At 47.2% G+C, this 71,909-nt stretch overlaps 1 protein-coding gene and 1 long non-coding RNA gene across 8 annotated transcripts; one reads left to right on the top strand and one right to left on the bottom strand.

Annotated features, from left to right (window-relative positions):
- Positions 1-23,277: 23,277 nt before the first annotated feature.
- KHSRP (KH-type splicing regulatory protein) lies at positions 23,278-45,693 on the bottom strand. Of its 7 annotated transcripts, none has more exons than XM_069230439.1 (21): positions 45,341-45,692; positions 43,633-43,732; positions 42,548-42,586; positions 41,732-41,771; positions 41,530-41,579; positions 40,844-40,915; positions 40,113-40,170; positions 37,695-37,869; positions 37,504-37,602; positions 37,115-37,222; positions 35,429-35,531; positions 35,146-35,246; positions 34,902-35,043; positions 34,636-34,796; positions 30,906-31,024; positions 30,196-30,246; positions 26,329-26,417; positions 25,918-26,118; positions 24,532-24,615; positions 24,243-24,433; positions 23,278-23,829 (listed from the first exon to the last, which is right to left on the bottom strand). In XM_069230439.1, the coding sequence occupies exons 1-21, from the start codon at positions 45,488-45,490 to the stop codon at positions 23,821-23,823; spliced, it is 2,142 nt and encodes a 713-aa protein (XP_069086540.1). In that variant the 5' UTR covers positions 45,491-45,692; the 3' UTR covers positions 23,278-23,820. The 7 variants fall into 7 exon arrangements, with proteins under 7 accessions (XP_069086540.1, XP_069086539.1, XP_069086538.1 ...); XM_069230438.1 differs by having other exon boundaries at positions 40,113-40,177; positions 40,845-40,915; XM_069230437.1 differs by having other exon boundaries at positions 23,278-24,433; positions 45,341-45,693.
- A 70-nt stretch (positions 45,694-45,763) lies between these two features.
- Positions 45,764-53,473, top strand: LOC138292076 (uncharacterized). The gene is made up of 2 exons (XR_011202579.1): positions 45,764-45,874; positions 53,031-53,473. It is a non-coding gene; the product is annotated as an uncharacterized lncRNA (long non-coding RNA).
- The last annotated feature ends 18,436 nt before the right edge of the window (positions 53,474-71,909 follow it).

Here is a 71,909-nt window from a genome sequence, read left to right as displayed (position 1 = left end):
GATTAGCTTTGTTCTGTCAATGTAATACATTAGTGCTCTTTTGATGTCTAATGTATGTAGTGCCCTTTCAGCCACAGAATTTGGTTGTGGGAAGAACACTGGCAATTCTACTGTTTGATTTAAATGGAATGGTGAGATTACTTTTGGCAGAAATTTTGGATTTGTTCTTAGAACTATTTTATTGTTGTGTATTTGAATAAATGGTTCTTGTATGGTAAATGCCTGTATTTCACTTACTCTTCTGAGGGATGTGATTGCAATGAGAAATGCGACCTTCCAGGTTAGATATTGCATTTCACAGGAATGCATGGGTTCGAAAGGGGGACCCATGAGTCTTGTTAAGACGATGTTAAGATTCCATGAAGGAACTGGTGGTGTTCTTGGTGGTATAATTCTTTTTAGCCCTTCCATGAATGCTTTAATAACTGGTATTCTAAATAGAGAGGATGAATGAGTAGTTTGTAGGTAAGCAGATATAGCTGCGAGGTGTATTTTTATAGATGAAAAAGCGAGATTTGCTTTTTGCAAATGTAGTAAGTATCCTACTATGTCTTTAGTAGAGGCATGTACTGGTTGTATTTGATTGGCATGGCAGTAGTAAACAAATCTTTTCCACTTAGATGCATAGCAGTGTCTAGTGGAAGGTTTTCTAGCTTGTTTTATGACCTCCATGCATTCTTGTGTGAGGTCCAAGTGTCCGAATTCTAGGATTTCAGGAGCCAAATTGCCAGATTCAATGATGCTGGGTTTGGATGTCTGATCTGTTGTTTGTGTTGTGTTAACAGATCTGGCCTGTTGGGTAGTTTGACATGCGGTACTAGTGAAAGGTCTAGTAGAGTTGTATACCAAGGTTGTCTTGCCCATGTGGGTGCTATCAGTATGAGTTTGAGTTGGTTTTGACTTAACTTGTTTACTAGATATGGAAGGAGAGGGAGAGGGGGAAAAGTGTACGCAAATATCCCTGACCAATTCATCCATAGAGCATTGCCTTGTGATTCGCGGTGTGGGTACCTGGATGCGAAGTTTTGGCATTTTGAGTTTTCTCTTGTTGCGAACAAATCTATCTGGGGTGTTCCCCAAATTTGAAAGTACTTGTTCAGAACTTGGGGGTGAATTTCCCATTCGTGGACTTGTTGGTGGTCTCGCGAAAGGTTGTCTGCTAGTTGGTTTTGTATTCCTGGAATAAATTGTGCTATTAGGCGAATGTTGTTGTGAATCGCCCACTGCCAAATTTTTTGTGTTAGGAGGCACAATTGTGTTGAGTGTGTTCCTCCTTGTTTGTTTAGATAATACATTGTTGTCATGTTGTCTGTTTTGACAAGAATGTATTTGTGTGTTATTATGGGTTGGAAGGCTTTTAACGCTAGAAATACTGCCAACAGTTCTAGGTAATTGATATGAAATTTTGTTTCGTGTATATCCCATTGTCCTTGAATGCTGTGGTGATTGAGGTGTGCTCCCCACCCTGTCATGGAAGCATCTGTTGTTATAACGTATTGAGGCACTGGGTCCTGAAATGTCCGCCCTTTGTTTACATTTTTGCTGTTCCACCATAGAAGCGAGAGGTATGTTTGGCGGTCTACCAACACCAGATTTTGAAGTTGACCCTGTGCCTGTGACCATTGTGATGCTAGACACTGTTGTAAGGGTCGCATGTGTAGTCTTGCGTTTGGGACAATGGCTATGCATGATGACATCATGCCTAGAAGTTTTAGCGCAAATTTTGCTTGTATCTTTTGGTTTGGAAACATAGCACTTATTAGCTTGTGGAATGCCTGCACTCTTTGTGGACTTGGAGTGGCAATTCCTTTTGATGTGTTGATGGTTGCTCCTAGATATTGTTGTGTTTGACACGGTTCTAGGTGTGATTTTGTGTAATTGATGGAAAACCCCAGTTTGTGAAGGGTTTGTATGACAAAGGTGGTGTCGTTTGCGCATTTTTTTTACTGTGTTGGTTTTGATTAGCCAGTCGTCTAGGTAAGGGAACACATGTATCTGTTGTCTCCTGATGTGTGCTGCTACTACAGCTAGACATTTTGTGAACACTCTTGGTGCAGTTGTTATTCCGAATGGCAACACCTTGAATTGGTAATGTATTCCTTTGAATACAAACCGTAGGTACTTTCTGTGAGAAGGGTGTATTGGTATATGAAAGTACGCATCCTTTAGGTCTAATGTGGTCATGTAATCTTGCTGTTTGAGCAGTGGAATGATGTCTTGTAGTGTGACCATGTGAAAATGGTCCGATATGATGTAGGTATTTAGTGTCCTGAGATCTAATATTGGTCTCAATGTTTCGTCTCTTTTTGGAATTAGAAAGTACAGGGAGTAAACTCCTGTGTTTTTTTGTTGTACTGGTACTAATTCTATTGCATCCTTTTGCAGTAGTGCTTGAACTTCTAGTCCTAAAAGTTCTAAATGATGTTGTGACATTTTGCGTGTTTTGGGGGGGGATGTTCGGTGGGAAGTTGTGGAATTCTATGCAATAGCCATGTTGGATTATTGCTAATACCCAATTGTCTGTTGTAATCTGTTGCCAAGATTGGTAGAATTGGCTTAGTCTTCCCCCCACTGGTGTTGAGTGAAGGGGTTGCGTGACTTGAAAGTCACTGTTTAGGTGGAGGTGTTTTTGGAGTCTGGAATCTTCCCCTACTCCTTGGGAATTGACCCCCCCCGATATCCCCTGAAACCTCCCCTTTGGAAGGAACCCTGATATGGTGTGGTTCTTGATTGTTGGCTGGTGGTGTATGTGGGTTGGCCACGAAACCCCCCTCTAAATGGAGTTTTTCTGAAAGAGCCTCTGCTCTGCGGGGAGTAGAGTGCGCCCATGGCTTTGGCCGTGTGTGTCCTTTTTAAGTTTTTCAATGGCTGTATCCACTTCCGAGCCAAACAGTTGTTTCTCGTTGAAGGGCATATTAAGGACAGCCTGCTGGATTTCAGGTTTGAAGCCTGAAGTGCGTAGCCAAGCGTGTCTCCTTATGGTGACAGCAGTGTTGACTGTTCTTGCTGCAGTATCGGCTGCGTCTAGTGAAGAGCGGATTTGATTGTTTGAGATCGTTTGTCCCTCTTCCACTATTTGCTGCGCCCTTTTTTGGTATTCCTGGGGAAGATGGTCTACGAGAAGTTGCATCTCGTCCCAGTGTGCGCGGTCATATCTGGCCAGCAGCGCTTGTGAATTTGCGATGCGCCACTGGTTGGCTGCCTGTGACGCCACTTTTCCCTGCCGCGTCAAATTTTCGGCTTTCTTTGTCCGGAGGTGGGGCGTCGCCAGATGTATGTGAATTTGCTCTTTTGCGAGCTGCCCCTACTACCACAGAGTCGGGTGGTAACTGCGAAGTAATAAACACTGGGTCTGTGGGTGGTGGTTTGTATTTCTTATCCACCCTTGGGGTGATGGCTCTTGATTTTACGGGCTCCTCAAAAATTTGTTTTGCGTGCCGTAACATCCCTGGTAGCATTGGGAGACATTGATATTGGCTATGTGTAGCCGAGAGGGTGTTAAACAAGAAATCATCCTCTATAGGATCGGAATGCAGTTGGACATTGTGGAAGTCTGCAGCCCTAGCCACCAGTTGCGAGTATGAGGTACTGTCCTCTGGCGGTGACAGCTTTGTGGGGTATGACTCGGGATCATTGTCCGGCACTGGGGTGTCATACAGGTCCCAAGCGTCTTGATCCTGATCGTCATGACTTATGGTAGTTTGCGCTGGTGAGTGCATTTGTGGCGGTGTTTGTGCCGGCGATGCCTGTGGAGGAGAGGGCGGAGGCGTGACTTTTTTAACCACTTTGGCTTGTGGTTGTGTGTCATCCTTTGGAAGTCCGATCCTTCTTTTCCTCATGATTGGGGGAAGGGTTGATATCTTCCCTGTATCTTGCTGGATGCACAGTCTCTTTTGTGTGTAGTCCGATTCTACACTTTGGAGCTCTTGTCCAAATTTGTGCATTTGGCCACTTAGTCCTTGTTCCTCTGAGTAGGATGAAGGTGTGGTATTTTTCGGCGCCGAGAGAGAATCTTTTTTCGGTACCGACAGAATTTTTGTTCCTTTCGGCATGGATTCTCGGTGCCGATGTTTTTCGGTGCCGGTATCTTGTTTTTGTCTCTCGGAGCCGCTTTCTCGGCTCCGAGGTTGCTCCATGGCGGTCCCTCGACCGGAGTCGGGTGTCTTCGCTATGGGCGTGCCCTTTTTCGGCCCCTTCGACGGGTCGCCTGATTTATGGGTCGAGCCATGGCCTGTTGGCAGTGGCGTCCCCTGGGCTTTCGGTTTGTCGATGGATTTACTTTTCGACGTCTTACTCACAGTTTGTTGCTGTTGTTCGACGTCGGAGTCTCCGGATTCTGATTCCGGAACCGAGAATGTTTCCTCTTCGTCGTCGAAACGTTGTTTTGTCGACGTGGACGCCATTTGGTGACGCCTGGCTCTTCGGTCCCGGAGTGTTTTTCTGGACCGGAAGGCTCGACAGGCTTCACAGGTATCCTCCTTGTGCTCGGGGGACAAGCACAAGTTACAGACCAGGTGCTGATCTGTATAAGGATACTTACTGTGACATTTTGGGCAGAAACGAAACGGGGTCCGTTCCATCGGCTTCGATGTCGCACGCGGTCGGGCCGACCAGGCCCCGATGGGGGATCGAAACTGCCCCAAAGTCTTCCGATGATCGGTGTCGATGTACCTAACTATCCCGATACCGAACGGAACAATACCGACGCTTTCTTCCGAGATTCTGACTAACTTTCCGAACCGAAACACGGAGCGAAAAGGAATACGTCCGAACCCGACAGCGGAAAAAAACAATCTAAGATGGAGTCGACGCCCATGCGCAATGGAGCCAAAGAGGGAGGAGTCCTTCGGTCCTGTGACCAAAAAGACTTCTTCGAAGAAAAACAACTTGTAATACTCCGAGCCCAACACCAGGCAGCGGACTGTGCCAAACATGTGTATCTGCAGCGACATATGCCATCGAACTCTAATTTTCTAGGGTTCAGGGTAGCCCTTAAATACTAAATTTAAGGGCGTGTTTAGGTCTGGGGGGTTAGTAGCCAATGGCTACTAGCCCTGAGGGTGGGTACACCCTCTTTGTGCCTCCTCCCAAGGGGAGGGGGTCACAATCCTAACCCTATTGGGGGAATCCTCCATCTGAAAGATGGAGGATTTCTAAAAGTTAGAGTCACCTCAGCTCAGGACACCTTAGGGGCTGTCCTGACTGGCCAGTGACTCCTCCTTGTTGCTTTCTTTGTTCCCTCCAGCCTTGCCGCCAAAAGTGGGGGCCGTGGCCGGAGGGGGCGGGCAACTCCACTAAGCTGGAGTGCCCTGCTGGGCTGTGACAAAGGGGTGAGCCTTTGAGGCTCACCGCCAGGTGTTACAGCTCCTGCCTGGGGGAGGTGTTAGCGTCTCCACCCAGTGCAGGCTTTGTTACTGGCCTCAGAGTGACAAAGGCACTCTCCCCATGGGGCCAGCAACATGTCTCTAGTGTGGCAGGCTGCTGGAACTAGTCAGCCTACACAGACAGTCGGTTAAGTTTCAGGGGGCACCTCTAAGGTGCCCTCTGGGGTGTATTTTGCAATAAAATGTACACTGGCATCAGTGTGCATTTATTGTGCTGAGAAGTTTGATACCAAACTTCCCAGTTTTCAGTGTAGCCATTATGGTGCTGTGGAGTTCGTGTTTGACAAACTCCCAGACCATATACTCTTATGGCTACCCTGCACTTACAATGTCTAAGGTTTTGTTTAGACACTGTAGGGGTACCATGCTCATGCACTGGTACCCTCACCTATGGTATAGTGCACCCTGCCTTAGGGCTGTAAGGCCTGCTAGAGGGGTGACTGACCTATACTTGCATAGGCAGTGAGAGGCTGGCATGGCACCCTGAGGGGAGTGCCATGTCGACTTACTCGTTTTGTTCTCACTAGCACACACAAGCTGGCAAGCAGTGTGTCTGTGCTGAGTGAGAGGTCTCCAGGGTGGCATAAGACATGCTGCAGCCCTTAGAGACCTTCCTTGGCATCAGGGCCCTTGGTACTAGAAGTACCAGTTACAAGGGACTTATCTGGATGCCAGGGTCTGCCAATTGTGGATACAAAAGTACAGGTTAGGGAAAGAACACTGGTGCTGGGGCCTGGTTAGCAGGCCTCAGCACACTTTCAATTGTAAACATAGCATCAGCAAAGGCAAAAAGTCAGGGGGCAACCATGCCAAGGAGGCATTTCCTTACAGCTGCCCACTGTCTTTGGTGGACCCTTTGTACCTAACAGGCCCTCTCCAAAACAGTGAACCACTTGTAGGTGTCACCCCCCACTGTGTAAGGGTGGGAAGGGCACCTTGTTCAAGTTCCTAGATAGAGTCAAACGTCCTCCATGACCTTAGGTTCCTTGAAACAAACTGCTTCCACCATGGGGTGCTAACCCCATACCATGCTGCTAGCTCTCTCCACTTCCAAGGACTCCCTATCTAGGGCTGGCTGTTGCAGCCCCAGCCTGGCCTCCTCCTGTCTCAGTTGCCTGCGCTCCCTATCTAGTGAGTCCTCACCTGAAGTTGAGCAGTGTGACACCTCCTACTGAGGAGACATGAGTGGGCAGAGGAGGATCTGTCCCTATTCTTTGTCACCCTCTCAACCAACCCTCTAGGCCAAGAGACCCCAAACCTGGTGCCACCAGGAGGTTGGTGGTCCCTCTGCAGTACAGAGATTTTTTGTTAACCCTAGCACGACATTCACCACCTGGCAGATCACCTAGGGAAAAGCAAAACTTGAGACAAACTTGTCCCTCACTTTTTTACTGGCCCCGTAAGTCAGATGACACAAAGGAGTTTTGTTGCTCTCCTGTCACGCCAGTGGCAAGACAGGACGCACCCCAAGGGCCCTCTTAATTCCACTTTCAGTGGTTGGGGTACCCTTTGAAAGGGTTGGGTGGATATTGTTGCCCCCCCTAGACCCACCCTCAGCCTCCGGAAACAGATTCATCTCCAGTATTGAATCTTTCATAGATTCACATGCTTGAATCATTCCCAGTCGTCGAGTTGGGAGTCCCTGGTACCATAAGTAAGGTACAATAGGCTTAAAAGGAATTCAGTTAATTTTACAGCCTATCCATCTTCTTTGTTAAGAAGATAACCAAAGTTATGCATTGACCAATCAGGCGACAGCTCCCTCTAGAACCCTCATCACAGCGGCTCCAGTTCCTCAGATTTTCTACTGCATGTCAGATAATAGGAGTCTCCTTGAGCTCTGCTCGGTTTTTCTCTTCAGAATATATCTTCTACTGGATTCTTTTCAGGTTAGCTTTAAAATGTATCCTTATTACAATTTGGAACACTCTGACCATGTCAGGATCTCCAAAAAAAAGGCCTTTTTAAGGCATGTAACACCTGTGGAAAAGAGAATTTATTCAGAAGACCCTCACAGAGCAGAGTGTGTATTTGTCTATATCCAAATCAGAGTTGTGGACTGCAAAATCTGTAGAACTTTCTCACAAAAAACAAGGAGAAGGAAGGCTCATCTTGTGGCTACAAAAATGTAAATCTAAAGATACATTCTCGAAGAGTGATGACTTCAAAAACTGAAAAATCCCACAAGAGAGGAAGCTCGTTGGAAGTGGAGCCTTCAAAGCCCAACAGAAAAGCACTTTAAAAAAAAACTAATGTAAAGAGATGGTGCCACATAAGAAATCCTCCTCAAAAGTTTTGAGCCTTCAACAGCGGCTACTAGAGAAAGTTCTGTCAAGAAAATTTCAAAATTGCTTCTTTCTATGTCAAAAATCTCACCGTCGATGACATCTACCACCATTATTACTCCAACTTTCACAACTGCAGAGTCGCCTATGAGAATGTCCTTGTTTCCATTATCGTCAACGACCATTGCCTTCTGCAGGATCACAACGAAGCTTTTGTCGTCTAAGAAAACTAAGGCGGTAGCGTTGACTACTTCACCAACAAAACCTATAGACAAAGGGATATCCTTACTGTTGATGTTTCCACCATCGAGGACAGTTCTTCGTCAACGTCCTGGTCGAAGACATCGACACTTACCTACACCATCTTCAAAACCCTTGATACCCGACACTAGCCGGTCTCCTACAGACCAGCTACTGCTTCCTGAGCACACCTCACCGAGTAAAGTCACACCATTTTCACCACATCACCTCAGACGAATCGGAGGAGGAAGGACTTTTTGGAGTAGCACATAGCCCGTCCGAGCTGCACGTTAAGTGCCAGGATGACGAACAAGATGACCAATACTACCACTCCAACATTTACAGATCAGAAAATGTAGAGCACAGCTATTAGCCCAGGCCATTACAATGTTCAGGATCAGACAATCCAAATGCCGCAAGATTTGATTTTTAACTTGCAAGCAATGCTGCAGGTCTTCTACAGACGCTTTCCCGAACCTGCACAATCGGCACCTCCATCACAGCCCCAAACACAGGCATGGTCACCTCATCAAATGCCACCTACTCTTTTCTACTTAGTTATCCTTTTCAGGGGTTCCGCTATCCGCATTACCATTAGCGGGTCCACCATCAGATGACCCACGTACATCTCAAGATGGGCAGGGGGGAGGAGAATTAAAAGATCAGGCCTCCACATCTTCAGAGTGGGACAATTCTGTCATACAACCACACCACAACCGCCTAAGGTGGACTCTCCACCAGAGGACTTTAGTGGTTTTCATAGTATAATGGGCATGCAGCAAAGAGGTTTCAATTACCTTTTAGCACAGACTGTTTCCTATATGATTTTAAGGAACCCAGCGAGAAATCGGTGAAAGTAATACCCATAATAGATTTCATCTGGCAAGAGGGTTTTCGTACTATGAAGAATCCAGCTACCAAGTCAAAAGTACCAGAGACAACACCCATCACAACACCTCCTGATAGAGATGGATGTCGTCTTGATTCTATTGGTAAAAGATTCAAGTATGGCAGGGGTCGTGCAGCAGGTTCTTTCGCAATTCTGGCAAGGTTCGACAGACAAATGTGGTTGGATGAGTCACAATTTATAGATCTTCCAGACAATTCGATAGACTAAGCAAAAAAGATTCTCCTAGAAGGTCAAAAACAATAGACTGAGCAACTGACATCTCTGCAACTAGTTTGACAACTAGCAGGGGGAGCTGTACTTAGAAGACAGGCCTGGTTAAAGGCCACGTCCTTTAGGCCTGAGGGGTAGAGTAAAATTCTGAACATGCCTTATGATGGCAAATTATTTGGGAAGCATATAGATGACACCTTACAGGCCATCAAGACTGATGCCGACACAGCCAGATCTTTGGGTATGTTACAAACGAAAACCACCTTTCCAAGGAGCCAGGGGTACCTACTCCTTTTGGGAGGATTTCAGTTTTATAGGCAACAATATCAACGCTACCAAAGACAGTTCTGTGCCCAATACTCTCAACAGTATAGACAACCACCTGCTGCATCCTACAAGCAACCAGCTAGGTGGAAACACCCCAGAGGTCGAGACTCTTCCTGGAAGCAGTGACCTAACACCAGCGCAGGCTACCCCACAGACCAAATTACCACATACATTAGGAAGTCGAATCTCCCACTACAACAGACAGATGGGTCCTAGATGTCATATCTCAAGGGCACACCCTCGAATTAAGCCGCCAAATCGCCTGCCCAAGGGCCCCCCCCCCCCACGTCTAAAACTACTAAACCAAATCCCCCTCATGTTAACAAAAGGAGCAACAGAGAGTCCCGTATACTCAGAAGGGACTGGGGTTTTACTCCAGTTTCTTTTTAATAAAGAAGAAATCGAGAGACTGCTGTCAGATATTGGACCTGCGCAAACCAAACAAATATCTGAAAAACAATCTTTTTGGATGCTTACAAGACATTTTGCACCTGCTGAACCATGCAGACTATATGACATGAACCTCAAAGATGCATAGCCAGCGTTTACTTTCAATTCAAAGTGCTCCCCTTTGGTTTATAGTCACCCCCTTGCATATTTACAAAGATGCTAGCCTCAGTGGTGACATCTCAGGGTAAATAAAATAAAAATAAAAGTTCAAGTATTCCCATGCTTGGACGACTGGCTGATCAAAGCACCATCACCACAGTCAAATACAGAGCATACGAACATATGCCTCAAATTGTTCAACAAGTTGGGTCTCACTACAAACCTTCATAAGTCTTCCCTCATTCCGTAGACCGAGAACTTTTCTGGGAGCAGTTATCAACACCAGCACAGACAAGGCAACTGTCTCGTTGGACAGACAGATAAAGATGCAGCAATACGCCCACAATCTAAACAAAAGTCAGTTTCAGTTCGGACATACAAATCTTTCCTTGGAATGCTCTCCTCTTCCATCTCAGATTCCGAACTGCAGACTTTACATGAGACCATTGCAAGAGGAGTTAGACCAGCAGTGGAAACAATCTCAGGGCTCCGTTGACATACAAACAATAGACATGAAGTCCTCCAAGCAGTGGCTGACACAAAGAAAGAACTTGGCAGAAGGTCTAACTTATCTGTCCCCCAATAACGGACTACATAGTAACAGAGGCATCCCTGAAGGGCTGGGGTACGCACTTACAGGACCTTTCCCTCTGCAGAAAAATGGGACAATCCTGACAAGAAAAGGCACATCAATTATCTCAAGTTCAAAGCCATAGCTCTAGCGCTACAATCGTTCCTTCCCAGAATTGCAAATTCTTTCATGCTCATTAGAACAGACAGCACCACATGCATGCACTACTTAATCAAAGGGGAACAAGATCACTGGCATTGTCGCATCAAGCACAAGAGATCTGGCAGTGGGCAATTCAACAGAATCTCTCAGGGCGGATCACCTACCAGGAGCAACAAATGTGATAGCGGACACACTGAGCAGACTGTCCCCAACCTGCCACGAATGGGAACTCTACCGTCACTGCAGAACATATTCAGCCAATGGGGCACACCGAAATTAGACCTTTTCGCCACCAGGAACAACTGCAAATGCCAGTCCTACGCCAGTTGGTGTCACCAAAAAGATGTGGGGAGATGCATTAACAATCAGATGCTCTAAGATATTCGCCTAGGCTTTTCCCCCAATTCCTTGAGTAATTTGCAAGCACAAGATGAAACCATGCAGGATCATTCTCATAACCCCCAGCTGGTCCAGACAGTTCTGGTACACAAAACTTTTATCGGAACATCCACACATACAGCTGAGGCCCAGATATACATTGCTAACAATGCACAAAGGCCAGACCCTACATCTCAATCCGTAGCATCTACATTTGACAGCCTGGCTCCTGAATACCATGAGTTTCGAAATCTAGACATCTCATCTGATTGTGAAGAAATTCTGGCTAAGGCGAGAGCAGATTGCACAGATAAATCAGTTAAATTAAAATGGAAGCGTTTTTGATATTGGTACCAACAAAATAACTTGAATTAACTTTCTTCAAATCCGGAACAGATTTTACCATACCTTTTACAACTAACAAGGTCTGGACTCTCGCACTCATCCCTAAGAGTTTATCTAGCTGCAATATCCCGATTTAGAAGGACGGACCATCATCTCTCTGGTCCTTAAAGATTATTAAACAATTTATGAAAGGGCTTTTTGGAGTTTTTCCCCCAGTAAAGACACCACCAACTAAGTGGCATCTTAACGCTGTCTTGACCCAGCTCATGAAAGCACCTTTTGAACCTATACATAAAGCAGAACTAAAATACCTTAGAAGAAAAATGCACTATTACTAGCTCTTACATCAGCCAGAAGACTGAGTGAGATCCAAGCTATTACTGTAAAGGAACCCTTCATGCAATTCAAAAAGGACAGTATTCTCCTTAGAACAAATCCTAAATTCATACCTAAAGTCTCATCAGATTTTCATTTAAACTAACCCATTATTCTAAGAACATTTTTTCCAAACCCTCAGTCACCTGCCCAACAGACACTTCATACCCTAGATGTTAGAAAGGTGTTTAAGATTTCACTTGCATAGAATGCAGCACTTTAAGTCAACCCAGTTTTGTCACTTACGGGAACTTCAAAAAAGGCTTTCAACCAACGAAAGCCACTATAGGAAAATGGATCGCAGAGACCATTCAATTATGCCATGCTAAAGGAGGAAACGGATAGGGTAAAACCTCACTCTATGAGAGCAGTATTCACATCAGCAGCTCTATTTCCGGGTGTGTCGATACAACAGATCTGCAGAGCAGCAACATGGTCTAAGAGACACCTTCACGCAACACTACTGCCTGGCAGAAGCTGACAAATCAGATGCAGCGGTGAAACAAGCAGTTATACGCCATCTATTCCAATAAGGTGAGCAGTCTTATAAATTATTTACCCACCTTTCACTCCAAATATATATATGCATGAATTTGTTAGTCTAACTGCTAACTACTGATTCAAGCATTTTAATCTACAAACGATTCAATACTGAAGAAAATAAGTTCCCTGTAACAGGTGTTCTCCAGAATTGTAATCTTTCATAGATTCACATGCAACCCACCCTCCTCCCCATAGAGGCTCCCCTTTATTGTATTCACAGTATACCATGCCTTTGTGCGTGAAAATCTGAGGCACTGGAGCCTCTGAAGAGGGTTCTAGAGGGTACTGTCGCCTGATTTGTCAATGCATAACTGTTTTTTTTTTTTTTTTTTTTAACAAAAATGGATATGCTGTAAAATGGAACTGTGCATTCCTTGTAAGCCCGTTATTATATTGCACACAACTTAATATGGTACCGGGGACTCCCATCTTGACAACGGGGAATGATTCAAGCATGTGAATCTACGAAAGATTACAATACAGGAGAACTAGTTACAGGCAACTTATTTTCATACTAGTGTTGATGGACCAAGCCACCAGGTACCCAGAAGCTATTCCTCTTAGGACCACTACAGCTCATGCAGTGCCCAAAGCCCTTCTTGGAATCTTTTCAACTGTGGGTTTTCCTCAAGAGGTGGTGTCAGAGATGCAAACTGTCTTCATAGCTGAGAGCAATGTGGAAGAATGTGGTGTTACAAGTTCACCACCCCCAAACCAATGGTTTGATAGAGAGGTAAATCTCTCAAAGGCTTCACCATGGGACTCTGAAAAACTTAGGAGATGGAATGTCCTAGTGCCATGCCTCTTCGCCTATAGGGAGGTCCCTCAAAAGGGTGTGGGCTACAGCCCATTTGAACTTTTTTGGGCACCCTGTTATGGGTCATCTTGCTCTTGTAAAAGAAGCCCGGGAGCAGCCTCCCAAGCAAGACATAGGCCAAGTACATATTCCACCGAGATCAAGGATGGCTTTGTATATGAAGAAGGCCACTAAAAACCTTCAGGCAAGCCAGAGGCTAAAAAAGCAATGGCATGACCGGAAGGACCGGAAGGCTGTACTGACTGTATAGCAGACTGGACAGTGTGCGTCCTGGAGCCTGTGGCTCCCAAGGCATGCCAGGACAAGTGGAGTGGTCCCCACACTATAGTGGAGAAAACAGGTGAGGTTACCTACCTTGTAGACCTGGGCATGCCCAGAAGCCCCCTCAGGGTGCTTCATGTGAACTGCCTAAAGCCCTATGACCGGGATAATATGTAGGAAAATACTACTGTGGCATGGTCACACATCCCCCCCAAGACACATTTTGTTTAGTGTTGTCAGCTTTGATTGAAAGTGTGCTGGGATCCAGCTAACCAAGCCCCAGCACCAGAGTTCTTTCCCTAAAACTGAACCTTTGTTTCCACAATTGGCACAGTCCTGGCACACATTTAAGTCCCTTATAGAAGGTACCCCTGGTAACCAGGGAAGGTCTCCAAGGGCTGCAGCATGTATCATGTCACCCCGGGGGACCCCTCACTCAGCACAGGCTTGTGGACTTCCACTTTGATGCTCTCTGACTTGGTCAGATTCTCTGAATATTTTGTTTTTGACAGGTAAACTGTCTCCTGTGTCCACATCATGGGTACACAGGTGTGTCTGACCAAGGGTCAAAGAGAAAATCCCAGCAAAATGTTGCAGGGCTTGCCTAGTCAGCTTGCTGTTAGGCACAGACGGTGTCTGAATAGACCACTCCATCTACTGTCCTATCTTTAGGGTCAGTTGAGAGGTCAGGGAAATGTTCACTCCCTGCTTCCTGATCCTCACCAGTAACCATCAGCATGGTTATATTTGCCCTATCATTATAGAGCTTAAGGTGGTTAACATGGACCCCCCTCTTGGGTGTCCTGCTAGTGCCCAGTTCCACCAGGTAAGTGACCTGACTTTCTCAAGAACTGGGTAAGGGCCACTCCATCTGTCCTGAAGTGCCCTGGGAGCCACAGATTCCAGAACCCAGACTTTCTGCCCTGTATGGAATTCAACCATTGCAGCCTTTTGGTCATACCACAACTTCTGGAGTTGTTGGCTTCCCTCAAGGTTTTTGGATGGCTTTTCCATGTACTCAGCCATCCTTGAGCAGAGGCCAAGCACAGTCTGCCACATCTTGTTTAGGCTCATGGAGAGGTCTCTTCCAGCCCTCTAACAAGTGCCAGTGGTCACCTTGAAGAAGGCCTAACAGAAGCTCAAAGGAAGAAAACTCCACTCCCTTCTGTGGCACCTCTGTAGGCGAAAAGCAAGCATGGCAGGAGGACATCCCATCTCCTTTTGAGTTTTTCAGCGAGCCCCATGATCATGCCCTTCAATGTCTTGTTAAATCTCTCAAGTCCATTGGGTTGTGGATAAAGTGTGGTGAACTTGTAAGTCACCCCACATGTGTTTAAGGTAAGCCAACATGATCTTGGTACCTCTGTAAGAAACTTACTCCTTAGGGAAACCCACTCTGGTAAAGATACCAATTATGGCCTTGGCTACTGCAGGGGCAGTAGTTGACTTAAGGGGAATTGCCTCAGGGACTCTGGTAGCATGATCCACTACCACCAGTATGTACTGGTTCCTTGAGGCTGTGGGATGTTAAAGTGGACCCACAGTGTCCACACCAACCCTTTCAAAGGGGACCCCCACCACTGGAAGTGGTATATGGGGGAAGTGAGCACTTTGGACAGCCACCTGTCTTGCCACTAGCTTGACCGGTGACACAGGAGCTACAAAACTACCTTACTTTCTGGGACATATTGGGCCAATAGAAATGGTTCACTAATATGTCCCATGTCTTGGTTTGTCCCAAATTGCCCAACTAAGGGGAGATCATGGCCAAAGTGAGGATAAACTAAACTCCTGAGGCACTACCACTCTCCTAGTGGCACCAGGTTTGGGATCTCTAGCCTCAGTATAAACAGTCCCAATCCTCACAATAGACCCTGTGGGGGCCACTGACATCTCCTTTCTACTGTTCAGCAGCTTTCTGTCTCAGGCCTTCAAGAGTGGGGACACTTTTTTTGTCCCTGGAACAGCTGTACCCTTGAGGGTCCCCCTGGGCCCAAGAGCTCTACCTGCTAAGGCTCCAGCTCCAAGGACTCAGTTCCCTCAGGGGATAGGACATCTTCCTTGGAAGAGAGGTCCCATTTCTTGTGCTGTACAGAGGCTGGTCCCCCCAGTCCTCTTACCTTTTTTCTTGGAAGGTTGGCCATTATTCCAGATTCCAACTCTTTTTTCACTCTGTGCTTTTTTTTTGTTTTTTTTTACACATACCAGTTCAGGGATACCCAGCATAGCTTTGGAGTTCTACCTCAGCCCATGCTGAGGACTCCTAATCATCCCCTAGCAAACATTCTACTGGGATTGCAGAAGAGACCACTACCTGTTTAGGCCCAGTAACCCACCCAAACCCCCCCCCCCCCCCATTCTAAAGTCACCATTGCAAGGGATGGACCATAGTTTCACTATCAGCATTGGTAACAGGGTGTTTTTCCAGCCAATACTGTCCTGGGGAAAACAGATTGTCACCATGGTGACACTGGCACCTGTATCCCTCAGGACTTCCGTCCTATTTAACAAGAGCTGCTGCCAGTATTTTTTGCTTTTTAGGTGGCCAGTCAGCTAGTGTGGCTATATCCGCCCCACCCTCAGAGGACTAAAGTAGCTTCAATGTGAACCCTGATTTGCTCTGGGAACATTTGATACCAGTTTGAGACTGGCTATTCTTGGGACAGGCCTGATCTCCAGTTTGGTGTCCATGCTGGCTACAGGTGTGACACCAGGCCTTCTTGGGATCAAAGTTTTTACCCTTATACCCATTAGTGGACTGTGAAGAGGCTCGGGCCCACCCTCCTGAGCAGGTTTTTTTGGAGCCCTTGTAATAGGATGTCTCCCACCCCTTCCCCTGGAGAGGCTTTGTGACCCTTTCTTTTGGTCCCCCCTGTGGACGTCTTGTACACCCTGGTCCTGACCGAGTGGTCTGCCTTCTTTCCCAATTCTTGGAGAAATTGGACCTAGGTCTACCAGATGCTGACGCAACTTGTCATTGAAGCAGTTACTTAACAGATGCTTTCATAAATAAATTATACAGCCCATCATGGTCATGCACTCCACTGCCAGTTATCCAACCATCAAGTGTTTTGAGTGAATAGTCAAAAAAAAAAAAAACATCACCCCCACCCCCGAACCTAATTCTGTACTCCTCAGTTGAGAATCCAAAGCCCTCAATCAGGGTAGCCTTTATAAGGTAAAGGATTCTGCATCTTTACCAGAGTGTGAGGAGTCTATCCCAACACTTAGCAGTGAACAATTTCCAAAGGAGAGCTCCCCAGTGAGATCTGTTTAGCTTTCTGGTTGCACAAGCCCTCAAAAGCTGTTAACCATTTGATGATGATATCACCATATTTTGAACCAATCCCTTTGTGGATTTTTAGGATGTCCGTATTCTCGTTGACCCCATTTATGTTGCTGCCACCACGTATGGGTGCTAAACCAAATTCTGCTCTCTCCTTTAGCTAGGAGCTGTTTCTCTAAAGCTAGTCTTTGGCCATTCATTCTAAAAGGATGTTCCTCATTGAGGCGGACCTCAATGTTCCCAGAGGGACTGGACTCCCCTGTGGAAGAACCAGAATCAGAGTCTTATTTATGGAGACAGGGACGTTGGAACCCTGGTCTCCCTAGTGTGTGTGTGTGTGTTGGGGGGGGGGGGGGGGGGGGGGGGGGGGGGGGTGCACTTAAGTTCTACCTCCTGATCCCCAACTTCTTCCCCATCTGAGGGGAGGTCTTCCCCTTCAGTATGATGGTCCCTGCTATACTCTGCCAAGAGCTCCTGAAGCTAGACCTTGGTCGGATTGGAATCAGTTTTAATCTTACTTAGAGGTACCTTAGCTGTGTAATCCCTAGATTAAGGTGAGGTGGAGTTCCATCACATCACCATATCCTCTGAGCTACTCGTGTCTAAAAGCTGGGATTACTTTTAAAGAAACAAACTACTACCTCTAGTAACTAAATCTTAACTTTTACAAAACGTTTAAACTTTAAAAAAAAAAATCTGCTAGTATGGACTTGCTCAAGGCCATAGCAGGACTTTTAAAAATTTTGAAAGATAGTCAAAATTCTACAATCTATTTTCTAATGACAATTTTGGAATGTAGTCATATCAGGTATTGGCGGAGTAGTCCAGCAAATGCAAAGTCTTAGACCCCACCGTTGATCCACCAATGTAGGAAGCTGGCTCTGTATATACTATATCAAAATGATAGTGTCCCAGAGTCCAGGGGTTCACCAAGAGGCTTGACAGAGGAAATAATAAATACTAATACCCTGTGGTAGTGTGGTCGAGCAGTTAGGCTTATCAGAAGGGTAGTGTTAAGCATTTGTTGTAAAGCAATAAGTGAAACACTCGATGACAACTCCAGGCCAATAGGTTTTTATATAAAAAATATTTGGTTACTTCCAGAACCACTAGATTCATTTAGCAGGAAAGTACATTAAATGAAAGATAGTTTACACAGTAATACTTAAAACTTTGAATGGAATCAACAATGTACAGAGTTTTCTTTAAAATGGCAAAAAGCTATTTTAAAAGTGGACAGTGCAATTTAACAGTTCCTGGGGGAGGTAAGTACAGTACAGTTTGCGGTAACTAACAAACTTACGCATTCAAACTCCAGGGCATAGGTAGCCCACCGTTGGGGGTTCAAGGTAACTGCAAACACCCAGCACCAGCAACACATGGTAGGGGTGATATCGGGTGCAGTGGCTAAACTCATGTTTCTGGAGTGATGAGAGTCCCTTAAGATTTTTTTTTATTATTATTTTTGTTAACTTTTTTGGACAGATCCACTGTCCAATGGAGTTTCTTGGTCCTCAGTGATGGAGGCTTTTCAGGGGTCACTGGTCCTGCAGAACTCATTGCCTCTTTTCTTGCAGCTTTTTAAAGCAGGCGACGGGCTGGTATGGCTGGGGCAGAGTCAGTTGTCCTCTCCTCTGCGGGGTTTTCAGCTCAGCAGTCCTTTCTTGATGTTGTCAGGAATCTGAAGAGCTGGGTTCAGGGTTCTCAGAACTGTTCGACACCTGGTCAAACCCTTGGTGTGAACACACCATTGACATAAGGGACAGTTTGCCAATCAAAAGTAGCTTTCACAGGCAACCTGACCATGTTAGAGACTGCAGTAAGTCAGTCGGAAGAGCAGAAGATGCTAGACCTCGGAGTCATTGAGCACTAAGAGCACTTGGGTAAGTCCTGTGGTTCTAGTCCCAAAACCTCACTCCCAAAATGGAAAGAGATCTGGGGGTTGTGTGTTAACTATAGAGGGCTCAACATGGTCACAAAAACAGACGCTTGTCCTATCCCTACGGCAGGAGAGAAGACACTGGCATCTGCCAAGTAGCTAAGCACCTTTAATGGTTTGCTATTGGCAGGTTAAATCAAAAGGATGCAAAACCAATAACAGCATTGTCAACCATTGGTGGGCACTATCACTTTACAGTGATGCCCTTTGGGCTGAAAAATTAATCTGCCACATATCACAGGGTGGTGAATAGAGTTCTCCAAGGATTGAAAGACTATAGTGTAGCTTCTCGATATAGCCGTCTTCAAGCTTCAACTGGGAGGATCACCTGAGGAATGTTTGAGGCCTGCAGAATGCAGTCCTCACTATCAAGGCTTCTCAGTGTTAGGGGAAGTGGTGTATCTGGGCCACCTAGTAGGTGGAAGCTAAATTCAGCCACTGCAGGGGCAAATACAAACCATTTTGGATTGGACTCCCTCTACAACGCAAAACCAGGGTTGAAACTTTTTAGGCCTCCTGGGTAATACAGGAGGTTCATTAAGAACTATGGCTCCATTGTCCCCCCTCTTAATGACCTCACCACATAACGGATACCTAAGTTTTGTGGACAGCTAGCTATCAAAAAGCTTTTGAAGATCTTAAACAGCCCATGTGCTCTAACCTATTCTAAGAAGCCCTGAATACTCCAAGCAGTTCATAGTTTAGACAGGTGCTTCTGAGGTAGGGGTAGTATTGTCACAACTTAATACAGAGAGCCAGGACCAGCCTGTTTTTTTTTTTTTAAATAAGCAGAAGGAAGACCCCTCCCCCCAGGGAAAAGCATTGGTCAGCCACAGAAAGGCATTTGCTGTGGTTTGGGCTTTGAAGAAGCCGAAGCCATACTTGCTGGCACTCACTTCCTTGTTCCCACAAGACCCTTCTATGGTTAAAACAGAAGAAAGGTGTGAATTGCAAACTGCTGAGGTGGTCCATATCCCTACAGGGAATAGACTACACAGTGGAACATAGACCTCAGAGTAACGCCAATGCAGATTGACTCTCCAGATATTTCTACTTAGACTTATCGGGACATGGTTAGCCTTATCCTTCGTTTGGGGCAGGGGTGTTGTGTAGGAAAGTACCCTCCTTCTGGCATGGCTACCCCCATGCTTTATCTGTCAGTATGAATGCACTGGGCCCCTGCTAAACAGGACCCTAGTGACTGCTCTATCCCTTTAAATTTGGCTGCTTGGTCCACAAACACCCCAAATTTGGCTTACTGGTGCCCCCTTAAAAGTCCCTAGTATATGGTATCCAGGTACCCAGGGCTCTGAGACACCAGGGTCCCCAGGGGCTGCAGCATGTATTATGCCACCCATGGCCAACACATTTAAAGTGTATCACAAAGGCTGCAATGGCAGGCCTGCGTAAAGGGTGCATGCAACCTTTTCACTACAGGTCACTGCACCAGGTCGCCTTAAGTCACCCCTATGGTAGGCCCTCTTTGCCCAGAGGGCAGGGTGCAGGTACCAGTGTGTTAGAGCACCCCTGCGTGAGCAGAGGAGCCCCCCCAAGAACTCCAAGTACTGGTGCAGGAGGGCCTACTATAGGAGTGACAGTGACTTGGAATGAAAGGGTGCATGCACTTTATGCCTCCCATGTAAAATGTCTGCAGACCTGCCATTGCAGCATGCCTAATGTTGCAGCCCATGGTGAACCCCTGGTGCCCCAATGGCTTCGGTACCTGGGTACTATAGGGGCATCAGTAGGCCAAATGTGGGTGTGCGAAGTCCCAGCAGCCAAAGTTAGAGGGAGATAGCAACGTCATTGGGGTCGTGATTAGCAGGACCCCAGTGAACACAAGCAAAACATACTGACATCAGGCAAAAAAAGTAGGGGTAACCACACCAAAAGGTTACTTTCCTACACTATTGCTTTCTATGCTATTCACTGATTGCTAATGTGTATATAATAGTGTTTTTAATTAACTCCAGTTGGAGTGTTGCCTTTTTAGTATTCTAGTATGCGTTATTAGAATTTTATTTTAAGCACTTTGGTTCTTTCATGCGTGTACTGTGACTATAGGGGTATTGCATAAGCTTTGCATGTCTCCTGGTTATGTCTTAGCTGCTCATCCACAACTACCTCGAGAGCCCTGGCTTCCTAGACACTGCCTACACTTCACTAATAGGGAAATACCTGGTATAGGGGACCCACCACACACCAGCTTCCTACAAGCTGTAGCCAAAAAAATAATCCATAAGCCACTCCCTCAACAAGCAATCTATTCATGCTGCAAATGTGGTAGATGCATTAAAAAAATAATCCTGTGTCAATCCCCCACTTTTAATTCACTGTCTGGTGACCACTGTGCTCTGCCCAATCCAGCAAAACAGTCTCTGCTGTGGTAGCCACTTCAAAAGTAAAACATCTGAAGCCATCCTTGACCATGGGTTAGTGTAAATTAACTGATCCTGTAGACTTAAATCCACTATTCAGTGATAAGGGTGTCCACAGAAGTGGAGTCTCAGCTTCTAGCAACAATGTCTGCAACTAGACTGACAAAATCACCACCCACCTTGTATTAAGCCATAAGTGAATCGTTTTTATTATTCATAACTATTAACTTCACCCTTGATCTACTGCATTTCCTCCAACTTTAATGACAAATGCATTTATTTATAAAAAAACAAATATTTTTACTTTCTGTACAATTTCTCCATGCCTCTATAAGCGTCTATTGTGCTTCCCCTAAAGTCACTTAAAACCAGTGAGCCTGAAGTAACCTTTTCTTCCCACATCGTAAGTGCTTGCATTTGGTTTTTCACACACAAGTCTCTCAAACACTTGAAGGATTCAATCAAACAGCATGCTCCAAGCTCCAATTCCATGTCACATTCTGTGTAAATCCATTCAGTGGGCTTGGCTGTTATAGCAAAAATTCTGATAGGAGCTGGATTCAAACAGATGACCTACATGTGAAAGCTAAATATTAGCAAAAAAGTTGACTGCAGCTATGAGTGAGCACTAAACATCCAGTCCAAATCCCTGTGGCCCTAGTACACTGGACACCAATTTGGAGAAACTGTACTTAACACTAATGACCATGTTAAACCTGCAATACCACTTTGGGGAATATAGTCCTCTTGTTTTTTGGATGCAGAAACGGAGTTTGTTGGAAACCTGTTTAATTTCCTTCCAACAATGGGTTCACTTCCACTAATCTGATTACATCCTCTATATCAAGGTGCAACTTAACCATTACTAAATGAGAATTTTGCGGGGTACCAGCCATCCCACCCCATTTCACTAATTTTATTTGCTTTATACATAAAACCAGTTGCAATTAGCCAAATCGGGCTAAAACAAGTTCTTTCGAAGCCTTTCATACAATTATGCAAACACTAAATAAAATATAGAATCTTGCAGATATATAAATTAAGCTTTGGTCCAATAACAGTTATCCACCTGAAACAGAGCAGACTATGAAATCCTAAACTAACGGAATTTTTAAACAGCTATATCAGCTTTTAGTAATACCACATAGTTACAATTACTACCAACTATATTCCGTGTTATCCATGAAGGAGACAAAATGCTGGGAAACAGATTTAGGCAAAATTGTGGACTGGTTGGTTAACAGCAGTATTACACCTCAGAAGTATTTAAAGAAAAAAAAAATAGCTTAGAGAAGCTACCAGTTTTTTTTTCTTCTTTTTTTAAGTAATTGGTTCCTGATACAGTTTACGAAAACTGGATATTAAGATAAAAGGTATCACAGAACATTTGTTTAACTCACATTCCCTGCTAGGTCCTTGGAGCACAAAAACAAAAAAATACTTCCACCTCACTGCAGAATCACATTTTTCGGTAATTACATTTCAATCAATATTAGATAACGTGGAAAACAAACGAACGGCTGTAACCAGACAGTTGTGTGCCGCGGATCACAAAAAAATGCACATATATGTGCAACGACAATATCCTAGGGAAATGCTTATGGTGTGATGAGGGAAGTACATTTCGTCAATGTCATTTAGACGGATGTTCATTTACAACAGCTTTGAGATAAAATGTCGAAATTCATTTGCAATTGCCATGCAAGACAATTGGGTTCTAGTCATTTGAGCAGTGTATCAAAAAGCAGCAAGGTGTGTGGGATTGATGTAATTTATCAAAAGATCTGTAATTACAATATATTGGCTTATGGGAGAACCTAATCACCATTTGCAATAAGAAAACGTATCCAAACGTATGGGATCTTAAATAGAAAATTTATTGTAATGAATGTAATTGTATTTAGCTATAGAAAGCTCGCTTTGTCTAAGACTTGAAAATCACATCTGATTAAGTTGTATTAAGAACCTAGCAATAAATAAAAAGTAAACCCTGCGACTAGTAGAAGGCTTCTGGAAACACTGCACAGTCGTTTAAAACAAAAGCAGCATTTATTTTAACAAAAAACACAATGCCTTTTATCGACAACTATTAAAAAAAAAAAAAAAAAAAGAGACAAAGAAGCTGAGGAATTTCATTTGTGCTACAAAAGGCCTCCATGACATGACCATCTACAATGGGCCCCTTGAAGCACCAAGGACATACCAGTTTGCAAAGGCCCCTCCAGAGCTCCATAACAGAGGGACGCAAGCCAGCAATAGCCCCTCCCCCCTGGGGCGCCAATACAGAGACACCAGCCAGGAAAACACCAAGGGGAAATATTTTGTTATCGTTTATTGTGAAGTTAAAAACGAGCGGTAAAAAGTAAAAACTTGAGCGTACAATTTTTTTTCGTCTTTAATCTCCTCTTTAACAGACGTTTAAACAAGACAGACCAGTCCAAGCGGTGGAAAATGGGTGTTGGGGGATGGGGCAAGGGCATCAAGAGGATTTGTTCTTTCCAGATACCTTGTCCAAGGAATGTTCCAACTCCAACTAAAAGCAGAGTTTGTTTAAAGTTTATTTTAAAAACAAAAAAAATGCAGTGTTAACCTGAAACTGTCCAAGTTTCAGAAAAGGGCTGACTTTTGATGTTGTGGGGGGGTCTTCCTATCTTCTACAACTGGCTCAACATGAAAGGGGCTCCAGATTTTAGACGTCAAAGGAGCAACCAGGGTTCCTAAAATGTAAAAAATAAAATAAAAAAAAATCTCTAGATATCACCTTTTCGGACTGCTCCCATCCCACCCCAGGACTTCTCTACAGCAGCGACCGTGCTCTCCAAAACCTCATGACTGTCTCAGATGGGGAGTCGCATTCAAGTCACTGAGCCTGCAGGAGAGAACGAAGAGAGATCAGTGTTGGGCAAACATGCCTCCCGCCTCAAGTCGAAGATTAAGGGGGGCACAGGGAAGTGGGGAGGGGACTATTAACACCTAATCTACAGGGGGCAGTTCCTTTCAGTTTGGTCCAGTCGTGCACTTCTGTCCCCTCCCATGTCGCTTCTTCGATGGCATGTTCAGACCTTTTGCACACTTAAAAAAAATCCCAGCGTCTCACATGACTAGTGTTGGGACAATGCCTCAACATCTTGTATGTGCATTCCTCCAAGGTCCCGTGGTCCAAATGGAGATCCGAAAGGGGGTATAGGGGATATTACTGCTCGTCACGAATTCCCAGGACCCATAACTGGGCATGGATTAGCGCATCTCTGGGGGCTGGGGAAGGACTCTCATCTCCCTCACCTGCTGTCCCTGTTGTGTGGGAGGAGGCTGCGCAACAGGGGCACCCGGCGCTTGTCCGTAGTAGGCTGCTTGTTGGCGATAGTATTCTGCCCATGCCGCACTGTAGTCTGGCTGGGCACCTGGTGGTGCGGCTGCTGGTGCCGGTGCTGCCGCGGCTGGAGCAGGGGCCACTACTGCTGCTTGAGCCGCCGCTAGAAGATATAGGACGGTAGATTAGATCTAAGAACCTACAAAAACCAAGGACACTTCTTCACCCTCCCGCCCTCCAAGTAACTCACTAAAGATTTACCTTGTTTCTTATAGTATTCCTCCCAGGCTTTTGTGTAGTCCTGCTGCCCTGCGGGCTGTGGAGCTGGCTGCCCCTGCTGCTGTCCTGAAAGAAATTCAAGAACGTTAAACTCAAGACAAGCATTTGATCATTTAACAGGTATGGAAACAAGGTTCACCACTGCCTCGAGCTGCCTTGCCATCAACACCCTCTATCCACACCGTATATTAATTAGTGCAAGCCAGTCAATTTGAACGCTATTACCAACTGCTCCAGCACTCAGATACCAACTCACTAGTCTGAAGTAGACACCCTAAAGAGCAAAACTCAGACCATCGTCAGAATGTTTTTTCAATAGGGTTAGGACAAGGACGCCTAACCGGCCTCAGCATTACAAATCTGGCAAATCAGAGTATTTAAATGTCTTTTCAATTAAATTAAGCAACACAAAAATAGCATACTGGAATGAAAAGCATAGGAAATCCAAGGCAATGTTCAACTTTGCAAGAGTTGCCAAAAAAAGTAATACAAGTTGACACAATCTTAACCTAGCCACGTGTCTCAATCCCATCACCATTTATGGCAACGTCAAAAAGACTGATTATGTATAATGTTATGGAGTATAGCAACTGGAACTACTTGCAGGCAACTTGTATGAGCTACACTATTCAGCGAGTGATCGTCGCTATCAGTCCTAAGGGCATCTAAAGATAGGTAACGGGGATCAACTATTCCTCGATAGTACTGGTGCGTTTAGTATCCAAGAAGTTCCTACTGTTAAGATTTTCTGGTAGTATTCCGGCGACGCAGCAAAAATGATAAAGCAGGACTACTAAATGTGCACACCATGGCGATAAATCACAGGCATGCTAGCTAGTCTTAGTTTTGTATTAACGCGTTTGATAAATAACACTATTAACGGAATAAGATGCGGCAATCCATATATACACTGTTTTACGGCTGCCACCTGCACATTGCACCCTCCAACCCAGGTATATTGGTCAATACTTTCATGAGATGAGTTCAGCAACACGAATTCTCGCCCTGCCTTTCTCGCTTTGACAATTGGACCAGTTTGTTTGAAGCCCTGTTTTACCTTTAGCAAAGGACAAATAAAAAATAAATAAAAGACTAAAACCGCGACAAAGAGAGATAAGACTTGTTAAAAAATACATGACACTAAAGATAAAAAACTTTTCCAAGTTAATTATGGAACAATCCATATAAAAACTACCCCATCTGATTTCTCAGCATTTAAATTTACTTTTCTCTCAAGGAAATGATATCGGTATTAAGAAAAGATGGAGAACTTTTGGGAAAGAGGACTTCTCGCAATGTTTTCAGAAAAGTTGAACATGCAGGAAAGGGAACTTTCCACAAGATGCGACAAGGTCAATAGCTTCTTACCTATTTTCTTGTAGTATTCTTCCCAAGCTTTGGTGTAATCAGATTGTCCTGTGGGCAACTGCTGTGGGGGTTCTCCCTGAGCTGGTGGTGCTGCCACAACAGCTGGTGGCTGGCCTGGCAGTGGTGCTGGAGGCTGTGGGTAATAATGGGTGTAATATGCTGCCCAAGCCGCATTGGGATCAGTTGGTGCGGGAGGTTTGCCTGGAAAGAAAAATGAAAAGCATTTTAAAAACAAGAATGGTGTTACACGAATCTGGTGCCAACTTCATAACTAGAAAAATCTGCAAAATATTAAAACATTCGAGCGATAATGTGTACAGACTAAACGTTCTTAACTCCACCTGATGCTCAATGTGCGAATCTAGTCATAAAGAGCAGTAGGAATATAAATCCCATTCCCTGTTGCATTACCTGGGTCATGAGGAGCTGGAGGCTGTCCCCATTGTGGGTATGTGCTTCCCCAGCCTTGAGGAGGATATTGGTGTGGTGGCGGCCCAGGGCTGTTGGGGAGAGGCGAAAGGAGAAAATGTAGCAAGAGGCAATCCAAGACAGCAAGGGACCAGTACAAAATTAACAGCAGACATTCTGAGCACAGTACACAGCTACATCTTCACTTTCCTTCCTCACTCACGTTACATGGTTCACCAATCGCACAGGCTGTACATTCCGAAAGGCGTGCATGCTTAGAAATACCAGATACTCAAATTCTTGAGAAAAGGCGATGTTACAAGGGACATATAGACAATACAGCCCAATATTTAATTATGACCCGGGTATGCTCTATCAGGCAAAACAAAACGATCCAACTGACATTCTTGTATAGCCCCTTTAGCTTCATTCAAAGCCAAAAATGCATTTCTATTGATCAACCAATGGTTCTTTGCTTCCAAACGACGCACTAATCAAGAATATCTATAAACCGCTTGTATTACAGGTTCCAGGACTAACTCGGGAAATCCTCAGTGCATCTCTCAAAAGTGCAAACTTCAGAGACTAAGCAGTAAAACACTGGTACTTGATGTTGAAAGATCTGGCGGGTTTAAGCTAAATGGTTGAAACATTGAGGACTTAGCTAGGAGACCCAGTGCTGAACAGAATAATCACACTGCACACCTTAACAAGCATTTGCAATGGGTCTCGCGTTTGCTCATGTTAGAGCTGATCGCGTTGTAAACTCCTAACCCGACCTTTTACCTATCGGGAAAAAGTGCATTTATGTACATAACCCGAAAAAGTGAAATTAACTATGTAAAGCGCTCGACTTCTGCCAAGCGAGATCGCGCTCGTAAATTAGAGAAAAAGAAGTCCACGAGCCCGGTGGAAAACAGCGAGCCTCGCATGTTTTCTGTACTTGGTCGCTGCGCTCGAGTAGGGCTAGCCACCGGAAAAGGCATGACGTATGCATGCCTTCAACTAATGAAAGCAAACCGATTTTATTAGGCAAGCCTACGAACCAATAAACACTGACTTGACGTTGACAGTGCTCCGAGCCATTTTCTAAACACTAAAGCGTCTCGCTGCGATACGCGAGCGCATGCAACGCAGGCTCGACCCTAAAACGGGACAATGCAGTTCAAAAGCACATGTGGGTACACAACTTCTGATGACGCCAAGATATTCAAGACCATAGAATATTTCACTTTACCCAAACATTTCACGTAACCACGCACTTCAAACTGGAGAGCTTCCCTTTACAGGTTTTCTGAACACTGAGGTTAGAGCTCCCTTATAGGAAAGTACCCTTTTTTTAGCATGGTTGCCCCCACAGTATGCTTGGACTTTTCACTGGGATCCTGCTAACCAGGACCCCACTGATTGCGCTCTTTTCCTCTAAATTTGGGTGCCTTGGGACTTTTGCACCTCCCAATATCTTATAAGGGCATTGGGGCACCAGGGGTTCTCCATGGGCTTAAGCATGTATTGTGCCACCCATGAGAGCCCCTGCAAAAATCGGTCTGCAGGCCTGCCATTGCAGCCTGCGTGAAGAGGTGCATGCACCATTTCACCACAGGTCACTGCACTGGATCACTACAAGCCACCACTATGGAAGGCCCTCCTAGCCCAGGGGGCAGGTACCAGTGCGTGAAGGGTGCACCTGTGCAAGCAGAGTGCCTCTACGAACTCCAGCTCCATTTCACTGGACTTCATAAGTGCCAGAAACCATTTTACCTTTGTACTGGACACAGGTCCTGGGTCCAGCTACACAATGGTAACACCAAATCTGAGCAGGTTTGGTATCAAACATATCTGAATCATATCCCAATACTGTTGCCAGTATTGGTTGTATGATTCCTTGCACTCTGGGGCTCGAGGACCCCCAGTATTTCTACCAGATTTCTTGGTCAGCCTGCTCTGCTGCCACCCCTAAGACAGATTTCTGCCCACCTGCTGCTTGCCCAGCTCAGTCAGGGGGAAGTCAGAAGGCCTTCCTTTGGAAATAGGTGCTAAATGGCTGGGGGGGGGGGGGGGGGGGGGGGGATTTAATAAATAGATGCAACTGGACTTCAGGAACAGACAAGTTGTAACCTCAGCGACTACTTTGCTTCACAATATTGTTTCTCCAGCTCCTTCCAGCAACTGCAATGTTTTCCCTGCTTTGCGCAATACGAGGCCAGCGAGACTTCAGCCTGCAAACTAGAAGTAATCATTTGAAGTGAAGGAGTCACTCCCCTGCATCTGCAGGCACCATCTGCAATGACATTCAGCTTTGTGGATCTGCTCTCCTGTAACTGCATGGATCCAGCATCATAGGTGGTGGTCTGGAGTGGCTCTTGGTCCTGCTGCCAGCTATCCAACTTGACAGTCCACCCTTGCCTCTCCTTGCAGGACAGTACCCCTGTGCAGTGACTCTTGCAGCACCAAGGCTTGTTTGCTCCAAGGAATATTCAGACTGAGCAACCCTGGCTCCCAGCACTACTACTTCCCAAGCAGTCCTCTGGTGCTCCAGCAATGTGGAGCTCCTCTTCAGGTGTGCCGACAGAGCCTCACTGCAACTTACTGTGCCTGCTGCCAGTGGGTTGCCTTTGCAGGCTGCAACTGCTACTGTTGGCCCTACCGACTGCTTATAGTCACCTCAAACTCTGCTCCAAGGATCAGGTATCCAGGGCCTTGCTGGTCCTCTTCAGCCTTGCAACTGCAAAGGCTTATTGGTGATTCTCCTGCACCACTGACCATCTGTGACCCGACATGGAACATTATCTGCACAGCTCAAAGGACTTTTCAGCTCCTGGGCTCCACAGTTGGCCATCTCCCCTCGCCAACCTGGTTCAGCATCCACAGAAGGGTGGGTAATGGCTACTGCCCCCATTGGACACTCCATCTTGGACTGGACTCTGTCCCTTTCTTTTGCAGTTTTTTTTTTTTTTTTTTTTTTTTTAACCAGAATCCACATTTGGGTTCTTGTCTGGTCCTGTTCTTGTACAACCCTTTTTTTAAAGTCCTCCTGTTAGTCATTGGGAATATCCTAACTTATCTCTGCTCTCCAGGTCGCTGGAAGTCAACCAGGTACTCGCCTCTTGGGGTTCCTAGTTCTTCTAGCCTCCATCCGACTACACATCCTTGGGTGGGGTACTGCATCTTGCATTCCACATTCTTAGTATATGGTTTGGCCCTCTATTTTTTACTCCGAATAGACAATGCTTGCTGTTTCTATGCTATTATTGCAAGCTTCCTACACCTTTCTGTCTCCATCTAACCATTTACAGAGTCAGTAATAGGGAGAAGAAAACACTTTCTTCCACCCCCCCCTGAATTTGGAGGGGGGGGGGGGGGGGGGAAGAGAACTCCACAAGCATGAGTATCTCCACAGAGCAAGAACCCAGTCACTTTTCAACCTTCACTAAGCAGGGCACAGTCATATCAGAAGGGCATCAAAGTTGCGCAGATGGGACATGATGGGCATTCAAGACTAAACTAACGTATCCCTGACCACTCCTGCACACCATACCAAGGTCCATCAAATAAATGATCCAGAACAATTGTTACACTAGTGCAAATGACAACCCATCAGATTCTGGTTTAATTGGGCACGTAAAACTGGGAGAAACCAAGCAAAGTTAGGTGTTCACCTCTTAATTAAGACTTAATTTCAGTTCAGATAGTGAAGTTAAACGTTAACAGCTAATGCTAAGGAAATATGAGCATCCAGTTTAGTTTTAAGTTAATTCCCACACCCAAAACAGTGACCACACAAAGATCCAGAAACCATGTCAATCATTCCTCACCCAAGATTTACATCATCCATTGTTATTAATAAATGGAATAATCTTGTGATCTTACTTGTAAACAATTGCTGCGCCCTGAGGTGGCCTTACAGCGGCATGTGAGGCCCTACAAATCACCAAAAAATAAATATAATAAATAAAGCACCTTTGAACATTCAAGGGTATCTTGCCCCAGTGTACAGACAACTGTTCAAATCCTCACTTCAAGAACAATTCCACTCAATCATCTGGCCACAGGCAGAGCAGATCCATGTATCTGTTTTAATAATAAATACCCTCGCAGCACAAGTTATCACTAATGCAAGTCTCACAACTCAAACTTTGATCATCCTATAAGCGCATAGTAATCCACAATACACACCCACTTACATTATGCATGCACAGTCAATGCGGCCACTGCCATTAGTAGTACTTCAACATATGCAGTGCAGAATCTCCAGAACCACTACACAGCTTCTGCCATCACATCAGTAATAGCAAACCACATGCAGAACACTGAGTGCCATCTTCCTGCATTAACACACAGCAAGTGTTATCAATTTACTGTACCCACCACAAACATCTGCACCCACTACTAATCCATTCTAATTTTCAAACCTAATTACTTACATGCACAACACTAGCAGGACAGAGGAGCAAGCCACCCCCCCTTATGTAGTTACAGGCCATGCAAATACTGTCAGTTCTTACACTGCTGTGTCAAAAGACAAGCGTTCCACTCACCACCTCTATCAATCGGCTATTGCTCGAAATGGTCGTACTTACTGAGGAGGAGCGCCGGGCGGCCCTGGATTGTAGGGGCCTGGATTAAAGGGGCCCATAGGACCTGCAGGTCCAGGACCTCCCGGTCCTCCAGGCCCAGGTCCAAGAGGGCAGAGGGGTGCCTGTGGATAAAAGGGGGAGCACATTAGGTACAGGTGGCACAGGACAAAACTCAGATCAGACTTGGTACAAAAGGACCTGATACACAGTGAGCGAAGAAACCTCCAATTCTATCCATTTTCAAAATTAAGCTATGATGATCAGGTAGTTAGGAGTGTTTTGGGGTTTTTGACGACAAAAATGTGGCCACACCCTTTCACAGCTTTCAATGTACAAGTAGTTTTGGTCAGAACAAATGAACCTTAAATGCTAATCCGCACCCGTGAATCTAGCCGGTTCTGTGCCCTGGACGAGGTGACCTCGTCCAGGGCTACAGTTCCCGTGTGCTTTGGACGAGGTCACACGGGAACCCCCTGTGCACCCCCCTCCCCCCCAAGGCAGGGATGGAAGGGGAAGACCTTCCCCTTCCAACCCCCTCGTGACGTCAGCACGCACGGATTAGTCACAGGGGCTTCCCCCATTGCGCTGCCAGCGCGATTGAAAGAGAAATGCTTTGCATTTTTTTCAATCACTGGGGAGGCCCGGAGGGGCTTCAAAGGGAAGGAAATATATTTCATTCCCTTTGAAGTCTCTCCCAGGGTTTCAAAAGCTGGATTGCTTGCAATCCGGCTATTGTGGAGAAGTGTGGCTCAATGGTTAGAGCGGCAGACCCTGAAGCAGAGATCTGGCTCAAGACCAGGGTTCAAGTCCTGCTTCGGCAGGTCTTGGGCTCAATTCCCCTTGACCAGATAATTCTCGCCTCGGTGCCTAATCTAATTCATGGGTCCCACTCTGCAACTCTGGGCAATAGTTTGCTTAATCTCCACAATGGCCCCAACAGCGCTTGGATGCCTGGCTTCACCCTGGGGGTGCTCAGGAGTGGGCGCCTCACAGGGAAAAGCCAGGAGGAGTTCCATAGCGGTATGAGTACAGCGCCTTGAGACCCTAACGGGTGAGTAGTGCGCTATACAAATGCTAATTAACATTTAAATTTTTTACATTTTTGAAACCCCACTAGACACCAGGGATTTTTTTTTCTTTCAGAAATTTACATAAGGCCTACCCACAGAAGTGAGGTACCATTTTTATGAGAGACTTAGGGGAACGCTGGGTGGAAGGAAATTTGTGGCTCCTCTCAGATTCCAGAACTTTGTCACCGAATTGAGACGAAAAAGTGTTTTTTTGGCCAAATTTTGATGTTTGCAAAGGATTCTGGGTAACAGAACCTGGTCAGAGCCCCACAAGTCACCCCATCTTGGATTCCCCCCCCATGGTCTCTAGTTTTCAGAAATGCACAGGTTTGGTAGGTTTCCCTAGGTGACGGCTGAGCTAGAGGCCAAAATCTACAGGTAGGCACTTTGCAAAAAACACCTGTTTTCTTTCAAAAAATTGGATGTGTCCACATTGTGCTTTGGGGCATTTCCTGTCGCGGGCGCTAGGCCTACCCACACAAGTGAGGTATTTTTAATCGAGAGAATTGGGGAACATAGATTAGCAAAACAAGTGTTATTGCCCCTTGTCTTTCTCTACATTTTTTCCTTCCAAATATAGGAGTGTGTAAAAAAGACATCTATTTGAGAATGGTCCTGTAATTCACATGCTAGTGTGGTCACCACATAATTCAGAGATGTGCAAATAACCACTGCTCCTCAACACCTTATCTTGTGCCCTTTTTGGAAATACAAAGGTTTTCTTGATAGCTATTTTTTACTCTTTATATTTCAGCAAATGAATTGCTGTATACCCGGTATAGAATGAAAACGCACTGCAGGGTGCAGCTCATTTATTGGCTCTGGGTACCTAGGGTTCTTGATGAACCTACAAGCCCTATATATCCCCGCAACCAGAGGAGTCCAGCAGACGTAACTGTATATTGCTTTCGATAATCTGACATTGCAGGGAAAAGTTAGAGTAAAACGTAGAGGAAAATTGATGATTTTTTCACCTCAATTTCAATATTTCTTTTTCAGTTATTTTCTGTAGGAAACCCTTGTAGGATCTACACAAATAACCCCTTGCTGAATTCAGAATTTTGTCTACTTTTCAGAAATGTAGAGGTTTCTGGGATCCAGCATTGGTTTCATGCCCATTTCTGTCACTGACTGGAAGGAGGCTGAAAGCACCAAAAATTGCAAAAATGGAGTATGTCCCAGTAAAATGCCAAAATTGTGTTGAAAAATTGGGTTTTCTGATTCAAGTCTGCCTGTTCCTGAAAGCTGCTGAGTTTAGCACTGCAAACCCTTAGTTGATGCCATTTATAGGGGAAAAACCACAATCCTTCTGCAGCCACTTTTCCCCATTTTTTTGAGAGAAAAAACGAAATTCACTGTATTTTGGCTAATTTCTTGGCCTCCTTCAGGGGAACCCACAGTCTGGGTACCTCTAGAATCCCTAGGATGTTGGGAAAAAAAAAAAAAAAAACGCAAATTTGGCTTGGTTAGCTTATGTGGACAAAAAGTTGAGGGCCTAAGAGCGAACTGCCCCAAATAGGCAAAAAAAGGCCTGGCACAGGAGGGGGAAAAGGCCTGGCAGCAAAGGGGCTAGAGCTTAGAATGTTTCTAAAGTCAAACATGTTTACAACGATGCTGTAGGTTTGAGTGCTACTACCCTATGGAGAATTACACTTAATTGTAATTTATAGTGCTGGAGTATCAGATTGTTGCTACATTTGGTACACAAATGTAATTTCACAGTATACATTAATTTATATAGAAGGTAACATTTTCAGGTAGCTGGACAGTTAAACGTTTCGCCCACGTTCCGAGATTAGGATGCAGTGTTGTCAGTCTTCTTGTGGTCTGTGCAATTACAGCCACTGAGAAGCATACATCCACCTCTAATAATCGGGGGTCCAAATTTCCATCCCAAGGCAGATTTCTGTATTGTGCTCGCACATGATCCTAAGCTAGAAGGGGTGAAACGTACTGGCTGCCCAGTTACCTCAAAATGTTATTTTAATAAAGAAAATTATAGCGGTTTACAAAAAGAATTGTGCAAATGTAATAACTAAATAGGGCACTAGAGCACCATAAAATAAAAGTATAATTATCCCCTAGGGTGATTGCATTCAAACATACGTATAAATTCTCAAAGCAGTAGGCCCAACTCCCTGAAATACACCTTAACTCACCCATCCAGACACTTATTTAAAAAAGTGATCAGGCATCTGTATGACAGACTGCCCTTAGACATCAAAAGCTAACATGTTGACTATCAATTTTTATTTCACTTACGCATAAGATGGCAGTACACAAATACTAGCAGGGTACAAAATAAGGGTGGGCAAAACTCCGAGATTAACTATGCTTAATTACCTAAAACAGATCACACAAGTAGAATTCAATACACTGCGCGCTCTTCTGCGCCAGGAGCTTGTCCAGTGATGTAGTCAATGTGAACTGCACTACGTGGCACACAAGAGGGTGCCATTTCTTTCTGCCTCTTTAGTATATTTTCTACTAGAGTGGCTGCCTTCTCAACACAAGCGGTGGAGACTTGTTGCGATTGCTCGCATTGCGAAATCTTGCCATGAGAAACCTGCACCACGCAGCAGTCGGAGTTTTCCCAGAACTCCAAGCGGAAAGCAATCTCCACCAGGAGCAGAGTTTCACCCCACCCCTAGGTACAAACTCACCTCAATCTTCTCCTCAATAAGCTGCTTAGCATGATCAATTTGTTGGGGGGCCCCTCGAATGATGAAAAGCTTGAAGTTGGGATCACCATTGGGTGGGGGCTGCCGCGAGATTTCTACAAATGCCCCAGTTTGTTGATTTATAGCTTTAACATTCTCTCCACCTGGACAAGACAAAGCCATAATGAAACTGAGGCAGAAAAGGGATAGGCCAAAACATTTATAGTGCATTAAGAGCCACTGAGGAAGGAGGCTGCAATCAAACTTACCTCTCCCAATTACTAGGCCACACTTGTGAGTAGGAATAGAGAAAGTCATCTCCCCTCCAGGGGGGCCCCAACTACCTTGGCCTCGTCCTCTGCCTCGACCACCAGGGGGCATCCCTGGACCAGGGGGACCAGGTGGGCCAGTCTGAAAGAGGAGCACAATGTGAACATACCCTCCAAGGTTATCCACCCTAATTACCAGGACAACATGGACCACAACGTTTTCCTGTATAAAATCTTAACATACCCGAAGGCTCTGTAAAAGGTCATTAATGATGCGAGCGGCATGGTCACACCTATCTGGCGGGCCCATTATGTGAGCTATCTTCTCAGGGCCAGTCCCATCATCTAAGAAAGAGAAAGGAGGGGAAAAAAGGTCCAGAGGTTAACAGCAGCTCAGGGATAGACCAAGCGGAGTGTGACTGGACATTAGGTTTACTACAAACTGCTAACAAGACAGCCTTTCCTACCAACCTACAGTGCCTCTAGTACGTAGGCCTATTTTGGTGGTGCTTGACAGTAGCACTTACCTTGTTTGAACTGTATCCGCACTCCTGCATCGTTCTGTATTTTCTTTATCATTTCACCACTACGTCCAATGACCACACCGACTGAATGTCTAGGCACAGGGACCTGTTAAGATCAAGTAGTGACAATAAGTAAAGTGCTTCAACGGCAAAGTACACCTTACTATATTCCAGCCTTTCGTTTAGGTTGAATTCCTGGAAACAAAGGACATCAAGTGTTATCTGACCACAGAACGCAGAGATACAGCCTGCTCAAGGCCAAAGAAACTTGATCTAGTAACAGACCACATTTATTATGGCGCAGAAATGGAAAATAACCCCACTCTTAAACGTCCAAGAATACTTCATGGAAATGGACTTAATGCACTGCTCAAAATGGAAAGCCAAAGTAATCGCTAAATTTAAGCCCCATAGCCTCTGTTCAAACTATTGTTGCCGACAGCACCAAAGACAGAACATGTTACAAGAGTAATATATATATATATATAATAGAATTACATGAAGACAATGCGTCAACCGCGTGAGTTTGACCACACCTGCTATAATCTGAATTACGCGGACAGAGATTTCTTAAATCCTGTGTTAGATCTCATGGGCAGAACAAAGTAAGCCCCACTACGCTCGAGGGCGTTGCCAAGAGAACATTTGTGATGCAATGACATGGAATTATAGGAGTGATGCCATTTCAAAGGCGATTTATGCGAATTTGCAGACGTGAGCAAGGCAGATCTTAAACCAAATGGCATCAGACCAACATGATGGCAATTTTGCAACCCAAAGCGCGTGCGCACACAGACATTGAGTTGACAGCTGATATTCATGTTAAACTTAGGAGTGTGTTTTGGATACCTTGTGATCTAAAGCACTAACTAGAGAAACGTTGCCATTAGCATTTAACAGATAGTTAAACCAAAAAACGAGGAACTGCCAAACAGTATCCTGCTTTCGCCCAGCATGACGGTAATTTGGTGTAGAAGAGGTACAGGTAAACAATTTTAACTCAGTCTTTTTCAAAAAGAGACCAAGGGAGTAGATACAGAATGGCCCTCTCCTCTTGGTCTATAGGAGCAATATACTAACACCTTAAAGGCCACAGAAATAGGATACTTAAGAACCAAACCCACGGACGCCAATGTAAGTATATAATGGAGTGTTGAACAGTGATGAGTTTCATAAAGAATTGCCGAGTTACACTATGGTTAAACTTAATTAAACTTAACATTAATTAAAGATGTGTTTTGGATACTACAACGGTCATTACAACGCACCGACTATGATCCAGGCCAGAGCAGCCCACACTGGCATTTCAGAGCCTACCTGCTACACCCCAGTACAAAGAACAAAAGGTTATGCAGCGAAGCACTGTGCGCAATGAGATGTGATGTGACTATCATGCAAATAAGGATTTCCTTATAAGACTGGTTGAACCAACCCTTTCACCCTTCAAAGACAGCCTTCAGTTTATGGAATATAAATATTAAGAGCTTAAGGCGCATATGTTGCTTTGACTGGCTGCCATTTGCTCAGATCTGGCGACGACAGAGTAAGCCCTTCAATTTGAGAAATACCAAGCCCACAGCAGGATATTTGACAAAGGCAATCTGTTGACCACTCCAAGTCACTCTGCAGTTCATGGCAGGCTGCTAGGTTTAAAGGGGATTGTAATACAAACTGAAGCGCCAAACTTACATCTATCCCTCCTCCACCGCCGCCACCCCTGGAACCGTACTCATTTCTGTCACCGAAGCCGCCCTGGTCACGCTCCCGCAGCATTTCCATCACCATCTCACAGGCTTGCTGAGTGGTAAGAGGAGAAAGAAAAACTAAACACATTAGCAAAATTAACCATGTTTAACAAAGGCTTTTTAACCCACAACATTATTTTCCCAGTACCACCCAACAAAACATGCAATGGGTCCGACCCGAATATCCTCCGAAAATGTCATCCCCGTGAACATCTGGATTTAGCAGTTCACAACCCCAGCACTGACCCAATACTCAACATAACCACATGTGCCATCAGTAACTGTTAAATACGTTTGCACCTCGCCTAGACGACATTCAATTGGATACTGTACCTGTACTTTATAGGGATCGCCAACAATTCGAAGAGGTTTATCAACATTCTGACCCTGGGAACCGTCTTGAATTAAAATCATTTTTACTCCAGCTCGCTCCTACAAAATAATGACATGCATACGGTGAGAATCTGTAGTATTTTAGAGCCGTACAATTGAATTCCACATTCGAGAAACCAGGACCCTTTTACCTGAAGCTGCTTGATGGTCTCTCCACCCTTGCCGATGATTAGACCAGCTTTGCCTGCAGGAATCATTATCTCCTCCACAGCACCATTCTGACCATTGGAGTTATCATGGAACTGACCAGGTGGGCCCCCGCCGCGACCCCTGGACACAATTTCATCCAGCATCATCTTTGCCTTCCTGTAGAGTATGCAATGGAGCACCGTCAGCACTGCACTTTGTTGTATCGAACCTTCCCTAACCTTACAGTATACAGCCTCTACTTTACACAGCAGACTGCACCCACAATAAACTGGAATTCACGACCACAGTCTGCATGTTTTTACCCTAACCACAAACCCTTCAGCCGCACCGAATATGTAATACCACTGTAGAACCAAAAGGAGCAAGTTAAAAATGTAGTTTACAAGAATCTGAATACCTGCAAATTAGCCCTCCCCCCACGAACAGCACAAAGTAACAAATCCAACACGAACATAAAATTCCAAGCTTTTTCCTATCTGCATTCCCTGTACTCCAGCCACAAATTTAAAGCAGCAAATCAATTGTTATAGTCAGTGCTCGGCATTCAAAGGCTCACAAAAAGGCCACACCAAAAAAAAAAACACGCATCCGAGAACGCCATAAAATACCCAGAGAAAGTAGCGACTTTCTCCAAGCATTTGCAGCACGTGCTGCGTAGAAAATAAATTGGGAGGTGTTAAACAATTTAACCAACATCAAATTTAGTAACAAAATGAAGGCACCCAAGGCCTGAGATTGTCTTAGGACATCCCTTCAAGAAATCATATACGACACTCCCGATTCCTAAGTGAGTAAAGTGCTGGCACTCAGTCACCATGCGAAGTGCATAGCGAAGCCATGCCTAGATCACCTAACTACGCACAAGAGACAAATAAAAGCAACAGACGAAGGCATTAACAGCCGAGAAGGGTGTCGACACATTCGATTCATGGAAGTTGAGCTAAATGTTTAATACTTAACAATTGATGTAGTACAGATTCTGTTGAAGTTAAAGGAAACTCAAGAACAAGTGCTCCAGGTGTCAAGCGCCCATGCTCACGTTTTTAAACACTGCCACTGCCCTGCGGACCCCCTCCCACATACTGTCTTGCAAACAAGAGATCTCGCCTCAGTCCTTTCAATTCGCTACTTTTAACTGGTTATACACTAGCTGCACTGCCAATTACGGATTCAGAAACAGAGGGTGTAGTGTAGTACCGGACTCCTGAAACCGTGATATAGGCTAATAAAGGTACATTCTCTAAGAATCGGAGTTCCTACCTGTAACATCTTAGGTCAACGAGACACTGGCAACCACAGGTAGCTCGCAAATTTTCTCCGGGGTGGGGGGTGGGGAGAAACAGGACAGGGATACTGAGCAGGGTGGCCATGGGAGCAGAGACTATGGAAAACCAGTAGTTTAAAAACAATAAACACCCTAGACTCGGGAAAATGAAAAACTCGGACCAGTTAAGCGCTTGAAAGTAAGGCAAGGGGGATTGGGTTGGGGGCGGGAGATCATTTCATAATACTTTGTAATTATTCAACGATAGTATCCTCCACCTATAGATGTTTGTTGTCTGGCGCGGTGCCTTTAGTAAGGCTGCAACTCGATCTTCAACAATTGTTTCATACTGCAGGCTTGTCTCAAAATATTCAGAACATTTTACAAGTTTATAATCATTTTAAAACAATTCTTTCATCAACGTTTCAATACAAATGCGTACCATGCACTCGACATGATTTTTTTTTTACCCTAGGCTTTAGAGCTCAGGGTCTCCCATAACAGAATAAAAGCATCGCTGGAAGTATCGAAACCTCCGAAAAACGGTTGCTCATTAATTAAACTGCTTCTACTGGGGACATCTTGCGAATGGCCAATGTTTTCTAAGGAGAAAGTTCTAGGAGCAGTCCAAGGCAAGTGTCCTACTTTGTAAGACACCAGAGAAGTTGTTCTGTTTCGTGGCTAAGTCCTCACAAATATAACCAAACTTATTACACTGCACTAGTTAGACTGATACGGTAAAAAGGGAGAAATGAGAAGGTGGGACCACCTCTGGATGCCCCCCCCCCCCCCCCGGCAATTCATACATATTTTTTAAGACTCTGCCATTCATACCAATTCAAGACTCCTTTAGTTATCGTTTACTAGAACACTGAGGTGTAAACTCAAGTAAACGATGACAAAAGGGGAACTTACTAAGGAACTACATTTGTGAACAAAGGGTAATGTACGGCTCTCCTGAAACTCAAATATAAATAATCTGAGAAAATACAGCGCTCCAATTTCACCCCAACCGTCTACATTCAGTACAGGCACAGGATCATGAATAGCTTCATATAAATCCTTCCGCGAATACAAGAATGAATGAAAATGAGAAGAAAAAAAAAAAACAGCATGGGGAACATGCAATACTTACTGAACAGAGTCCGGAGTTCCTGTCAGCGACACAACTCTTTCTGGCATGCCCCCGCTGTCTGCATCAGTGGAGAGAAAAGGTACGGGTACCAGGTAAAGCAGACTGCTTCAGCACACATTAAAAGTAAATTTCTTATAGGTGCATCATGTGTTTACGCGGTCATCGAATTAACTTCTCTGAGCAGAAGTGTGTTCCACCTGGTGTTGAAGACTTTACACGACTTTACAGTATCACATTAGGACTTGAAAATGGTACCCATAACGGATATTTGGATGCACAGAAACAAAAAAAAATGACAAGACGGGGTAATCAAGAAGAGAGCTCCAGGGAAAGAAAAGATGAATAGAAGAAAAGATTAAGGGGTAGCAGATCAATGGTTAACAGCCCTCCCCACCCTCCAGTTAAGTGTGTGAGCCTGATGTGCTTGGACTAAATTCTTTGTACGGGCCTAAGGGCTGGATCAGGATCATGCCAAGCGCTTGTTGTAGTTTCTGCTCCAACCACTGGTAAGGGAAAGGGCTCATCTCCCACGCACGTCGTGTAACCGATCGACCGCAGTAAGACGCTGTCTACTGAAGCCAGACCAAATGGGCTTCATGAGCAGGTTAAAGACTCTCACCTGCCTGAGAGCAACAGGGGGCACAGGTGGGTCCATAGTCACTACCCAACTGACAAGAGCTGGAACAAGAGTTTAAGGCCACCACAGGGCAGCCCCGGGCGACACCGCATACCTGATGAGATCTGTACTTTGCAGCCTGAGTCCTGCTGGATTTTGTTGATTTGTTCACCTCCTCTGCCTATGACTGGAAAAAAAACAGGGAGACCATCTAAGGAACTCCTACCAACAGAAGTCACAGAGCTCTGCCACAACAGAGCTTGAAAATCCAGATTTAGAGTTAAAGCAAACCAGTAAGAACAAAAAAGGGAAAAATAAAACACTGAACAAACTGCTCACCAAATACTACCGGGAAAACTCCTAGGGCAGTACAGACACTACAGCATTCACCAAGAAACCACCAATGTTTCTGCGAAAACGCCACCATTCCAACAGGGGGGGCTGCACCAAACAAGTGTGGAACTGCATGCAAATCTTAACCGTAGAGTGACCCAAAGGCACAGAAGGCAAAATATCCATCACAACACTTTCCACCAGGCATAAAACTGCCATTTGCCAACTATCCAAAGAAGAACCCACACTGGCAGCCACATCTGCCATCTGTTCCGTAAGAGTAAATCTGAAAGCATAATCAAGTTCGCAACCAAAAGCAGCTCCTGTGGCAAAGTTGACAAACAACTGCACAGACTCTGGAGAGTCAAGAGCATGCTCTACTGTGGGTCCAGCTCTAAGAACAAATAAACGCAGGCCTTGGGCGAATAGACAACCGCCACTGAAGGCTGCCACCTGTCCGATACTCACTCAGTCCCACCATGCCGTCCGGCACCCGGTACTCCTCCGTCACGTTAGACCTGCCGGATGGAAATGGACAGTCAGCGGATGAAAGCTGGGAGATGAACCCCAGGGAGAGGTCAGGGCTGACCCAGACGAGAAGACGAACCCCAAAGAAAGATGAACCGAGGGAGGGGGTGGGGGGCAGCAGGGACTATGATTAGTGGCCTACCTGGGTGGATGACTCTGCTGTCCTAGCTGGGATCCCATTGCTGTAAGAAAAAGAAAAAAAAAGTGAGAGGACACTAGCAATTTTTTGTACTTTGTGACAAAGAAGCATTTGCTGTATATACATGGGGGCGCAGAATTTTGGGGAAGGAACCCCGTCCGACACCAATCAGGTACTGTAACAATTCAAGTTGCTTCTTTCTCATACCGGAAAGGCTGTTCTGGATCGCACTGATTAGATTAATACTTCCAAACTGCCCCCCACCACCTTCCCAAATACTAACAGCCCCACACTCAGTTCAAGCCTCAGGTGCCACCCATTTACACCTTTTCCTTTCACTCCATCTAAAAAAAAAAAAAAAAAAAATCTACAATTTACTCCCAATTTCAGTTACACTGGTCCACTTTTCTAAAATGGTGGAACCATTTTACCAAGCAGCAATGTATCTTATAAAAGCGACCAAAAACTGAAATCCTACAGGCATCTTGATAGGAAAAGGCAACTAAATCGGATCCTTGTGTTATTAATGAGACTTGAATAGTCACCCACATCCACAATCAACCTTACAATTGTCTTTCAAGGAATCTACCAACAGTAACGTAGGTTTATATGGGGCCTAGACTGAACTTAAAAAAATAAAAAACAAATGGTAGTGCAAACATGAGTGGCTTACAACTGTGCTAAAGTAATTTCAACATAGTTGCTAACAGTGGAGGACCCGTAATGTGTAAATCTGAGCTATGCATTTTTAACTGCCTTTGCATGTTTCAGTGCACGATTAGGCTGCAAAATACTAGTGTTCACATGCGATGTACTTACAATCGCCCTGAGGTGCCGGCTTCTTGCTCTCCGGCTGGTCTACAGGAAAGAGACAAGTATTAGGAGTAGACAATATTTACTCATTGCCGCAAATAACTGACAGAAGCGTGGTTACACATTCTAGTAGTATCCACATTTAACTGAAGATTTTTAGAGATCTGTTGAGCAATGAAATAGGGCAACACTAATAATCACAACTTAAGACAGTACATGATCATTTGGTATAGCTTAAACTTTGAGATTAAGTAACTGAACATGCCCATATCGAGAGTAAAAGTTAAACATGATTGCAAAATAGAAACATTTCACCCATGCCCAGTATTGCACTAAGGCCACCGTAGGAGGAAGCCAGAGCATGTACCACAAGTCCACCAAGAACCAGCACACCTGCGAACTACAAATGAAAACAGTGGAAAGTTGAGACGCAGCAAAGCATTTAAAATCATATGGGGGAAAATGTTGACTGGTGGAAATATAGAACCTCAAACTTCTAGCCCCAGGAAAACCGTGCTCTGTACATACCCACACAGTAGGTGTGCAACACGCGATCGAATCCCCAGCACTCGGATTTTAGCTGTAAAGAGAGGGTGCTATAGACCAGGATCACAACCAAAGGCGATTGAGTGACTGCCATAGAGACATGGGCACCGGTGATATGCAAGTGCGACTCAAGCCATTTGCTTATTTGGTGCATTGAGTAACTCGTGATGAGTCAGAAATATACCTTACAAGCATGGTAGTTTGTAGGGGCAGATCCAGCTCAGGGTTAACTTGTCACTGTTAAGGATCTCACCGCTGACTGGTTTGAGGCTAGTAAGCTTATTGAAGCTTGGACAGCCATGAACAAGACAAAAGTCTGATGACTGCGATACACGCAGTAACCACAGCATCCACACAACTCATCATAAATAAAAACGAGTGGGTCCTGGCACAAACACGAAAGCCTGCATAGCAGTGCCCGCTTTTTCAGGCGCAATAATCATATCTGAAGCATTCGATAAATTCTGATCGCTGTGTATTGAATATAACTGAAGTAACTAAAAACACCCCCATACGGCCAGATAAAGAAACTACTTTGGTCTTACCTCCATCCTCCAGCTGCCTCTTCTGGCCCCCAAAACCAAACTCCGGAGTGCTGTTATTCACTGGAGGGGGTGCTGCATCACCCCCAATCTTAGCCGCAATCTGTGGACAAAAAAAAAAACTCTTAGAAGTACAAAGTGGATAACGTACCTTAAGACTAACATACTATGAAGCTACTACACACGAGATAACGACTTGTCACCCTGTATACCACTAGAGGTAAACAGGATACATACAGATACTGTCCATCTGCTGACAACAAAACTATGGACAAATGAGGTCGCCGTTCCTTAAACGCGCCGGTTCAACATCACTCTTAAAGTACTACACCTACATACACACCATTGCATTCCACAGCAACAGTATGTTTGCAGTGCAATTAAGTGCTGCTCCGATCAGGCCATGTGGAGCAGTTACACCCCCGGGGCGAGTTTGGCACAATACCAACCCTGTAATATTAGTTTGCTCGTTCTTCATACTTAAATAAGGAATACGGTTTCGGAGAACTTGGTGACCCTGCAAACCTGACTTTCAAATGCACTAGAGTGCCCAAGAAGGGAACGACCAAGCAAACAAGATGGTCAAAGAATGGACCAAGGAGAGGAGGAACAGCAGCACGTCCAGCATGCTTCTCGGCACTCTAGTACGTTACCAAAATGTGAAAACGTCTAAGACATACAGCCAAGAGACCCAACTACCCACCACAGGTGTGCACGGAGGACGCAGAGTTAAGTTAAAGGAGCACGGCTAAAATATTCACAACGCTAAACACCCTCAACCTAGTAAAAACAAAGAAAACGCGCCACTTATTCGACGCGCGGGTGGGGGGATACGAACTCCCCCGCCCACCAACACACCAGAAGTTAACCAGCTACCTCGACCCCACGATACAACATGAAAAAGCGGCGTTCCACTTCATCCAGGGGAGAGGAGACACCCAATCGAAAATACTCAATTTGCCTTATATAGTGATAGTCCTTCCCCCAGAAAAGATTGAAGTGTCAACCCACACCCACAAGAGGACATGCACCCCTAGAAAACTAGATATACCATTTTCACGCTGCCAGTCATGCCGACGAAAAATTCCTCACGTGCACACAAGAGTTAACAAGTAAAATGAGTGGATTTCCCCACTCCGCCCAAAAACACCACGTGGGCGTTAAATGCAAAGTTCTCGAATTTGTAAAAATACGAACTTTGTGCCTCCGTTTCGAAACAGGGATAGATTCCCAAAACCGCCTCAAAACCAAGAGCGAGAGGCTGCTTTAGGACAGTCTTTCACATCGCTAATACCCCGGGCCCCACCAACCGACCTCCGTGTGCTCTACACTTCCAGCTGATAGGAAAATTATGTACTAAAGGGCCTCTCGTAGAAACGGCACCAGTTAGACAGTCTTTATCGAGACCTACCGCCTGTCGACTCCATAAGCAAGTCCCGATACAAGGCTCATCTCACACGGCCATTACCCATGGTAGGCATTCCAACCGCACCAAACTTCCTGCCACCCGATCGCCCTTAGCAGCCTTTCTACCAACTGCGGACACCGCAGGCAGCGCACGTTGCGACTTCACTACTTCCCCACCACGCGGGTATATTAAGCGTTTCCGGTCCTCGTTCCTACCGTTTGTTCCCTCCTCATTCCCCACCTCCCTCGATTCTTAGTCCCAAAAGAAAACCCCATGTTCCCCCTCCTAGTCGCAGGGCCTCACCTGTCGGGCCCGCTGCACAGCGTCGGCGAACGCGTCTTTTCGGATGCCGGGAGCGCTACCCTGACCCGCAGCGCCCCCTCCGCCAGGAGCGGATCCGGCAGTTCCCGGTGCTCCGGGAGAAGAGGCGGCGTTACTGCTGTACTCGGACATGGCGGGCGGAGGCAGCCGAGGCTCTGCGGCTAACGCGGGAACAAGGCCTCTCCGCGCGCGCTGAACTCTGGGAACGGCACCGGGCTACGGAGGCGGGTTTGCGTGTGACGGAGGTGCGCACTGCCAATCACAGGGTAGCCAGATCTGAGTCCACCCCTCAAACCGGCACCTTTGATGAGCGGCAAACACGACCAATCCGAGCCAGGACACTATATGACTAACAGAGAGATTGGTAGTTGGCTGGCTAGCGAATAGTGCGCGAAGGAGGCGGGAATCTCGCTGCTTTTGAGTGCCACTTGAAAACACCAATAGAGAAAAGCAGTGATTGCGATAGCTGTACGTAGGTGCTACAGGCGTGCACGGCATGGTCGAGCAACCGGCGCAGTACGTATGTAACGTAATGGCGATGATTGGCGGCTAAATTCGCCAATTGGTACAAACGATTTGGCATGCTATTGTGTTTGCGAAACGAAAGCTAAAGGCCTACGTTCGAACTAGTGCGTGTTTCAATAATGTTACTCCGCCGGCCCTGTACGTGTGGGAGTAGTATATCACTGTTTTGGAGCTGCTGTAATAATCTATTATTTTCAGCAACCTGTCAAATGCAAAGTTTTTAAAACGCTACATTTCACATGACCGCTTGCATACCCCCTTATAAAAGCCATGAAGCCCACAGCCCTATTTAATATTCAAACTGTAACAGCTTTGCTGTTTCGCGGCCAGTTAAGTATGTCCGTCTTTTGTTTTAACATATAATTTCCTTATTTCTATTGATATTTCATGGTTTAATATTAATTATGATGTTTATCTGATGCAGTGCATAGTTATTTACTGTTACTTAAATTCAGGTAGTCCTTATTTCTGTGTTTTATAACATTAATGTTCAATGATTTTTCATCCGCTTCACTTTTTTTTTCCTGATTTAACAGTGTTCTCGCGTTATCTGCACACATTCAGGAACTGTTAACCCTCCCAACTGAGCAGCTTGCCACACCCGCTTTAGGTCTGTGGAGAGGGAGAAAGGGAGCAAGGAAGCGCGGTCACCTGTGCTGTCCTCTATTTCTGCAGATGGGCAGCCTGTGCATCACTCAATTTTATCAGTGTAGGAAATTACTCTCTTTTAGACATGGTTACCCCCACTTTTTGTCTAATGTCAGTATGTTTTGACTGTGTTTACTGGGATCCTGCTAACCAGGACTGCAGTGACTGTGCTCTCTTCCTCTAAATTTGGTTGCTGGGACTTCACACACCCCACATTCAACATACAGGTGCCCCAATATAAGGTCCTAGTATATGGTTCCTCATGGGCCGCAGCATGTATTATGCCACCTATGGGAGCCCACGTAAAATGTGTCTGCAGGCCTGCCACTTCGCCTGCAGGAAAAGGTGCATGCACATTTTCACTTCAGGTCACTGCACCAGGTCACTGTAAGTCACCCCTATGGTAGGCCCTCCTAGCCAGAGGACAGGGTGCTGGTACCTGTGTGTGAGGGCACCCCTGCATGAGCAGACCCCACAAACTCCTGTTCCATTTTCCTGGGCTTAGTGAGTGCAGGAAAGCCATTTTATGCGTGTAATGGACATAGGTCACTACCTCTCTCCAACTACATAATGGTAACTCCGAACCTGGGCATGTTTGGTATCAAACATGTCGGAATCATACCTCAATGCTGTTGCCAGTATTGGTTGTATGATTCCATGCACTCTGGGGGCTTTTTAGAAAACCCCACAGCTTTGCTCCTACCAGGTTGCAGGGCTTTCCCAGACAGCCCGTGCTGCCATCCTACAGACAGTTTTCTGCCCTCCTGCTGCTTGACCAGCTTAAACTCAGGAAGGCAGACAAAAGATTTCCTTTTGGGAAAGGGAGTTAGCCTCCCCAAGCCACTGGTATGCTTTGAAGGGCACATTTGGTGCCCTCCTTGCATAAATTAGTCCGCACCAGTTCAGGGACCTTCAGTCCCTGCTCTGGCGCTAACCTGGACAATGGAAAGGGGAGTAATCACTTCCCAGGTGGCCACTTGATTCTGCCATCTCGAATCCAATGTGGGCAGAGGCCTCTGGGAGCATCTGATTGGCCAGGTCAGGCAGGTGACATCACAGGTTCCTCCTGATCGGTGGTCACCTGGCTTGGTGACCAATCCCCCTTCCAAAGCAATTTAGGGTCTCCCTCTTGGGTGGGTCCTCAGATTCGACTTGCAATATTCCAGCAGGACTCCACTGCAACATTTACTTCAATTTCTGGCCACTGGAACCGTAACTAGACTTCACAGGAACCTACAATCTGCAGCTACAGCGACAACTCCGGTCTGCAACATTGTTTCTCCGGCTCCTTCCAGCAACTGCAACATTTCCCTGGCTGTGCATTTTCTGAGGGTGGCAAGTCTTCAGTCTGCACCAAAAAGCAGGAAGAAATCTTCCTTGGAGTAAATGAGTCACTCCCTTGCACCTGCAAGCACCAACTGCAACGACGACCGGCTGCGTGGATCTCCTCTCTTTCTGAGCTGCATGGATCCTGCATCACAGGAGCTGGTCTGGAGTGGTCCCCTTGGTCCTCTCTGCCAGCTGTCCAGCTTTGGAGAAGGTAAGTTCTTGCCTGTCCACGCAGGACAGTACCCCCGTGCACCGCGTCTCTTGCAGCTACGAAGGCTTGTTGGCATCTCCTCCAAAGGGATCTTAAAGCTCTGTGTAGACCCAGCTCTCTTCCCTGCGATGCACAGCCCTCTGCGTGCTTCTCCTGCAATGTGGGACTCCTTTCTAGGTGTGTTGCGTGGGCCTCACCGCAACTCCTTTGCTTGCTGCCTGTGGGCCATCTGTGGGGGCTGCCTCCTCTTCTTCTGACTCTCCTGGTTGCTGAGGGTCACCCAGGATCCCTTCCATGGGTTGAATCCCCCTGGACCTTGCTGGTCCCCGGCAGCTCAACTTTTCTTCATTTGCCTGTGCCAAGGCTCAATGGTGGTTTTTCCACACCACAGACCGACTGCAATTCTTCATCCAGTGTGGGATGTCGACTACATCACTCAGGAACTCTTCAGCTGCTCCAGGGCTGCATTGCTGATCATCTTCCAGCGACCAGATCCTGCATCCACAGACGGATGGGTAGTGGGTCCTGCCACCACAAGACACTTCAACGTGATCTGGACCTGGTCCCCTTCTTTTCCAGGTCTTCCTCTTCCAGAATCTACCTTTGGTTTCTTGCAGTCTTGTCTGGGTCTTGCAGTATCCTTCTCTGAAGTCCTTTTGGTGGGTTCGGGGAGAACCAGGTACTTACCTCTCCTGCTGGTCACTGGGGGGCACCCTGGTACTAACCCCGTGGGTTTCCTAGTTTCTCCAGCTCCCCTCTACTGATTCCACTTCCTTGGGTGGGGGTCCGACTTTCACATTCTCCTTTCTTAGTATATGGTTTGGTCCCCACCAGGCCTTTAGTATTGTCTATTGCTTTCACTGTTTTTATTGCATTCTATGCTAATTCCTGACTGCTACTGTATATATAATAGTGTATTTACTTACCTGCATTTGGAGTATTGCCTATATATGAAATGTTTGCGCCGTCTTAATGTCATTTTTTAATGCTGAAGTGGCTCAAACATAACTCCATATTTATATTTTGACGCTAGACCAGTCTAGCTTCAAAATTGAGGTGTTAGCGCCATTTCAAGGGAGTGCCAAACCACCTTTCATCTCATTGCGACAGTGAGATGTAAGGTTGGCCTTCCCTTTCAAAAAATGGTGCTAGCCCTCTAGCGCTGTATTTACCTACAGAAGCAAAAAGACGCTAACCAAGGAAGCAGTCTTAAAACATGTCTCTTAGTCCGATTAGCATAAAATGTTAACGCCTGGTCACACTAGGTGTTAAAAAGAGGCTCACAAACCACCACTCATGGGAAACACACAGAAGGAACCCTGGAAACCACCAGGACAACATTAAAGTGGTACTGCTCCAGTTTGGCACACACCGCAGACGTCAGCAAAGAGAACAGGTCCCTGCACCACCACCACAGCAACCCCAAACACTACCACAGCAGCCACAAAGACAGCGCAGAAGGCAGGAGAGGATCTTCAGGCAGCAGACAACCATCCTTTGACTGAGGGAACAAGATGTGATCAGGATGTACAGACTGAACCGGGAGTTCATTGTATGCCTGCTGCACCATATTGTGCCACACATCACAGCAAGGGTGCAAACTCCCACTAACATACCACCCATGACCAAACTTCCTACTGTCCTCCACATGCTGGCATCTGGATCTTTTCAGATAACAGGTACACAAGTGGCTGGTATCTCCCAGCCATCCTTCTTGGTCCTTCTACTTAAGGTCCTGGACGCTCTCATAGGCCTCACACCGCACCACATCTGCTTCCCAAAAACACAGTGTAGGAAAATGGCCCTTGTTGCAGTTACCCCCCACACACACACACACACTTTTTGCCTGATATTGATGCTGACTTGACTGAGAGTGTGCTGGGACCCTGCTAACCTGGCCCCAACACCAATGTTCTTTCACTAAAAATGTACCATTGTTTCCACAATTGCCACACCCCTAGAACACAGATAAGTCTCTTGTGAAAGGTACCAGTGGTACCAAGGGCCCTGTGACCAGGGAAGGTCCCTAAGGGCTGCAGCACGTGCTGTGCCACCCTAAGGGACCACTCGCCTAACACATGCACACAGCCATTGCAGATTGTGTATGTTGGTGGGGAGAAAAAGTCAAAGCCGACATGGCATCCCCCTCAGGGTGCCATGCACACAAAACACTGCCTGTGGCATAGGTAAGTCACCCCTCTAGTAGGCCTTAAAGCCCTAAGGCAAGGTGCACTATAACACAGGTAAAGGCATAGCTGCATGAGCAATATGCCCCTACAGTGTCTAAGTCCATTCTTAGGCATTGTACGTACAACGTGGCCATATTAAGTATATGGTCTGGGAGTTTGTCAAAACAAACTCCACAGTTCCATAATGGCTACACTGAATATTGGGAAGTTTGGTATCAAACGTCTCAGAATAATAAACGCACACAGATGCCAGTGTTGGATTTATAAAAAAATGCACACAGAGGGCATCTTAGAGATGCCTCCTGTATTTTACCTAATCCTTCAGTGCAGGAGGGACTGATCTCTGCCAGCCTGCCACTGAGAGACGCGTTTCTGACCCCCTGGGGTGATGCCCTTTGTGATCTCTGGCGCTAGAAACAAAGCCTGCACTGGGTGGAGGGGCTTCACATTTTCCCACTGCAGGAACTGTAACACCTAGCGGTGAGTCTTAAAGGCTCAGGCTTCGTGTTACAATGCCCCAGGGCACTCCAGCTAGTGGAGATGCCCAGCCCCCGGACAAAGCCCCACTTTTGGCGGCAAGTCCAGAGGGATAATTAGGAAGAACAAGGATGAGTCACCACTTCAGGCCCACCCCTAAGGTGTCCAGAGCTGAAATCACCCCCTCCTTGCAGAATCCTCCATCTTGGTTTGGAGGATCAGGGCCAATAGGGATAGGAATGTTCTCCCCTCCCCAAAAGGAGTGAACACAAGGAGGGTGTAGCCACCCTCAGGGACAGTAGCCATTGGCTACTGCCCTCTGACCCCTAAAACACCCCTAAATCTTGTATTTAAGGGCTCCCTGAACCAAGCTAGTCAGATTCCTGACGACCTCACAAGAAGAAGAAGGACTTCTTCTCAGCCCCCATGCCTTGGAGAAATCAACACCCGGTGCAGCGATGATCAACAGGCAGCCTTCTTCCCTGCCCGAACGGTGGTGTGTCTGAGACACCCCCAGACCTCGCCTGCAGCGCCTGAGTGTCCCCCGGGGTCCCCTCACAGGGTTTCATTGGAAATCTGATGCCCTGTTTGCACCCTGCACCCGTCCGCCCCAGTGCCGCTGAGGGTGTAGGATTGGTGCCTACTTGGGACTCCTCCAGTGCTCCTCTACCCCCCTCCCCTGGTCTGCCTGCCGAGCCACGGGTCCATACCTGCTGGCAGCCCAAATTCCGAGTACCCCCTGTCTCCATAGAAGTCCATGTTAAAATTACTCAACTTTGACCTCTGCAGCCGGCCGGCCCCGTGTTGCTGGTGGTGAGTGTTTGGGGTTGACTTGAATCCCCAACAGTGGACTACCTATAACCCAGAGACTGGAACTGTAAGTAGTGTACTTACCTCTAAAACTGTACTTTATTTTCTTCCCCCAGGAACTGTCCTGAAAATGCAGTGTCCATTTTTAAAATAGATATTGGGGGTCATTCTGACCCCGGCGGGCGGCGGGAGCCGCCCGCCTGGAGGGAACCGCTGAATGACCGCACCGGCCATTCTGGCTTTCCCGCTGGGCCGGCGAGCGACCGCCAGAAGGCCGCCCGCCGGCCCAGCGGGAAACCCCCCTCAACAATGAAGCCGGCTCCGAATGGAGCCGGCGGAGTTGTAGGGGTGCGATGGGTGCAGTGGCACCCGTCGCGATTTTCAGTGTCTGCAAAGCAGACACTGAAAATCTTTATGGGGCCCTGTTAGGGGGCCCCTGCACTGCCCATGCCAGTGGCATGGGCAGTGCAGGGGCCCCCAGGGGCCCCACGACACCCGTTCCCGCCATCCTGTTCCTGGCGGTAAAAACCGCCAGGAACAGGATGGCGGGAAGGGGGTCGGAATCCCCATGGCGGCGCTGCAAGCAGCGCCGCCATGGAGGATTCCCTGGGCCAGGGGTAAACCGGCGGGAAACCGCCAGTTGCCCTTTTCTGACCGCGGCTTTACCGCCGCGGTCAGAATGGCCCAGGAAGCACCGCCAGCCTGTTGGCGGTGCTTCCGCGGTTGTTGGCCCTGTCAGAATGACCCCCATTCTATGTTTTCTTAAAAACTGTTTTCTTAACTAAAGTGAAACAAAGTTACATTGCTGTCTATGCTAAGTACTTACCTGCAAAAGTATTTACTTCCGAACTGAGTCTTGTGGTTCTAATAATAAAGTAACAAAAAAATATTTTTCTATATATAATCCTATTGGTCTGGAGTTAAGTTGAGTGTGTGTTTCTTCTATTGCTTGTGGGTGTACAACAAATGCTTAACACTACCATCTGATAGGCATAACTGCTCGACCAATCTACCACAAATAGAGGGTAAGTATTATCTATTATTGCCTCTGTTAAGCCTCTGGGTAACCCCTGGACTCTGTGCACACTGTATCTCATTTTGATATAGTATATACAGAGCCAGCTTCCTACACAGCATCTGCAGCAAGAGACCAAGCAACGTCTCTATCAAATGGGTTTCTGCATGTGCTGGGTGCAATGGACTGCACCCATGTGCAACAGGTGCCACCTGCAGCAATGGAACACCTAAATAGGAACCGCAAACAAACACATTCAATCAATGTGCAGGCCATCATGGACCACCATGGGCTCTTCACTAACATCCTTGCTAAATATCCCAGTGGCTTCCATGATGCATACATCTTTCGCCATTGCACCATCAACGAGCGGTTATAGGATAGCCAATATGGCAATGGTCTACTGATAGGTAAGCCACCAAACCACTTTCAAGCTTTACCAACACCTCTTCTCTCTTTCCTTTGCAGCTGATCAAAGGTACGCCATGCAGCCATGGGTGATGACTCCATTTGCCAATCCCACAACGGTGTAAGAGAAGGCCTACAACGAGGGACACAGGCAAACTCGCAATGTGGTGGAGAGGACATTTGGACTCCTGAAATCAGGGTTCAGGTGCCTGGCCCTGACAGGAGAAAGCCTCTTGTATGCTCCACCACTCATTTGCAAAATAATTCTGGCATGTGCAATCCTCCACAACATCTGTGTCCGAACAAATATCCCCTGGGATGACAAGGTTGATGTCCCCAGTGAGAAGGAGGATGAATATGAAGCAGATAAGTTGGAAGGGAAACAACAGAACACTGCTGTAGGAGTTTGTAGGAGACTCCACAATGTTGAGAACTTCTGCATATAGTCAGTATACTAAAAACATCACATTGTAAATAACACAAATAAAATACTTTTCACATGATTCTCCTTGGTCTACTCATTCTCCACTACAAATACCATTGGAATGTTACTCAAACCTCAATGAGCAAGTATGAAACATAAAGGTAGCAAGTATGGTAGCAACATCGTTTGTGATGTAAGAGTGTCTACTGCCTCCATCTCACATATCAGTGATACGCAACTCACGGGCATGTGACTCCTGAAGGCCTACACCCTTGCACCACTACAAATGTTGTGCCGTCAAGTGGTCAAGGTGCTAATATCTAGCCCATTTACCACAACAACACCATGCCTAACAGGATGTATGCAAGGGGGGGGGGCATACATAAGGTACACTCACTATGTACATGAGGTGCACATTTGTCACACAAATCTGCTGTCTTCACACATGCCTAGAGCAAATCCAGATAAACGTGAAGACTGAAGTATGGGTGTATGTCCTAGGTATCAACAGGTTAGCCAGTATCAACAATCCTTGACATGTGTCAGCATGTTTACCTAGTATACTCTCTATAACAACATCACACAGAACATAGCAATACATATCACTCGTTGTCACTCACATGATAGAACAAGTGCATGGTAGCAGCAGTAACAATTTATCCCATACATGTTTGGGCTCCAACATCACAATCAGGTATGGGATGTCCTACTATGTCCAGCATTTTTAAATAATGTCTGAGACACATCAAACTGAGTGGGAGTAGACTTAGCCATGTATGTTGCATTTGGCTAACGAACAGTACAGCAGTGAGATGTTTTCACACCTCAACATCATTCAGTCATGGTAAGAGTTACCTAGGTTGTGGTATGCTGGAAGAAATGCATACCATGTGCAATGGAGGATGTGGATGGATAGCTTTGAGACACCCACAGATACTAGCAAATACAAAACAGGAAGTCACTTGGAGACAGCACAAGTTCTGTGGCAGGTGTAATGTCATGTGTGCACTCATTACATCTCACAAATACCGTCAATGGAACCGTAACTATCAAGTAGCCAGTTGTAGGAGATGTGTACATTTACAAATTACACAAGTCACGTTGCATCATGTTAATGTATGATAAGACAATATTGATGGAGAAGATGTGTACAAAGTGCCAGCAGCCTAAAGAATGGGTTCAATGTAGGAAACAATACATGCCTTACCAGTAATGCAGGAAAACATGGAGAAGGGACACACAGAAGGGACTGGTCAGTATGCTCAGGTGTGGTGGATGTGTGATGGGTGGGTGTCTTGGTGCGTTTGTGTGTTTTTGGAGGAGGGGGGTGTGGACAGTAGGAGAAGACAGGCTGCCAGTGTGGATGTATGTTGTGTGGGTGTCTGCAAGTCTGGTGAGTGTGCTGCATGTGTCAACTACAGTAGTTGTGGTGAGTGCAGGTGTGGTGTCTGGGGTGCATGTATGGATGTCTGCTGTTGTGGTGAGTGCAGGAATAGGCTCAGCAACAGTGACTGAAGGTGCAGTGCTTGTGGGTGTGCATGTAGAGGGGACAGACAGGAGAGGCAGAAGAGGTGGGCACACTAAGGGAAGTGGATGTTGCTGTGTGTGCATGTGTATGTTGGCTGTGTGAATGCTTGTGGTGGGAGGTGTGGTGCTTGTGTTTAGAAGTGTGTTTAGAAGTGTGTTGAGGTGCTTGACTGGGTGTCATATTGTGTGCTTTGGACAGGTGAAGGAAGTGGGGTGCTGGAAGGGGTAGAGGAGGTTGGAGGGGGGACAGAATGACCAGGGAAACTAGCTGCCGTCCAAGAGGAGGCCAGAGTCTGAAAAGATCTCTGTACGCCAGACACGGCACCGTGAATGCCGTCCAGATAGGCATTTGTCTGCTGCATCTCTAATGCTAGCCCCTGGATGGCATTTGACAATGGTTGTCTGCCCTAAAGAGATGGTTCTCAGGAGGTCAATAGCCTCCTCTGTGAGGGCAGCAGGGCTGACTGGGGCTGACTGGGGAAGGGGATGAGGTGCCTGGGGCGAAGGAGATTCCCACCCTTCTGGGTGAGTGGGCACGGGCAACTCGGTGGGGAGCAAAAGGGAGGGCGGTGATGGCATTGGGGGTGGCAGAAGATGTTACTGTAGGGGTGTGCCCACTAGGTTCTGCCACCGCCAGGGAGCACCCATCGGAGAAGGTATCGGAGTCACTGCCTCCAGTGGTAGTTGCCTCCCCCGTGGTACTCCCCTCACCCTCCAACCCACTGGTCCCCTTGGCGTCAGATGACTCTGCCTCTGAGGATCCGTGGGCCACTGCATTCCCATTTGCCGGTGCCTCAGCTCCTTTGCCAGATGATGCTGATGTACACAGACAACACAAGAGACCAGGGATGGGAAGACAAAACAGGAGACACAATTGTAAATATCTCAAAGGAGTGAACATAGTGGCCAGAAGACCCCCCCAACAGGCAGCCCCTTCCACTATGCCCATGGCCATGCCCCTGACTAGTGACCAGAACCCTATTCTACTCCCATCCCCTGAACTACCTAAGAACCCGATGTGTAGGAGACCTGACCAAAACACCCCATCACCCTACGGCGGCCATCATGTAGATGGACTTCAGTGAGAGTCCCTGCAAATAAGCAGCATAAACCCTAATGCACACACAGACATCCATCAAGGGTTAGGATTGTGACATGAGTACTCACCCCCTTGTGACTGCTGTGCAGCCTTCAAGCGCCCACCCAGGTCTGGGTACGCCACCGCCAGGATGCGTAGCATGAAAGGGGTCAGTGCCCGCCCGGAACCCCTTCCACGTTGGGAGGACTTCCCCAGCTGGGCCTCACAGATTTTTCGCACCCAGCGCCGCAGGTCCTCCCACCTCTTCCTGCAGTGGGTGCTCCGCCGGCTGTAGACCCCCAGGGTCCACACGTCTTTGGAGATGGCATGCCAATGTGCCCTCTTCTGGTGGGCACTGACCTAAAAGGGAGACACAGAAATGTAACACAGAGGTCAGGCACTTGGAAAATATGTACAGCTGGCTATACGTCCACTATGGGACGGACAGTACTGACAGACTAACCATGGCCCATGCAGGCTCAGCGGTGCACACATATGTACTTACAACACCATCCATTACACCCAAAGAACGAGTTACTTACCTTCGGTAACGACTTTTCTGGTGAATACATTAGCTACCTGTGGATTCCTCACCTAATGAATACTCCCATTGCGCCAGCATTCAACGGAAATCTTCTTCCTAGCTTCTGCACGTCGACGAGGACGCCATAATTGCCCACGCGACGCCGTCTGGCGTCATACAGGCAATAAGAGGTCCTCGCCGACGTGCCGACGTCAGTACCAAAAATTTTTACGTGCCTGAGAATAATAGGCCATTGAGATGAAAGAACAAATTGCAAAATTTAATAATATTCCAAATAATTACATCATTCTAATAACTCAATCCTTCTTTTTTTTTTTAAACAAATAAACAAGTATATGAACAATATATATCAATATGAATATATACACAGAATATATACAAGTCCTCAAAACCAAAAGGAGCACACTCAAGAATTACTTGGCTAGACCAGACAGGCAACGGGGAGGCGGGTGGGACCGTGAGGAATCCACAGGTAGCTAATGTATCCACCAGAAAAGTCATTACCGAAGGTAAGTAACTCGTTCTTCTGATGGATACAACTACCTGTGGATTCCTCACCTAATGAATAGAGTCCCAAAGCAGTACTGCACTCGGTGGAGGGTGCCTGAATGGTCAAACCAAGAAATCCTGCAGCACCGACCGTGCAAAATGGCCGTCCCTTCTGACCTCAGAGTCCAAACAGTAATGCTTCGCAAAAGTGTGAAGGGACGACCAAGTTGCGGCCTTGCAGATGTCAACCACAAGAACACCCCTAGCCAAGGCCGAAGAGGCCGATTTAGCTCTGGTGGAGTGAGCTCTTATACCATCAGAGGGTTCTTTCTTTGCTAAAGAGTAACACATTTTAATGCAAAGAACAACCCACCTGGAGAGTGTTCTCTTGTGGACTGCCTTTCCTCTCCTCTGTCCCACGTACCCGATGAAGAGCTGATCCTCCAGCCTGAAATCCTTCGTTCTGTCTATATAAAAGCTTAGCGCCCTCCTTGGATCTAAGCGATGAAGTCTCTCTTCTTCCTTTGAAGGATGAGGCGGAGGATAAAACGTGGAAAGAGTAATCGTCTGGGACATATGAAAGGGTGAAACAACCTTCAGAAGGAAAGCAGCCTTGGTCCTCAACACCACCTTATCCCCATAAAAAGATGTATAAGGGGGTTTTACAGATAGAGCTTGCAACTCACTCAATCTACTTGCAGAAGTAATTGCAACCAGAAAGACCGTCTTTAGGACCAATAATCTCATGGGGCAAGAGTGCATAGGCTCAAAAGGGGACCCCATAAGGAAAGTTAGAACCAAGTTCAAATCCCACTGAGGCATAACGAAAGGAGTAGGAGGGAATTTATTCATAAGACCCTTCAAGAACCTAAGTACTATAGGGGATTTAAACAAAGAAGGCTGGTCTGGAAGACAAATAAAGGCTGAAAGAGCAGACAAGTATCCCTTAACCGTAGCCACTGCACAACCCCTCTGTGCTAGAGACAATGCAAAAGATAAAACATCCGACAAGTGAGCACGTAAGGGATCAATCTGCCTCTCTCCACACCAAACCACAAATTTAGACCACCTATTAGCGTAGATAGATTTAGTGCAGTGTCGCCTGGCCGCTAAGATAACATCCACTACATCAGGCGGGAGAAAGAACTCAGGTTGCCCCGTTCAATCTCCAGGCATGAAGGTGCAGGCTCTGGAGGTGGGGGTGTAAAACCTGCCCCTGCGACCGCGAGAGGAGGTCTGCCCTGAGAGGGAGACGGAGCGGAGGGCACAGTGGGAGTTGGAGAAGGTCCATGTACCATACCCTCCTTGGCCAATCCGGAGCTATTAAGATGACTTGGGCCCGGTCTTGGCGTATTTTTTTCAATACTCGAGGAATCAAGGGTTTGGGGGAAACACGTAAAGAAACTGGTCACACAAGGTCCTCTGAAACGCATCCCCCAATGCTCCTTGTACCGAATACTGGAGGCTGCAGAATAACGGGCAGTGCGAGTTCTCCTGGGTGGCAAACAGATCTATCCAAGGAAACCCCCACATCTGGAAGATTAGACGGACTTGATCTGGATGGAGACGGCACTCGTGATCGGCCGAGAAATGGCGACTGAGACTGTCCGCACGTACGTTCAAGACTCCGGCCAGATGATTTGCTACCAAGCAAATCTGATGGTCCTTTGCCCAGGACCATAGCTGAAGAGCTTCTCTGCAGAGAAGGTACGACCCTACCCCTCCCTGTTTGTTTATATACCACATTGCGGTAGTATTGTCCGTCAGGACCTGAACCGACTGACCGCAAAGGGATGGGAGGAAGGCCTTGAGAGCCAGACGTACAGCCCGTAACTCCAACAGATTGATATGAAACATCTGTTCTACTGGAGACCAAAGACCTTTGATTTCCAGGTCCCCCAGATGAGCTCCCCACCCTAGAGTGGAAGCATCCGTTACTACTGTGGCCACTGGTGGAGCTTGCGAGAACGGCCTTCCTCGGGAAAGATTGCCGTCCGCAATCCACCACTTCAAATCCGTGGCAGCATCTCTGGAGATCCTCACCAAGCCTCCTTTGTGTTGAGACCACTGCCTTCGGAGACACCACTGAAGAGCCCTCATGTGCCAGCGAGCATGCATGACCAACAGTATGCAGGAAGCAAACAGACCGAGCAGACGTAGGACCTTGAGGACTGGAATGATTGCTCCACTTTGAAACATTGGAACCAACGCCTGAATGTCCTGAATCCGCTGAGGCAGAGGAAAGGCTTGATTCAATGTTGTATCCAGTACTGCCCCTATGAACAGGAGGCGCTGAGAGGGCTCTAGGTGAGATTTGGGCACGTTCACCAAAAAACCCAGGTCGAACAACAACTGGGTTGTCGACTGCAGGTGATGCAACACGAGCTCCGGAGACTTGGCTTTGATCAACCAGTCGTCCAGATAAGGAAATACTGCTATCCCCTTCCTTCTGAGCTCCACTGCAACCACCGGCATCACCTTCGTGAAGACTCGAGGTGCTGAAGTAAGACCAAACGGGAGGACCGCAAACTGATAGTGCTGCGACCCCACCACAAACCGGAGATACTTTCTGTAAGGAAATGCCTCCTTGGCATGGTTACCCCCTGACTTTTTGCCTTTGCTGATGCTATGTTTTGAATTGAAAGTGTGCTGAGGCCTGCTAACCAGGCCCCAGCACCAGTGTTCTTTCCCTAACCTGTACTTTTGATTCCACAATTGGCACACCCTGGCATCCAGATAAGTCCCTTGTAAGTGGTACCCCTGGTACCAAGGGCCCTGATGCCAAGGAAGGTCTCTAAGGGCTGCAGCATGTCTTATGCCACCCTGGAGACCCCTCACTCAGCACAGACACTCTGCTTGCCAGCTTGTGTGTGCTGGTGAGAACAAAACAAGTAAGTCGACATGGCACTCCCCTCAGGGTGCCATGCCAGCCTCTCACTGCCTATGCAGGTATAGATAAGTCACCCCTCTAGTAGGCCTTACAGCCCTAAGGCAGGGTGCACTATACCATAGGTGAGGGCACCAGTGCATGAGCACTGTGCCCCTACAGTGTCTAAACAATACCTTAGACAATGTAAGTGCAGGGTAGCCATAAGAGTATATGGTCTGGGAGTCTGTTTTACACGAACTCCACAGCACCATAATGGCTACACTGAAAACCGGGAAGTTTGGTATCAAACTTCTCAGCACAATAAATGCACACTGATGCCAGTGTACATTTTATTGTAAACTACACCCCAGAGGGCACCTTAGAGGTCCCCCCTGAAACCTTAACCGACTATCTGTGTAGGCTGACTGGTTCCAGCAGCCTGCCACACTAGAGACATGTTGCTGGCCCCATGGGGAGAGTGCCTTTGTCACTCTGAGGCCAGTAACAAAGCCTGCACTGGGTGGAGATGCTAACACCTCCCCCAGGCAGGAGCTGTAACACCTGGCGGTGAGCCTCAAAGGCTCACCCCTTTGTCACAGCACCGCAGGACACTCCAGCTAGTGGAGTTGCCCGCCCCCTCCGGCCACGGCCCCCACTTTTGGCGGTAAGGCCGGAGGAAACAAAGAAAACAACAAGGAGGAGTCACTGGCCAGTCAGGACAGCCCCTTAGGTGTCCTGAGCTGAAATGACTCTAACTTTTAGAAATCCTCCATCTTGCAGATGGAGGATTCCCCCAATAGGATTAGGGATGTGACCCCCACCCCTTGGGAGGAGGCACAAAGAGGGTGTACTCACCCTCAGGGCTAGTAGCCATTGGCTACTAACCCCCCAGACCTAAACACGCCCTTAAATTTAGTATTTAAGGGCTCCCCTGAACCTAAGAATTTAGATTCCTGAAACTACAAGAAGAAGAGGACTGCTGAGCTGAAAAACCCCTGCAGAGGAAGAACAGAAGACACCAACTGCTTTGGCTCCAGACTTACCGGCCTGTCTCCTGCCTTCCAAAGAAACCTGCTCCAGCGACGCTTTCCAAGGGACCAGCGACCTCTGAATCCTCTGAGGACTGCCCTGCTTCGAGAAAGACAAGAAACTCCTGAGGACAGCGGCCCTGCTCCAAAAGAACTGCAACTTTGTTTCAAGTAGCAGATTTAAAGACCCCTGCAATTCCCCGCAAGAAGCGTGAGACTTGCAACACTGCACCCGGCGACCCCGACTCGAGTGGTGGAGAGCCAACACCTCAGGGAGGACCCTCCGGCGACTCCAAGACTGTGAGTAACCAAAGTTGTCCCCCCTGAGCCCCCACAGCGACGCCTGCAGAGGGAATCCCGAGGCTCCCCCTGACCGTGACTGCCTGAACTCCATTTCCCGACGGCTGGAAAAGACCCTGCACCCGCAGCCCGCAGCACCTAAAGGAACGGAACTCCTGTGCAGGAGTGACCCCCAGGAGGCCCTCTCCCTTGCCCAGGTGGTGGCTACCCCGAGGAGCCCCCCCCTTGCCTGCCTGTAACGCTGAAGAGATCCCTTGATCTCCCATAGGAAACTATTGGAAACCCGACGCGTGTTCCCACACTGCACCCGGCCGCCCCCGCGCTGCTGAGGGTGTACTTTTTGTGTGGACTTGTGTCCCCCCCGGTGCCCTACAAAACCCCCCTGGTCTGCCCTCCGAAGACGCGGGTACTTACCTGCTGGCAGACTGGAACCGGGGCACCCCCTTCTCTCCATTATAGCCTATGTGTTTTGGGCACCTCTTTGACCTCTGCACCTGACCGGCCCTGAGCTGCTGGTGTGGTGACTTTGGGGTTGCTCTGAACCCCCAACGGTGGGCTACCTTGGACCAAGAACTGAAACCTGTAAGTGACTTACTTACCTGTGAAACCTAACAAAACTTTACCTCCCCCAGGAACTGTGAAAATTGCACTGTGTCCACTTTTAAAACAGCTTATTGTGTTTTATGTAAAAAGTATAAATGCTAAAGTAATGATTCAAAGTTCCTAAAGTACTTACCTGCAATACCTTTCAAATGAGATATTACATGTAAAATTTGAACCTGTGGTTCTTAAAATTAAGAAAAGATATTTTTCTATAACAAAACCTATTGGCTGGATTTGTCTCTGAGTGTGTGTTCCTCATTTATTGCCTGTGTGTATGTACAACAAATGCTTAACACTACTCCTTTGATAAGCCTACTGCTCGACCACACTACCACAAAATAGAGCATTAGTATTATCTCTTTTTGCCACTATCTTACCTCTAAGGGGAACCCTTGGACTCTGTGCATGCTGTTCCTTACTTTGAAATAGCACATACAGAGCCAACTTCCTACACTTCCTGTGCGACTTGAATATCGGGATATGAAAGTAAGCATCCTGCAAGTCGACAGACACCATCCAATCTCCATTGTTCAGCGCCAAAAGCACCTGAGCTAGGGTCAGCATCTTGAACTTTTCCTGTTTGAGGAACCAATTCAAGATCCTTAGGTCCAGGATTGGTCTCAACCGACCATCCTTCTTGGGAATCAGGAAGTACCTCGAGTAACAACCTTTACTCCTTTCCTGCTCTGGGACCAACTCCACCGCGCCCTTTGAAAGGAGGACTTGAACCTCCTGTTCTAACAACAGGAGGTGTTCTTCTGAACAATAAGATTGGCGGGCGGGATGGGGGGTGGAAACTCCCGAAAAGGTAGGGTATAGCCTTTTCTCACAATGCTGGTAATCCAGGAGTCTGATGTTATGACCTCCCACTTGTGGAGAAAATTCAGTAACCTCCCCCCTACAGGAGTGGAGTGAGTGGGAATTGGTGGAAGCCTAAGGCTGCTTCTCCTGCTGCACCCCTCCAGAGGAAGAGGAAGAGGCAGAGTGCTGCTGAGTGGCTCCCCTGGTACGGACCCTACCCCTCCCTCTGAAAGATCTATAGGAGAGAGCAGAGGTGGGTTGCTGGAATTTCCCTCTAAAGGAGGAGGAGGAGGAACCACGACCAAATCCTCGAGACCTCCTAAAAATCTGGAGGGAGTAGAAGAAGTGGCTTGCAAGCCCAGCGACTTGGCCGTGGCCCTACTCTCTTTGAACCTTTCTAAGGCCGAATCCGCCTTGGCACCAAACAGCTTGTCACCATCAAAAGGAAGGTCCAATAGGGTCGACTGCACATCAGAGGAAAATCCGGAGTTACGAAGCCAGGCCTGCCTCCTCGTAACTACAGCAGTGCCCATTGCTCTAGCAACCAAGTCAGATGTATCCAACCCAGATTGAATAACCTGGGTTGCAGCTGCCTGAGCGTCAGAGACCAGGCTCAATAATTCCTGAGGAACCTCTGTGTGCGTTGATTTAATCTCGTCCATCAGGGCATAAATGTATCTTCCTAAAATGCATGTGGCATTGGTGGACTTCAACGCCATGCTACATGACGAGAACACCTTTTTGGATGACATGTCCATCTTCTTGGAGTCTCTATCCGAGGGTACAGCCGGAAAGGACCCAGGAGCAGATCTTGCTGAGCACGAAGCCTGGACCACCAGGCTTTCGGGTGTTGGATGCCTGGAAAGAAAACCTGGGTCAGCCGGTGCAACCCGATACCTCCGAGCCACAGATCTATTGACGGCTGAAGAAGACACTGGCTTCTTCCAGACTTCCATAATGGGGTCCAGCAGCGCTTCATTGAAAGGCAAAAGTGGCTCTGCAGATGTAGAGGCAGGGTGCAACACTTCCGTCAAGATGTTCTGCTTGGACTCAGTCACTGGCAAAGGGAGGTCCAGAAAGTCAGCTGCCTTTCTGATGACAGAATGAAAAGTGGCCGCCTCCTCTGTGTACTCCCCAGGTGATGACAAGTCCCATTCAGGGGAGGTATCTAGACCACTAGCAGTGTCAAGTCCAAGGAGACCCTCACGAGAGTCCTCGATCTCCCCTTCCTCCAAGGCTTGTCTCTGGTATTCCTGCTCTTCAAGGAGGCGGAGAGCAAGCCTCCTCGAGTGCAGCCTCTCCTCTATCCTCGGCGTCGACATGGCGTCAGCGGACATCGAAGAATGATGCCGATCCTCGGATCCGTCAGACGCCGGGTCTACAGGCACCATAGGTCTCTTCAGCGCCAAACGAGGAGCTGGACGGTGTGAAGACTGCCTCGGAGTCGCAGGAGGTCTAGACGGCGTCACTGGCTGAGACATCGAAGCCGCAGGAGCCGAAGCCGTAGGAGGCGAAGTCTCAGGAGCCGAAGCCACCGGAGCCGATACCGGCACCGAGCCCACGTTCCCCAGGGGGAGAAAGGGCATAAAGGGTACCGGTCGAAGTGGAGCCGGAGCACCCATGTTGAAGGCCAAAGGGCCCGAAGGACCAGCCGGTCCACCACCTGGAGCCATCTGTTGGAAGATGGAAAACATTGCATTCAGGAATGCAGTACTATCAGCTCCAGGGGCCGGGAAAGCCGGGTACTGGGGTGCCTGGCTCGAAGGCGACGCCGACGCCGGTCTCGATGTCTGCAAAGACGAAGAAAACATCTGAGGCTGCGGAACCTCGAACACTGAAGGAGGATGGCCCAATGAAATGGGCGAAGTCGGTGAAGCCGGAGATGGCAACGGCGTTGTCAGCTGGGGAGTGACAGTGGGACTGACTTCCCAAGTCTTCCGACGTCGAGTTGATGGAGACCTCGATCGAGACCTCTCCCTACTCGACCGGCGCCGGGATTCTCGACGACGCCGGGAGTCCCGATGACGCCGATGAGACTTCGGTGACGACGACTTTCGGTGATGTCTCTTCTCCTTTTTTTTCAATTTTGCAAGAAAAAGCTTGGCCTCACGCTCTTTCAGGGCCTTAGGATTCATATGTTGACAAGAATCGCACTTATCAATATCATGGTCGGAATTAAGACACCACAAGCAGTCAGAATGTGGGTCCGTTACCGACATTTTGCCCCCACACTCACGGCAGGGCTTGAATCCTGACTTTCTTTGCGACATTGTAATGTCCCAAAGTAAAAATAGCCAAAAACACACTGTAACTGTCGATACAGCAACAGTAGCTCCCTCGAAGATAACCGTTTCGAATGGCACGGAAAATAGGGAACTGACGTTGGCACGTTGACGAGGACCTTTTATTGCCTGTATGACGTCAGACGGCGTTGCGTGGGCAATTGTGGCGTCCTCGTCGACGTGCAGAAGCTAGGAAGAAGATTTCCGTCGAATGCTGGCACAATGGGAGTATTCATTAGGTGAGGAATCCACAGGTAGTTGTATCCATCAGAATGGTGCCCCCAAACCCCCGACTCACCTGTACCTCTGGCCGTCCGTAGAGCTTGGCATATAGGGGCAGGACCCAGTCCACTAGCCTCTCCAATTCCTCCTGGGTGAAGGCCAGGGCCCTTTCCCCTGCAACACGAGCCACTTCTATGACCAGAGGCAGGACACAGCAGTACACTCAGTGGAGTACCTGCTCGCACGAGATCAGGGAGTCAAGTGAAGTTGGGGTGATGAATTTGCGTATGTACAGCGGCAGTGTGCACCGTCACCGCCGGCGGCGATCATGATACGCCAGGATTCCCCATTGGCATTCATGTTAACCAATGACGGTGCGATCGGCGGTAAACACCGCCTTACGCTGTAACGTCAACCGCTAGCGGTATGAGGTCACTTCCACAACAACAGTTCTGGATTACAGAGGGCAGACATTTTGGCCAAAACTACACATTAATAAAAATGATATTTGCACAATGCATGCCCTATTGTTCACCTAACACACCTATGCATGTGACCATTAACAATACCACCCATATCAAACCCTGTTCACTCATTAAGGTCTAGATGAAATTCTGTCAGGAACATTTTACTTTTGAGTCCCTACAATCAAGTAAGCAGTGCATAATGAATGACAATGTGTGCCTATGTCTGTGTGTTCCTCACACGTGTTTCAAATCACTCCTAGGTACCGACCCTTGTGGCGAGGAAGGGCCCCATTGGTGTACAGACTACTTGCTGATTTGCGGACTATGGTGGAGCGTCACATCATAATCAATTACAGACTCACCCGTGCAACTATTCTCGCCCTTTGTGTATTACTGGATCCATCACTGAGACCGGAAAATCCCAATCAGCATGCCATCCCCACTGAAGTGCTGGTGCTCTCTGTACTCCATTTCCTGGCCAAGGGCTCATTTCAAGTGACAATGGGCATGGGTGCAGGATTTTCACAGCCAATGTTCAGCATGATACTGACCAGATTTCTAAATGCGTTTGTACGACACCTGAAGTCCTATGTGAGGTTTCCCAAAACTACTGACCTCCCTGCTCTCAAATCTGACTTCTATGCATTTGCAAACATACCCCATGTGATCGGTGCCATCGATGGCACCCACATACCTATAATACCCCCAAGTGTCAGTGAACAGGTGTACAGAAACAGAAAGAACTTTCACTCCATGAACATCCAATTGGTATGTACTGCAGACCAGTACATCACACATGTGAACGCCATGTTCCCCGGTTATGTCCATGATTCCTTTGTGCTGAGGAACAGTAGTGTGCCAAAGAAGACGGAACAACGTCTGACTCAGAGGCTTGACACTGACTGCTCTGTTTTGCACATTTGTCTTGGTGATTCTGGCTATCCAAACTTGCATTGGCTCCTGACACCAGTGAGGAATCCTGGGACAGATGCAGAGAGGAATTACAATGAGGTCCATAGACGTACTAGGAAGGTGATAGAGCGCACAATTGGTCTCCTGAAGGCTAGATTTCATTGTCTACATATCTCTGGTGGTTTCCTGGCCTGTGGGCCTGAAAAAGTGTGTAGAATAGTGGTGGCCTGCTACATGCTGCACAACATGGCATTGAGAAATTCTATCCCCCTCTTGGATGTGGATCGTGCTGTAAATCCTGACCAGTTTCCTCAGAGAGGGGAGGAGAGTGATGGTGATGATGAGGAAGGGGAAAATGTCAATTCCAGGACCGAACTGATACAACTCTACTTCCAGTAACTATGTGGGACTAAGGGCTGACATTGGTGTTTGTGACACATACTGTCAGTGAGCTTTGTAATGTAGGGGGGGTTTGAATCTACTATTTGCAACCGAGTCCAGGTCTGCATGGTACCAAATACAATTTAGTTTATTCCTTTTTTCCACAACATTTAGGCACACAGGTGTACTTTCATGCTACGCATAACCAATAAAGTAGTTATCAGCCAGTTGCATTCATACTTCACTTGGTTCACACATTATGACAGGGGACAGTGTTACAGGTGTGATATGTCTTTTATTTGTGGCAGGGATTGAATAGTGCAATTTACAGTGATGGCAGTTGGTCATGGGTGGTTGTCCTCAATGCCAACACGTTGGCAGCCTTGTAGTTGGTATTGATGAGTCCATCAATGCTTACATGAGTTCTTATTGATTGTTACCACTGTTTGGTGGTTGTTTGTGTGGGATGGTTGGTGGGCAGATTGTAGCAGAGTTACTTTTTGGAGGGGGGCTTCTTTTTGGCATGGGTTCCAGTCCCAGATCTTGGCCTGAGGGTTCGTTTGGGCGCCTGCTGTTGACCTAGAGGGGATGAAATGGTTGTACCTTGTGTTTCCTCTGAGAGTAGTTCGTGGAATGTTGCTCATATGGCTGTCATTGTCCGGTCTGTCTCCTGTGCTGTGGTGGGGGCCTCCTGTCCTGTGTGGGTCTCAGACTGGGTTTATACCAGCTGCAGCAGTACTCCTGCTATGCTGGCCATTGTGGCGTTGTGCTGTTTCCACTGCTCCATGGCCTCTTGGTGGTATTCCTGCTGCATCCTCTGCTCCAGGGTGGATACTATCTGTGCCAACCTGTCACGTCCTGGGCTGCAGCATCCATCCTGTAGCCTCCCTCCTGGGCCACTGAGGCCCTCCCACTGGGCCTAGCCCTCTGTGCCTGTGTCTCCTGCACAGGTCTGGAAGTACCACTTGTACTGGGGCCACCGTCTTCCTACCTGTTGGTAGGGGGTGACTGTGGCCTCTGTACGTGCGTTGCACCAGTCTGTGGCCTGGATACACAGGTGTGGGGACGGTCCTCTGTGCTGATGTAGTTGGCTGGGTGGTAGGGGTGTCAGTGGTATCCTGGGTGGGGCTGCTGGATGGTGACAGTCCAGGACTGTGTGAGGGGTCAGCCTGCTCATCAGTGTCCAGGGTTCCATCCCCAGTGTCCTGTGAGGTGCCTCTGTCTCCCTGGAGAGCACTGCCACTCCTTGTCCTGTCCGTCAGGGTAGCATGGGTGGTGGTGCCTGTTGGAGGAAATGGACATGTCTGTTAGAAATGCATGATCGGATGGGGTGCACAGCGCTGGGCTGTTTTGTGCAGGTGTAACTTTTTGGGGCCATGCAGGGTGCCTTTGTGAGGTTTGCACTGCGTTTTGTTTCAGATGTGGCATAGCATTGTGGGTGGTGTAGTGCCATTGTGAATCCTTGCTGGGTTAGGTGGCTGTGCACAGGGGGAGGGATGTGGGCCTGTTAGTGGGTTTGTGGGCATGTACGGGGAGTGGATTCAGTGGCTGTGGGCTGGGTGGGGTAGTGGTCCTGGTGGGTGTTGGTGGGGTGGGGTAGTGCATGCATTCCAGGTGTGATGTATATGGGGTAATTGTAGATGACTTACCCGAGTCCATTCCTCCAGTGAGTCCAGTGAGTCCCACAGGGTGCAGGATGGCCAGTACCTTTTCCTCCCAGTCGGTGTATTCGGGTGGTGGTGGTGGAGATCCTCCCCCAGTCTTCTGGACTGCAATGTGGTGCCTTGATGCCATGCCCCTGACCTTCCCCCACAGGTCGTTCCATCTCTTGCGGATGTCGTCCCTGGTGCGTGGATGGTGTCCCACTGCATTGACCCTGCTGACAATGGCCTGCCATAGCTCCATCCTCTTGGCGATGGGTGTGTGCTGTACCAGGGCCCCGAATATTTGTGGCTCCACCTCCAGGATCTCGTCCACCATGGTCCTTAGCTCCTTTTCTGTGAAGCGTGGATGTTTGGGGGGTGACATGGTGAGTGTGGTGAATGGTGTCGGGGTGGAATCGCGATGAGGGTGCTCTTCTGTGGTTCGGTGTAAGTCTTGTGTATAGTGGTGTTGGGTGTCTGCTTCTGCTGCTCTCTGTCTTCTTTGGCCTGGTTTCGTTGCAAAGGATTGTGGGGTGTGTATGTGAGTGTTTTATGGTGCTGTAGATGTGTGTCAGGTGTGTGGGTTTCTAGCTTATCCAATGTGTGCACTTCTTGCTCTTTGGTCCACTTGCCACCTGTGGCGGTCGGCACCGCCAATGGTCATTCGACTTCCACTGACCGCCAAGGTGATTTGTGATTCATTATTTGGAGGGCGGGATGTGGGTGTGCTCGGCGTTGGCGGGGTGGAAGGTCCAGCATTTCTGCTGACAGGGTCCTGGCGGTGACTGGTGGACTGGTGATTTTTGGCGGGGTTAGGATTTTGGGGCCCGATGTAGGAAACTCCCAAATTGCGACTTGCAATTTGCGAGTCCCTGTGACTCGCAAATTGCAAGTTGCAATTTGGGATGCAGAAAGGTGTCTCAGACACCGTCTGTGAGTCGCTATGGGGTCGCAAAGACCCACCTCATTAATATTAATGAGGTGGGTCGCAATTTGCGACCCCATAGCGACTCAGGGCACTCACGGGGATGGAGGCCTGCTGGGAACAGCAGACCTCCATGTCCGTGACTGCTTTTAAATAAAGCAGTTTTTTTTTCAAAGTGTAGCCCGTTTTCCTTTAGTAAAACGAGCTGCACTTAGAAAAAAAAACGAAACCTTTTGTTTCGGATTTTTTCAGGGCAGGTAGTGGTCCCTTGGACCACTGCCTGCTCTGAAAAAATATTTTTGGATCCAGTCACAAAGGAAAAGGGGTCCCATGGGGACCCCTTCCCGTTTGCGAGTGGGTTACAATCCACTTCAAGTGGATGGTAACTGCGAGTCCATTTGCGACCGCTTATGCGGTCGCAAATGGAATTGCATACCACTGCGACTCGCAAATAGGAAGGGAACACCCCTTCCTATTTGCGACTCGGAAATGCATTTTGCGAGTCGGTTCCGACTCGCAAAATGCATTTCTACATACCATAGACGCATTTGTGACTCCCAAACGGCGATTTTTGCCGTTTGCGAGTCTCAAATTCGTTGCTACATCTGTTCCCCCGGTTCATTACATGGAGGGTTTCTAGTGTTTACTGCCGTGTTCATAATGACCGCCAAAGTGTTGAATGCCTTTTCAATGTCTGGGGCAATCAGTGGAGCCCGTACTGCCAAACCCCGGGTTTCATGCTTCACGTGCAAAAGCTTCAGAAAGTTCCCCTCCAAGGCATAAATCCACACTGGTCCTCATGAACCAGGTGGGTTACCACTTGGACTAAGCACATCGCCAGCACCTTCGCGAGCAGCTTTACATCTAATTGAGTATAGACCATGGCCGTTAAGAGCCAGGGTCAGTTGGGTCTTTACTTGGCTTCAGTATCATAACTACCGTAGTTCCCAGCATATGTGTTGGTAGCACGTCCTCCTCGATTGCCTCATGGAGCATCTTCAATAAACTAGGGAGGAGAGAAGCGAGTACGCCTGAAAAAATTCCACTGGAAGTCCATCTGGTCCCGAAGATTTACCTCAGGGCATTACTCGAAGCGCCTCCTGTAGCTCCCTCAGCTGTATGTCCCCCTCAAGACATTCAACCTGTGCCTCAGTCAACTTGGGAATATTAAGCCTGTCAAGAAACTCGCCCACAGTTAAGCTTACTACACTCCCATCAGGTGAACTCTCAATAGATCATTTGTTCCACCACTATCCCCCGCCGTTGGTCCTCGGAGTGACAGGATCAACAGCGGGGTCTCTCACGCTTAAGCAACCAGGCCAACATGCGCCCCAACCGGTCACCCTCGACGGGGCAGCCTCTGTCTATAATCCTTACGCATTTAGCAATCCACCCTATTCCAGGTGGCCTCAATCTACCCATGTGCCTCTAGGAACCCCACATCCCCAGTGTCACAATCCCCTCCGAGATTCTGCAGCTGGGCAAGGGCATGCTCTCGCGCAAATTTCCTCCTAATACCATAAGTCTTACCAATACTAACACCTTGTAGGACCACTTTGAGAGCCCCCACTCTGTTCCCTGCATCTGGCTAGTGTTCCAATTTGCACCAAAATAACCGTGTAGCGCTGTCAGCATGTCCGTTCTATACTCAGGCTCCCCTAGCCTCTCAGATCTCAGGTGCCATAGAGTGATCGCCAGCCTGTGGGCACGGATCTCACACTCCAGCAATAAGGGGGCATGATCCGACAGGAACCGCACCTGATAGGCAGCCCTCCTAATATTTAAAGTACCATTGTTTGCCAATAGACAACAGTCCAGTCTGCTGTGTGCCCCATGTGTAGGTGTGTAACACGAGTACACCCTAGATGTAGGGTGGAGCTCTCTCCACACATCCACACAAAGTACAGTCAGTCCATGGTCTCTCAGAGTCTAGCCATCATTAGAGGCTTGGTGTCCTGCGTGGGCGGGCTTCCCTCCAGACTGCCAACAAGGACGCAATTGAAGTCTCCGGCCCAAATAATGGGGATCCCAACGTAGGGCAGAAGCTCTTGTTCTAGGTTCCTAAAGAACCCATCATCGTCAGAGTTAGGGGCATAAACGTTTAATATACATAGCTCTTGTCCATCAAGAATCCCATGGAGGAGCACATGTCGGCCCGCCACGTCAGCCTAAGAGGGGCATCTCCTGTAGAAAAGAAATGTGTGCTGTGACTCACCTGAGATATGTGTGTACTCTATAGCGCTTGACAAAGGAATTCGGTCCCCACCTCCCACCCACACGCACCAGCGTAGCACCTGCTGCCGGATCAAGAGGCAATCAAGGACACGGCTCCTCCTGCATTCTCCATTTAAACATCTATAAGCGCAAATCGTCGAACCAGACAATTTTATAAAACAAACAATGCCTAACCTCCCACATCCCACCCTGGGTAAACACCACTGAAC

This window comes from Pleurodeles waltl, chromosome 4_2 (genome assembly GCF_031143425.1).
Source record: "Pleurodeles waltl isolate 20211129_DDA chromosome 4_2, aPleWal1.hap1.20221129, whole genome shotgun sequence".
Classification (NCBI taxonomy): domain Eukaryota; kingdom Metazoa; phylum Chordata; class Amphibia; order Caudata; family Salamandridae; genus Pleurodeles; species Pleurodeles waltl.
The sequence above is the reverse complement of the archived record's forward strand: the minus strand, read 5'-3'. Positions and strand labels throughout refer to the sequence as shown.

Excerpts from the sequence above, each read along its gene's own strand:
- KHSRP (XM_069230436.1), bottom strand. The coding sequence starts at position 45,490 with ATGTCCGAGTACAGCAGTAACGCCGCCTCTTCTCCCGGAGCACCGGGA. Across the intron at positions 43,733-45,340 it reads CTGTGCAGCGGGCCCGACAG|ATTGCGGCTAAGATTGGGGG; the intron begins GTGAGGCCCTGC and ends TTTTGTCCACAG. Across the intron at positions 37,223-37,503 it reads GCGATCCCTATAAAGTACAG|CAAGCCTGTGAGATGGTGAT; the intron begins GTACAGTATCCA and ends CTTACCACTCAG.